The sequence below is a fragment of the Falco cherrug genome, chromosome W (assembly GCF_023634085.1).
Source record: "Falco cherrug isolate bFalChe1 chromosome W, bFalChe1.pri, whole genome shotgun sequence".
Classification (NCBI taxonomy): Eukaryota; Metazoa; Chordata; class Aves; order Falconiformes; family Falconidae; genus Falco; species Falco cherrug.
The window spans coordinates 17,306,311-17,375,776 of NC_073719.1; the positions used below are offsets into that span (position 1 = coordinate 17,306,311).

Here is a 69,466-nt window from a genome sequence, read left to right on the forward strand (position 1 = left end):
AGGGCTGCGTTTCAAAGGACTACGACAAGCCCAGAAGAGCACAGCACAGTACGGCTTACGGGTCAAGTAAATATTGCATCACAAACCATAATGCATGTGTCTGTCTGAGAAAATGGGGTTTATGTAGGCACATGTGAAATGGGTCTGCTGCTCAAAACCCAGCAAATCCTGTTTAGAAAGTTCATATTTTGAAACGATAGGGCAACATACTTTTGGATTTGTCTCTAAATCCCCATGTCGATGTAATTCCTTCACTGCCATCTGAAATCGTACAGCTTAAGGCACTTTCCACGGCAAGCAAAGAAAGCTCAACTCAGAAAGCAAAGATCCTTCTTGATGGCATGCATCATCTGTGACAACCAGACACCTTCCCTCTCATTGAAACATAGCAGCAGAGTTAAAAGCTGTTTTTAAATTCCAAGTGGAGACATTCAAAGCTTGAAAACTACAGGACATTCTCTTCCTAGCACAAAATAATCAATTTTTTCCTACTTCTCTGCAAACTTAACCCCAGTGTTTTCACGCTACAGCACAGAAAGCCGGTACCCACAGCTGCACAAGGACTTCCACTGCCAGTGTGCAAAGCATTGAGGAGTCTGGGCTCAGTCCTGGCAGTACAGGAGTGATCCACCTCAAATGCACTGCACAGTCTGCACCTGGGGGTATCACAGGTCAATAGTTAATCACTGCTTTTCCTCCCAGTAACAATAAAAAGAGAAAAAAAGAAAATCTCCTTACATCCATGGCTCTTCTTTACAGGCTAGAGGTTTATGGAAGTGATGACCCATTTCACCCAACATTCAAGACACCTTCTGAACAATTTTCAGAACTGTCCCCAAACCCCCAGATCTTACACAACAATCAGTCCAAAGAAAGTACAGAGGTCTCTGCGCTACTGGACACATGCAGGAACACTTGTGTTTACTGGATACCTTTGTAAAGGGAAAAGGCATTACACCAGCGTACCAGATCCTTGCCCAAAAGACTTTTCAAACCACCTGTCTGTTGACGCAGTCACTGCACTTCAACCCTTCCACCCACGACAACATCCTCTCAGGGGGCAGACTTGCCTGCTCTTGATCACAGAACCAGTCAGCAGAGTTCATATTGAACCAAGCTAAAAACTGGGCCCAACCTCTACGTTCACGGTTGGGATACACGGCTCCTATCACAGGGCTCACATGGCAGTCCCACCTGGGTTACGTATCTGAAGTTGCATTTCCCACGGGTCAAATATTCCTCTTCACATCTGCCTTGAAACTGAGGGCTCATGCTCAGCGAGAGAAGAGAGTTCCTTGCCTCCTGTGCAGTCAGGTCATGTTCCCCTGCTAAAGGCAGCCTGCTCAGGCCTCCCATTTGTGTGCAATCTGTTAAAAGAGTAAAATCAAGTCTGAAGGTTATTCATTTGCTTCCTTAAACATCCTACCATTTGCAGCATTCGGCCCCCAGAAGAAGACTTCTGACATAGCAACTTCTCCAAGCAACCCGCTATAAAAGGCAGGTCAAAAGAATCACCAACAGCCAGGTCTGTACCCTTGGGGAGACAATTTCAAAGCTCTTTGGAGGATCACACTGGATCTGTGTGCTTTAGACCCCACTGCGTGGATTTACTGTTTTACTGGCAAAGGTTTTATGTACCACACGTGAACATCTTCAAAACACCTACTGTAATGGTCTCATGCATAAACAGACACAATGATCCTCTAATATCACACATGAAGAACTCAATGGATGCTCCCACCAAGGCAGTGGTTCCCTTCTGTAGCCACTGAACAAGCAAAAGGATGGATCAGAACGACATTATCAAGCTCTGAAGCAAAACTTCTGTCTTCCTTCAGCTGTAATTTAGAGCTTCATTGAGTGCTGAAGAGTGTCAGCCTGACAGCTCTGAAGCATGAAGAGCTTGATCCTCTGTGCCAGAACCACACCGGCACTGGCCACACAAGCTGCCTGCGTACTCGCAGGGTCAGGGTCAGGGTCCGGGTCCGGGTCAGGGTCTGTACTGCCCTGCCACCGCAACACAGAAGTGAGGAAAGTGAAATGGAGATAGAGGTGTTCGTTCTCCACGTAGTTGATGCTGGCAGCTTCTTGCCTCCAGCATTCCTGCACCTCAGGAGCCTGGGAAATGACAACAAATGTGGAAGTTCCTAAAAATAATTTGCCTAACACACCACAGCGTAGCACTTCCGTATGCCCACACCACACTTCTGGCTCCCAGCTGCTCTCCTGTGCTTCCCTTTAGCTACCTGGGAGGCACCTTTTCCATCTCCTCAGATCTCAGAACACCCAGCTCATGGCTCTAACATTCTTCCCCTTCCTCTCAACATCTTCCTGGTGGTCTCAGCTTTCTGCCCTCCAGATTAGGGCCTTATCATAACAGGACAAGGATAGCACTGGGGTTTTTTTCTGTAAGGAAGCCAAATACTTAAAACTCTTAATTAAAATATGAAAATTAAGAGGAAGGGAAAAGCCAAAATGACAGCCAAGTGGAAGTTTCATTTGGTGCTCAAACCACCTGAATTCTTATGCTGCAGCTGCAGCTGAGAGCTGGCCCTTAGATGGCTGATCAGGATAAAGCCCCAAATCCTGCCACTAAGGTTTCAAATGACAAAATAACATCATCTAAGGGAAGGCAAAATGGATAAACACAAACATCGCCGTATGTTTACAGGGCCTTCACAGCACAGTGGTTCTCTGATGGCACCCAGAACTTAGCAGTATGAAGAATTACAAAGGTCAAGTGCTATTTATAAGCAACGCACCCTTAAATCAACACTAGTGACAAAAGAGCCAAGCACTTGACTTGCAGAACGGCAGATGATTCGTGACTTTCTCCACAGCTTCTACTACTGATGAAGCTTACAGCCACCTCACCATTTGGGAACGACATCTGTTGCTAGTGTCGCTCTGGGTGGAAACTCAGCAGGCTGGCACGTTCATTCCTTCAGAGCCAGAAGGAATCTGTCATTACAGGAATTCTCATGCCACTGAACTGGCAGCAAGGTACACAAGCCTCTTAATCCCTTGTTATACTTCTACACTTGTGCCATAAAACCATTCTCCACTCTCCATCTTACCACCTCTCCAAGCAGAAAAGTCCCATCTGCCACACACTTGTCACAAACTTTGTAGGATATGACACAGGTTTCAAATACATCAGAAAGTATCGAATCAGAAACTTTAAAACATACAAGAAAATTAAAAAAAGGTGGCAGTGGGAAATTATTTTCTACCTTGACTGTTAGGTTCACAAGCTGCTAGTAGGTAACATTAATGGCTCACTATTTCTAGGTCATGATGGCAACAGCTCTGCAATGTGTGGATATCAGCGAGAGAATTGCTGCCTTGCACCAGTTCAGGTGCTCTACCTATACCTTGTCACAGATTTGATTTTTTTTTAATATTTTTTGTTTTAAATGCTTATCAGGGTAGGATCTGCCTACCAAGACCAGATTTTAAGTGAAGTTACATTATGCTCCTCTTGATTTAAACACAGCAAGATAGCTCCACTGCTACATTCAGCCACAAGAACGTAAACACCTCCAGCTCCATAGACACCCATACATTATTTTTGTAAGGAACAAAGGACTAAACATGGAACAACACTATGAAAAAGCAAAAGAATGCACACAGGTAAGTCTGAATTAAAAATCAACTCCATCCAGATCCCAAATGGGGTAGGGGTTATTGTATGCCACAGACCTGGACTTGACTGTTGAAGGAAATCACGCGCTACGGAAAATTTGAGGTGGTTCTGCGGAAGTTTAACTAGAGCCTTGGCAACCTCACTTGGGACATGAAAGGTACGTGCGCTACAGTACCACCCGCAATAAAGGAAACTAGTCTCGCAGTTTGAGTTCAACACCACATCCGCAAACCAAATGAGGCTGCTACGTTTGAGGAACACTGATGGAAACCTCACCTGCCATCCCAAAGTTATGCTACGGCATTTCTTCCCTTTTTGCCACTTTCCTCAGCCTTGGTACATCTTTTGCAGAATCTGAAGCAAGGGCCCACAGCTTCTTCCTGTTTCTAACAGTGAATGTCTGGGTTTCACACGTTGGTTTCTTGTGCGGCGCCAATAAGACCCAACGCTTGCCTTCATAAATGCATCCGTACACTAGGCAAGAAAAGGAAAATTACCAGTCACGACACTGTACTGCCCACAGGGCAACAGAGTGACCCACTCGTAAGAGGATTGAAGACAGTAAATTACCCTCAAATATCTTCATAAAGAAGCACAGTTTAATCATGTGCTTTTAATCTGACTACCGACACAATCTAACAAGAAGACACATTAAGGGAAGCAGAGCTGTAGTTAAAAAAGTGGGGCTTCTCTTTCCTCTCCTGAGTGCAGGAGCGGGCTGGAAACTAGGACCACGCGTGGCAATCAGTTAGCTGAGGGGAATGTGCTCGAGCTTGTCTAGACAATTAACATGAGGAGGCATGTTTACAGAGCACAGGGGAGTGGGAGACGGATGGCGCCAAGGAAAGGTAACACCTTGCGGTTAATTGCTGGTAGTTAACCACCAATCAGGGATTGCCTAGTATGCAAGGCTTAGCTTCAAGAAGGAATCTGTTTAAAACGCGCAGCTTCTGAAAGTGTATAAAAACTCGTGCTTCTGTACAATAAATTGACATTTGCTTGCATCAAGCTGCGTCCCGTCTCTTCATTCGCCGCACCTGAGAGTTTACCATCCAGAGCTGGCCAAAGTTCTGAACCTGTAAACCGCTCCCCCATGCTTGTATGCTCGCTCTGGGAAACAAAGACGGCCGTTTGAATTCTTTTGCAGGTACAATCTTTCTTTACTTTTGAGTTGGAATGAAATGAAAAGCTGCCATCAGTCCCACTTACCGCACCATAGAGACACACCTATGTTCCATGCACATGCCTGCCCAGAAACGCATGCAGAGGGAAACCACCCCTTGGGTATCAAACACAGAAACAGCACTGAAAACCTTGACTTCTGAGAGTCCCTGCAGCGTTCTCCCAGGCCAATACACAGCATGCTTGTGGCAGGATCACCACTGCGTGTGCGTCACTTGCTTTCATTTCCATCTTCATCTCTAACCTGGCACTTGCCACCTCCAGACTGCAGCATGCATAAAAGCAATTCCGTTTACTACAAGCACAGCACCGTGTGAACCTTCTGCATGAAGCCCGGTACTTAAAGAAATTGCTATAAAGAATAAAAATCTGCCGGCACCACTGACACACAGACACGCTGTGTTTTCTGAACAGGGACGATACATTAAGCCTGCAAACTAAGGACTGCGACCGCTCGCTCCTTGCCCCTCTTCTTTTGCCCTCAGGCTGGTGCAGGAGCTCCTTTCACCAGAGCAGGCACACCACAGACACAGCCTCACCGAGGGGAAGGGTGGGGAGGGGATAAGGGCAGAGGGGGAAAGGAAAGACCCACAGAAGCAGCTTTGCTGCCCACTGCCAAAGTCACAAGCCGCTCACAGATCCTGTCCCCTCACCCTGCCTGTGCTGGTCTGTGCCTCTGTCCCCCTTCCCGCTCCCCCGCTCCACTCCCTAGCCCTCTCTCCTGCTGCTGATCCTGCATTCTCTGCAGCACCCCCTGCACCTCTGTCTCTGTCCCGCTCCATCCCGCTCCTCGCCAGTCCCTGTCCTTTCTCCATCCCTGCCCATCCCCTCCCGCTCCCCCTGCCCCTCTGGCCGCCTCCTGTCCCTCTCCGGCAACCCCTCCGCCTCAACCCACCTCTCCCTGCCGCTCGGTGCCTCTCTTCCCCTTGTCCCTGCCCCACGGGGGCTCCGGGGCCGGGGCCTGTGCTCGGGCAGCTCCAGGCAGGGGCCATGGGGCCTACAGGGCCCAGGCGGGGGGCTGGTGTCCCCCCAGGGCCCGACTGCAGGGCAGCGATGTCCCATGGCCTGCTGGGAGAAGGTGTGCCCCGGGGCATGCTGGGAGCTGTAGGCCCGGGGCCGCCCCATGGCCAGGTTGTTCCCAGGGCATGCTGGGAGCTGTAGGCCCGGGGCCGCCCCATGGCCAGGTTGTTCCCGGGGCATGCTGGGAGCTGTAGGCCCGGGGCCGCCCCATGGCCAGGTTGTTCCCGGGGCATGCTGGGAGCTGTAGGCCTGGGGCCGCCCCATGGCCAGGCTGTTCCCGGGGCATGCTGGGAGCTGTAGGCCCGGGGCTGCCCCATGGCCAGATTGTTCCCGGGGCATGCTGGGAGCTGTAGGCCCGGGGCCGGCCCATGGCCATGTTGTTCCCGGGGCATGCTGGGAGCTGCCATTGCCCACCCTCAGCCTCCTGGCAGCCATGTTGGGCTGGGCAGGCACAGCCTGTGCTGGGGCTGTGGCCCGGCTGAGGGGACCTGTGGCCGGCCGTGGGGCGAGGGATGCCCCTTGGGCTGGCACAGGGGTGTCTGCTGCCTGCTGGCTGCCCGGGGGTTCTGTGGGGAGGTTCCAGCCCCCCGCTGTGCCAGGCCCCGGGGCAGCTGGAGTCAGGCCTGGCTGGGGCAGCCCTGGGGGGGAGCTGAGAGCCAAGGAGGGAAAGAGGCGCTGGCAGGTGCCCCGGGCACAGGCACCGGGCTCCCCGACTCGCAGAGCCCCCTGGAGCCGCCCCGGCGTCTGTAGGTCCTGCAGGAATAGGGCCAGTGTGTTTTTCTGCTGACTCCGACAGGGCTCTGGCTACACCTGCCCTGCTGAGGGACTGGGAGTATGCAGCTGCCTGGGAGAGTCACCAGCCAGAGTATGAGTGCTCCAGCCTTGTTTCCCTTGCTGGAAAACACTTCATTTTTAAATACAGCCTCTCAGCGGCGAGATCCAGGCAGTCGGGATTGCTTCCTATAAGGAGCAGCCTGGTGACTGGAGGCTGCTGCCTTCAGTGGCAGAGAGCTGGACGCTTCTCCTCGCTGACAGGATTAAGTTATAAAGAATCACTTGGAGAGGCTGCAGCTAAAGCAGTGGTTAACTCGACCTATTGAATAAGCTCAGTAAGGGGTGGCAGCTTTCTGAGGCACCTGGGCTATACCGATAGATGAGGGTAGTGGGGTAACGGTGTGTTGCCTTCAAGACCACACAGCACAGAGAATAAATGAAGTTCTATAACCACACGTAGAGTACAGGTGCCCCAGGAAAGTTCAGCTGAAGTTCACCAGGCTGTTGACCACCAACGATCTCTAAAGACCCCAAGAAAGGCCCCCAGGAACAAAGTGACATGCAAGTGCCTTATGCATATGTAAATAAGTTTGAGGAAGTAGTTAGTGCAAAGTACATCTTCCCATCTGAACATGCTCAGAAAGGACCCTGAGGGGCTGGATATTGAACGGTGGAGTGCGTTGATGGGTCGTGGCATGTTTTTTTTCCTTCTCACACAAAATTTCGTTTTGTTTTGTGGGTAAGCAAAACTGCATATTGCAATGTGTTTCCTTGATTGGTAGTTTTTGCATAACACGTGGGATCTCCAAACCTGCAAACCTGTTCTGCAAACGTGTTATGCAGTTTAAACCCTGGTGCCTGAAAACCCCAACAAGGACACATGCCTGGAATAAGGGTTCGCAAGTCTGGGGTGTACCATGGTTCTATTCCACGATTCACAACAAATGGCTCACGAACAATTCCTGAGCGCAGTGTTCTGATGGGGTGGGGGACTTATTCCCATGTTTCAACTCTGTTATCTAGTTTGGACAAAAATGTTTAAGGCACCAAGGCTATACCCCATTTATTAGCCATTTGAATATGCCAACCTGGGGATAACATGACTTTCTGTTTGTGGTGTATGGATTCACCGTGGGGTCTCACTACATACCAGTTCCCCCCTTTGCAAGGAGCACAGAACCCCTGCCCAGTAGGCAGCTCGTTGAGGGGCCCACCAGGACCTTCTCTGCCAAGCTTCTTTCCAGCAAGGTGGCCCCCGCCTGTGCTTGTTCCTCCTGGGCTTGCTCCTCCCCAGGGGCCGGAGCTGGCACTTGTTGGACCTCATGAGGTTCCTGCTGGCCCCTTTCTCCAGCCCAGCCCGGTCCCCACCTGCCAGCACAACCAGTGTGGTACCAGACACCCCCGCCCCCCATTCTGTGGGTGCCAGCAGTGCCCAATGCCAGACCATCCCCACTGGGTTCAGGCACTGAGGGGGAAGCAGCCCCAGCTGCGGGATGGATGGATGAGCTCCACAGATAGATCCATGGATAGAGGAAAGATTTAACATTTCAGATGAAGGGGCAGGCCAGGGGGGTCCCAGCCCTGCACCCCACCAGCTGCTCACTGGCAGGGGAACCCATTGCTCTTGTGGGAGCAGCGCTGCCACCACGGGGGCTTGCAGAAACAGACACAATGGAGCCGGCAGTCGCATCTCCACCAAGCCTTTGGGCAGCCCCACAGGTGGGAGCAGCCCTCCTGCAGGCACAGTCCTGCCCAGCATGGTCCTGAGGCTGCCTGCCCACGTGCCCTGCCCACGGGGACATGGTGCCGGGGACTGGGGTCTGCTGGGGTCCTCCTGCCCGGCCCCACGTGGATGGTGCTGCCCAGGCCCATGGAGCTGATTCTGTCTGGAGTCATGGGGCTCCTCTTCCTCATCCCCATTGGGCTCCTTCTGCCCACCTGCACAGGGCTGCTTCTGCTTGGCCTCGTGTCCTCCCCTTGGTCTTTGTCCCCATCTGCCATCTTCTCCATGTGCGCATCTGCCCCCAGCAGCTCCACTCTAAGGCCCTGGGGAAACCCTCTGGGCTCCAGCAGCCCTGGCTAGAGCTGCTCCTCCTTCCTGCTGCTCCTCTTTCCTGGCGGGGGGGAGGGAGACAACTGTGGGGTGGTGGTGTGCGTGGTGTGTGTCCCACTACAGACCGCCTCTTGCCACTTGGCCATCATTACTTGCAGAAACTTTTGGTACTGCCTGGTCACTATGAGGGTGCCCTGGATGATGCGGATGAGCTCCCCAGTGAGGTTCTGTGTGACCGTGGCCATGGCTGAGGGGCTGCCGGGGGTGGCTGCACATCGATGGGGCTCTACGCCCTGTCCCTGCCATCCAATGGGGAACTCCTCATGCTTTGGCATCCCTGCCATCCACAAGGAATTCCTGCTCTGGCAGCTCCAGGGAGAGGCCCTGGCCAAGGGCAATTCCCAGCTTCCCACTGGCACCCAGGTTGCCCTGATGGACCAGGAAGGTGCAGTGCCGGGCAGTGCCACTGGCTCTGCCATCACACCAGGCCAGTGGTCTGGGACACAGTAGAGGGAGCCCAGGTAGAACGGCCAGTGCATGACAGGGAGGGCAGCAGGGCCTGTGCAGGCTGGTGCTTCCTCCACAGAACATCTGCACTCGCCCTGCAGTGGAGGATGGGGAAGAGAGAGAAGGCTGTTGCCGTGCAGTGCTCATGCACATCTGCAAGCCCACGTGTGGAGGTCCAACTTCTGTTAGGGAGGACTGGCAGGTTTCTTGGACAGGCACTGGGAGGGCAGTCAGGTGTTGTGTTGCCTGAAGATCCTGACCTCTTCTTCCTCATCCAAAGTGCCAGGAGTCACAGAATCACACGATGGTCAGGGTTGGAGGGAACCTCTGGAGATTATCTAGTCCAACGCCCTGCAAAAGCAGGCTGTGCTAGAGCAGGTTGCACAAAATCCTGTGCAGGTGGTGCTGGAATGTCTCCAGAGGCCTCTCTGGGCAGCCGGTGCCAGGGATCTTAAGCCGGAGTGCTGCGCGAGGGTCCCTGCGCTGGTGGGGGGCAGTGCCTGGGCTAGCTGCAACATCAAGGCACTGCAAAGGGGCAAGGAGATGATGAGCACAACAAGCCCATGCCACGCTCCCTGCCTCCCCACATGACAGTGCCTGTGCCCAGGTCCCTGATGGCTGCGGAGGCCACCTGGCCCTGGGCACCCTCTACCTGTGTCCCAGCACAGGGCCTATGGGGCACCCCTTCACCCCCTCCTGCCCCTGCCTGCACAGGTGGGGCTGGCAGGAGGCTCATCCATCCCCTCCCTGATGCTGCACTCCGGGTCAGCCCTCCCGGGGGGACCGTGCAGCCAGGTGGGCTGGCTGCAAGGGTCTCTGAGCGGCAGCAGCATCCTTGACACACTGTGTCGCTCCAGGGCTCGTTGGGCGGTGCGTGCGTGAGCAGCAGCACATGGAGTACATCCGACATGGTGAGCGAGGGCAGTGGGGAGGAGGAAGGAGCTAGCACGGAGCTACCCCCGGAAGCTGGGCAAGGGGGGATCTGCTCCCAGCGTGCCTAGGGGGGACGGGGTGTTTCTGCAGGGGGCTATTCCTGAGAAGCAGCTTCCAGCCGAGCCACCTGTCCCCTGGCTGCCTCCTGGCCCTGGCAATCACAGGGTGCAGTGTGCCCTGCCTGGAGGGGACACAGGGCTGTCACCTCACCTCTGCTGCTTTGTCCCCACAGTGCTTAAAGGCGCAATGAAAGACACCAGCCCCCTGGTCTCCTCCCTGGCAACTCAGACACTCCTCATCCTTGGACGACGAAGGCTGTAAGGGGTGGTTTAACCTATGACTACTGTGCTTATGGCTGCCAAGGACATGGGGGAGGTGGCACTCGACCCCCAGCGAGGGCTCTGCTCAGGCAGAGACGAAGCAGCAGCCCCAGCCCCAGGATGCTCTGCAGGCTTCTCTTCCTGAAGGCTAACAGGGGAGAAGACACCTCAGCCCCAGAGGAGCTGGCGTCCTCTGGAGAGCAGCAGGACAACTGCTCTTTCCAGTGGTCCAGGGCAAAGACGTGCCCTCATGCTTCGCCTTTGCCATAAAGTGCCAGCTGCTCCACTGGGCTGTGAAGCAGAGGGGAGAAGCCCAAGGTGGAGCCGAAGCAGAACTTGAAAGCAATGCCTTCCTTCCCCTCTCCAGGGCCACGCTGCCGGAATAAATGACTTTTTCTGCCACCCACTGTCTGAGCAGCCTGCACTGCCTGGGGCTGACGTGGCCGAGCCCAGGGGCTACCAAGCCGCCGATGCTCTGGCTCCAGCAGCACAGGCCCCTCCATGTCCCCAGCAGGATGGGCAGCTCTGCCTCCTGCCCGTGCCACTTGTCCCCACCTGCCCTGCAGCCACTGCTGCCCAGCACGTCACGAGAGCAGCAGTAAGAGGGCACACTGCAAAACCAAGCCCTCTGTTGAGCCATCAACAAAGCCCAACAAACAAAGCCCAAGCCTTTGACCAGTCTCCAAAGGGGAGACCACCTGCGGGCAGCCAGCAGCCCCTCCACGATGCCCCGGGCATGCACGGCAACAGTCTTTGGCCACCTATGGCCGGGGCGGTGAGCCTGTGGCGGCACACAGGCCGGCCGAAGGGCGCTCCCGCTGCCCGCCGGGCTGCCCGCTCCCGGCTGTCCTGCACACCGGCCCCTCAGAGCCCACGCCACGGCCTTCCCGACCCCGCTGCCCCTGCGGCCCCACCGCCCCTCAGCACCGCGGGCCGGCCCCGCGCCTCCGCACAGCGCAGCAGAATCAGACTGGCCAGGGCTGGCAGGGACCTCTGGAGGCCATCCAGCCCAAGGCCCTGCGAAAGCAGCTCCCCCAGGAGCCGGCCGCTCAGGGTCACGGCCAGGCGGGGTTTGAGAGCCTCCAGAGACTGCCCAGCCCCGGGGCAGCCCACCCCAGGCCGTGACACCCCCACAGCAAAGCCCATCTCCTCCTGCTCGGAAGGGAAGGAGCTCCCTGTGTTACCGAAATCTCGGAATGAAGAACTTATCGACACCAATGTGATGTAGATAAGCAGACACTTCTTTATTGACGGCCGGGTGCGTGAGCGAGTCCTCTCACGATCAACGCACGCCAGGTCTCAAAATCAAATACCACATATAGAACTTATTCATACATATTCATTAAGTATTCATGCATAACCCTGATATTTCCCGTAAAGCATTAACATATTCTCCTCCTATATCCGATTCTGCGCAGTAGAGCTTAGAAAGGTCTAGAAATGGGTCTGGGGTACGATTTGGGTAGGTGGTATGTGAGTCGGTGGTCACGATCTCCCCTGCCGGAATTACCTTTTACTAAAGTTCACGGTTTCTTGGCAGGTAACCACAAGCTGTTCCAGTCGACTCTCCCCAGTTCCCATTCATCTCATATTCTGACATTTCAATACACCTTCTACATACAGAAGACTGGTCAAATAGAAAGAAACCTTTCAAACCCTAAAGTTATTTCCGAAGTTTTCACAATGGTTCTAGCCCATTCTTCTAGCCGTGGTACGGGATGTACAGAGGATCTCATAGCAGCTTTTGCTGTGCAACTATAAGTTTCATAAAAATAGATTTCTTATCCTTCTATCTTTCTATTCTATAAAATAATTTTATAAAATCAAATAAACAATCAAATAAAGTCAATCAATCTTAACTTATTAGCAAATCTATAACATTTCCCGCCTTTGAAAGTGTTGAAAATCATTTTTCAATACTTTCACATTATTTACATATCATTTGTTTCAACATATTTTGGTGGTGGACTATGTCTTGATGGAATAGTTGGTACTTCTCTCATACGATTGACTGAAATTCTATTGGTAAACTGTTTCTTCAAACATGCATATACTAGCACGATCATCAGAATTACAATTAGTAACAGAAACAAAGTTTTGATGATGGATTGTATCCAAGAGCTCGAATTCCATCCCAGTTTGTTAAAAATTTTCCCCAACCAGTCTTCTGACATATCTTCTTGAATTGATTCTGTTTCTTTTTCAATTTTATCTAATAAGTCCAAATCATGTTCCACATCTTGTGTGACATTTGAAATGGGGATACAACAGTGGTCCAGCTTATCCTTGAGATATCCACATACTCCATGTTCTTTAAGTAGGAGTATATCTAATGCCATTCTATTTTGTAAAGTCATTCTGGAGGTCGCCTGTAATTGTATATTCAATTCCTTAAACCCCTTTTTGGTAATGTTTGCCAATTTTTCCACTTGACCAGTTAAATGATAGAGCTATGCTCTGTTTCTATATGAAGCTGTAGGATTTAAAAGTGATTCCAGTGCCCAGCCAATTTTCACTCCTGTAGATGGTTCATTCCAAATATCATCATTTATCTCAGATCTCTTTATTCGTTTCAATTCTAAATTCTCCAAGGATCCCTTAAATGGTGATTTCTTTCAAATTGGACACAATGTTGGCATGCCTAAAGTAATTTGTTTCACCTTACCATCTAATGGTAAATGTGTTGTCCAGGTTCCATCACCTCGACAGAAACAACCATATTTCAAAGCAGCGGCCAACAGAGGAATTCTTTGGATTACTAAGTCTGCATTACTGCAATCATACACTTTTTCACATTTCCACCATGGCACTACTTTATTTTCCTTCTCCCGATGAAGTTGACCTATCATTGACCCAGGGTAATACTGGAAAAACTTTTCCATCCCAGGTAAAACACCAAGAAGTTCTGGCCATGTACTGAAAATGGGAAAATATGGACATAGACCATATAGAGTCCCATTGTTCTACTAATTGTGTACCTTGGCCAGTTTTGTTACACGTCCATTTCATGATACTTCTGCTCACATTGGTTTTAAGTTGTTCATCATAAGAACACCATCCTAACTGGGGATTTGGACCCCCAGGAAAAAGAACTCAAGCTATGGCACTAGGTCGGGATCCTGTTATAAAATCATAATTCAATAGTTTTTTACAATCTGTTTCTTTACCTGGCGACTTCCACTGTTTTCTGATAACCTTTACTTGTTCATACCATTGAGTTACTGGCCTTTGTTCACAATAGGTGGTCTCATTTTTACATTCCAGATTGGTCAGATTCATGGTTAAAATTCCCAATGGAATAGATTCACCTACTGCCCTCGGTATTGGCAAACAAGCAGTGATCTGCGTGACATTTTGTAAATTGGCAAATTCTTTAGTCAATCCTACCATCAAATTTTCCTCAGCCATTTGTTTGGGAATGTCAATCACTTGTTCTGTTTCTACCTGTCTTTTGTTCCTGTCCACCAAGCCAGCCCATGATCCCACCAACACTACCGACCAAAACAAAATCCAATATAAAAATTAGACATGTTTCAGTGTCAATTTTATAGTCTCTGGGTCACGATTGACAATCTTCCATGGAGTAGGTGCTTTCTTCACTCGAGTATAATGTATCCAAGCATCTGATTCTGCTATCTTGATAGCTGTAAAAGTGGTCAACAGTATCTGGAAAGGTCCTCTCCAGCGCTCCTGCAAAGGTTCGGAGGTCCAGGTCTTCACATAGACATAGTCTCCTGGTTGGAAATCATGCACTGAATTTTCCAGGGGTAAAGGTCTATTCCAAATTACTGCACTCCAAATCGCAGCCAGTTTTCCTTAGAAAAAGCAAATAGTTATAGGCATCTTGTTTTCCTTTTACATGTATGTTTAGATTTGGTTCTAGAGACTCATATGGTTTTCCATATAATAATTCATAAGGACTGACGGAGGTTGCACTCTTTGGCTGTACCCTGATTCATAATAATGCAAATGAAAGTGCCTGAGGCCACTTTAGACTGGTTTCTTGACAAATTTTACTTATTTGTCGTTTCAAAGTTTGCTTCATCCTCTCCACTTTTCCACTAGATTGTGGCCTCCAAGACGCATGCAAATCCCAATTAATACCCAATACTTTGCTAATGCTTTGGACTACTTCAGCAACAAAGTGTGGACCTCTGTCAGAGGAAATTCCAATAGGAACTCCAAATCTCGGAATTATTTCTTGTAATAACCACTTCACAACCTCTTTTTGCTTGTGTGGTGCGACAGGGAAGGGCTTCTGGCCATCCTGTAAAAGTATCAACCCTTACCAGGATGTACCGGTACCCATTCTGTCTAGGTAACTCTGAAAAATCTACTTGCCAATCATCTCCAGGTTCTGTACCAGATTTCAGTCTACCCTTTTGAACCTTTTTCTTAATCACTGGATTATTTTTCAAACATACTTCACACTTTGAGTTACCATTTTTGCTATTCCCAACATCTTAACTGATATTACCTGCTTTCGTAAAGATGTTACTAAGGCTTCTGCCCCCCAGTGACATTCTTGATGTCTCGCTTGAATTATCTCTCTCATCTCAAGAGGTGGAATTACTACCTGTCCATTAGGAGTTATCCACCATCCAGCTAAGTTTTTCTTAGCATTTAATAACTGACCCAATTTGTCATCTTCCTCTGAATATCTCTGTTTTTCCTAGGAAGGGTTACTGTTTTAGAAGGAATTATTGCCATTTGCAATGCTTGTTTCTTTGCTACCTTTTTTTTTTCTTTTTTTTTTTTCCTGTTTCATCAGCTAAATTATTCCCAGCTATTATTTTTGTATTCCCAATTTGATGTGCCTTACAGTGCATGATTGCTACTTGATCTGGCTTTTGAACTGCTTGCAATAATTGTATAATTTCCTTTTGATGCTTAATGTTTGATCCTTGAGAGGACAATAGCCCTCTTTCTTTCCACAAAGACCCATGGACATGCACTACGCCAAAGGCATATTTTGAATCTGTCCAGATATTTACTTTCTTGTCTTTACTTAATTCTAGGGCTTGAATCAAGACAATAAGTTCCGCTTTCTGGGCTGATGTAGTACTCGCCAATGCTCCTGCTTCTATAACTGTAGTCTCTGTTGTTACCGCATATCCAGCGTATCGGACTCCTTGTTCCATAAAGCTGCTTCCATCAGTATACAATTCCCAGTCTGGTCGCTCCAGTGGCACACCCTTCAGATCTTCACGACTGGAGTAAACATACTCGATGGTAGCCAAGCAGTCATGTTCCAGTTGTCCTTCTTCCTGTATGGAACTTAAAAACACTGCAGGATTTACCAGGTTAGTTGTCTTTAAAATCACATCATCTTGTTCAGTCAGTACTACCTGGTACTTCATCATTTGGCTCGGAGACAGCCAGTGTCCCCTCTTTGGTTCTAAAACAGTTATCACCATGTGTGGGACATAGACTGTTATTGTTCTTCCCAAAGTCAATTTCCGAGCTTCTTGTATGAGCATCACTGTTGCTGCCACTGCTCGAAGGCAGTTTGGCCACCCTCTACTCACTGTGTCCAGTTGTTTAGAGAAATATCCGACTGGTCGTTTCCAGCTTCCTATCCTCTGGGTTAACACGCCCAGTGCAAGGTGTTGCCTTTCGTGAACAAACAACTGAAAATCTTTGGTTAAATCCAAAAGTCCCAAAGCAGGTGCAGACATTAAGGCATGTTTTAACTCTACAAAAGCCTTTGCTGTTGTGGGCCCCATACAAACGGAGAATTCTTTTGGGCCTCATACAGCGGTTTAGCTATTAGCCCATAGTTCATAATCCAAAGATGACACCACCCAGTCATTCCCAAAAATGCTCCGAGTTCATGAATATTTCTCGGCTCAGGTATACCACAAATAGCTTCTTTGCGATCTTTTCCTAATTGTCATTGTCCTTTTGAAATCTCAAAGCCCAGATATATCACAGTCTGGCAGGCTATTTGGCCTTTCTTCCTGGATACCTTGTACCCATTTAGTCCCAGGAAATTCAAGAGGTCAATAGTCACCTGTATACAAGTAAATCTTTCTTCTGTAGCAATCAGTATGTCACCCACATATGGTAAGAGTAAATGCCCAGGTCTTGATTTATCCTGTTTCCAGATTTCAAGTTCCTTTGCTAAATGATTTCCAAAAATAGTTGGACTGTTTTTAAATCCTTGGGGTAATCTAGTCCGTGTCAGCTGCATCCTTCGCCCGGTTTGAGGATTTTCCCATTCAAAAGCAAAGTTTTCTACTTTCCTTTTCCAAAGGTATACAAAAGAAAGCATCTTTTAAATCAAGCACTGTAAACCACTGATAATTCTCCCTCAATGCTGTTAACAGTGTATAAGGGTTTGCTACTACAGGATAAATATCCTTAACTATTTGATTTACTGCTCTCAAGTCTTGTACCAGTCTATATTCACCCGAGGGTTTTCTGGCTGGTAAAATAGGAGTATTATACTCAGATTCACATTCTTCCAAAATGTTATACTCCAAAAATTTATCACTCAATTTCTTCAATTCCTGTCTCACTTCTGATTTGATTGGATATTGTTTAATTCTCACTGTTCCTGCGCCTTCCTTCAAATCTATTTTAACAGGTTCTGCTAGTTTCGATTTACCAGGAATATCTGTTTCCCATACAGGAGGGATCGCTGCCAAATCCACCTCTGGTGGAATTTCTTGTTCCTTTACTTTTTCTTGTATCATCAGGATTTCTCCCGTTTTTGACTCAGGTATTTTCAAGAAAAGTTCTCCTTCGTTAAAAACACTTTGTGCATTTAATTTGGATAACAAATCTCTTCCTAAGAAGGGTATCGGACATTCTGGACTGCCGGAGGCAGTGACAGGCACGGGGGCTGGTGGCCCTTCCCCTGGCTGCCTGGCCAGGCACGGGGGCTGGTGGCCCTTCCCCTGGCCGCCTGGCCTCAGCCACTCCTGCAGCTGGGGCGAGAGAAGGCTCCTGGAGCCCAGGGACTGGGGCTCCCAACTAGGCACACGTAGAAGCCTCTGGGACTCTTTGTCCAACAGCCCTGCTGGCAGCTCCGGCGCTGGATCCAGGAGTGGTGATCTCCCTCTCTCTCTAGCTGTCTTGCCCGATGTCCCGCCCCTGCCGCCTCAGCTTTTTCTCCTAAAGTAATACAAGGCCTACCCCAGCTTCTCCTAAAGCCACATAGCTTGGTTGGATGTAATTGTGAAAGGGTCAATGTTTACTGGGTGTTTGTTCCATTAAAGTTGATGTTTAGGTACGGACCTTGGGTGTTACCTCAGCGCAACCCACACCAAGGGCATTTGTGAGTCTGAGTCGCTCTCTCCCTCCTCATAGCTGGGATGCGACAGATCCCCCCTGAGTCTTCTCTCCTGCAGGCTGAACAGGCCCAGCCCCCTCAGCCTGTCCTCCTAAGGGAGATGCTCCAGTCCCCTCACCATCTTTGTAGCCCTCTGCTGGCCCCTCTCCAGTAGTTCCTTGTCTCTCTTGAACTGGGAAGTACCTTCTGGAGCCCTCACCCATGGCATTCCTCCAAGGAGGTCCTTGAAGAAGCCAGCGTTAGCTCTCCTGAAGGCCAGGGCGGCAATCCTACTTGTCGGCTCGCTTCCTCAGCACAGGACCCTGAACTCCGCCATCTCATGGTTATTGCGCCCAAGGCTGCCTTCAACTTTCACATCCCCAACCAGCCCTCTGCTTGTGAAGACAGGCTCTAAGAGCACACCTTGCCTCGTTGGCTCCTCCACCACCTGCGTCAAAAAGTTACCGTCGGTGCTCTGCAGGAACCTCCTGGACTGTGTGAGCCTAGCTGGGTTGTCTTTCCAGCAGGTATCAGGGAGGCTGAAGTCCCCCGTGAGAACCAGGGCCTGGCATCGTGAGGCTGCCTGCCATTGTCTGTAGAAGGCCTCACTGGCTTCCCCTCCCTCACCAGGTGGCCCGTAGCAAACACCTACAACGGCATCCCGCGTGTTGGCGGGCCCCTTCATCTTTACCCGTAACCTCTTGACTCATCCTGCACCCACCCCAAGGGAGAGCTCGAGACCTTCCCGTTGCTCCCTCACACAAAGAGCCACTCCACCACCTCTCCCTGCTGGCCTCTTTTCTAAAAAGTACACAGCCACCCACGACAGCATCCCAGCCGTGGAGGCTACCCCGCCATGTCTCCATAACTGCAATGAGCTCATGGCCCTGTGACCGCACACAGATCTTTCATTCTTCCTGGTGACTCCCTGTGCCGCGTGTGTGGGTGTATGGGCACTGCAGAGAGGCGATCGAGCACACAGGTTTCCCGGGAGGGGTGCAAGAGGATCCACCGCTGCCATGCACAGCCTGGAGGCGGTTGGCCTTCTGGGACTCATCTCGGGAGGCAGCTAAGGAACACATATCGCTGCTCTGCTTGGCCTGGCCTAGGCCCCAGGCGCAGGTGATGGCACGAGCATTGCCGCACTGCAGCCCTCCCCCTGCATCCTTCGCTTTAAAGCTCGCCTCGCCAGGTTGGCCCAGCAGGCCTGGGCTGGGCCCAGTGGGGCTGGGGTGAGGAGCAGGGGGACTCCCCCCGCCCCCGCCCGGCTTCCAGCCAAGGGATGATGGAACAGTGCCCTGCACCATGGCAACAGTGACCGGGGTAACCCGAGTGACCCCACCAGTGCCAGTCTGTGCGGCTGCAGCTGAGCGCACGGGAGGGCGTCTGTCGTCCCTGTGTGCCCACCAGCCTTGGAGCAAGGGGAGCCACGCAGGCCTTGTCCCGAGCCCCAGGTGGAAGAGAGAAGAGCCTCGGCGTGCCTGACGGTGTGGGGGCTGAGCCCCAGCTCAGCCTGGCCACAAGCGGGTGCAGCCCCAGGAGCGAGGTGACAGAGGGGTCCCTACGACAAGTGGCATGTCCCCAGTCTAGATGAACCCCAGCCCCATAGAGGGAGAAGGAGGAAGAGGGAGTCAGTCCCAACCCCCTGGGGCAAGGAGCGGTCAGTGGGGCCCTGGGGCATCAGGAAGGGTCACAGTGGGGCACTTTGTGACGTGCCGTGTCACCCAGTGCTGCCCCCGCAGTGTCTGGGAGGAAGGTGTTGGGGCAGGCTGGTGGCAAGGAGCCCCCTGAACAGAGCTACTTCTGCCCCACCGCCCCTGGCAGGGCAGCCCCGGGTGGTGCAGGCTTCCCTTCACCCCTTTCCTCTCTCCCTGCCGCAGGATGTCGGGGACACCCGCCAGCCACCCCAGGCAGTCCTGGCAGGAGGACAGAGCTGCCCCAGCTCCCAGCTCGCGGCTGAATCCCAACAATTGTAAGTTCCCACTGCTGCATGCGCGTGAGTGTGAGGGCTTCGTGGGCAGGGGGCTGCCCACTCTGCTCACCCTGCCCTGCCCCAGACTCGCAGCCCCCGGCCAGGCTGGCATCCAGGCTCCCATGGGGCAGCAGCCAAAGACCCGGCCCTGCCACAGCATCCCTGGGGCAGGGACCCTCCCTGCCCCTGGTACCAGTGCATCCTTCACCCAGGCACACCGGGCCCCCCTCCTGGTGCTGCCCTCCAGCATCGCACCCTCACCCCTGGGGCACGCAGGGGACACCAGTGTCCCAGCCTTGAGCTGGGGCTGGGGACATCCCCAGGAGCTGGGCGGAGGGCTCGCGCTTTCCCCACGGCCTGAACCCAGCCCTGCCTGCTCTGTGCCCGCCAGATTCCTGCCACTCGGACTTGGCTGCGCCCACGGAGGAAGAGAATACCCTGGACATCATCCGAGGCTTCCTCAGGATCAGACCAAAGGTATGCGTGGCCACTTCTACGAGGCTGTGCCCCTACCTCCCAGCCAGTCTTTCTGCCCACATGCCCTGCTCACAAGGTGCCGGGGGCTATGCCCCTCCCAGCTATCTCTCCCCACTGACACTGTTATCCAAAAAGTGTGCGCCTTCGCCCGTAGGGCAAGAGCCAACCGACGCACAGAGTCCAGGCATTTCTTTATTACAGATTCGCGCAAAGCTGGGGCTTAGGCGATGATGCTCTACGAAGCAAGCGCAAAGCTCAGAAGAACAAGATTAATATTTATGCAGTCTAGTTATACATACGTATTTTCCAAACTCTACCTAAAAGATGCTATTGGTAATTAGTACGCGCGGTAGCTTTCCATTGGACTATATATCTCTCGCTTTGATTTCAAGTTACAGTCTGTTTTTCATTTACTGCATGTCTGAGGGAGGGGTGAGGGTGAGTCCTTTAGTCCTGAATGGAGTGGGTGGTTGCGATCCCCCCCCCGCTGCCTTTACCTTGCCCCTAGTTACAGTCTCGTTCCGCTGGCTTCTTGCCTTTGTTGCAAGTAACGGGCTGTTGGCACCTCCTGGGGTGAGGTGTTCCCCTTATCAGGCTTGGAGTTCTCCTTCAAGGGCACTTGTCATTAGGACAAAGTTACAGGCGTACGACGACCCTAACTTCACGAGCAGAAGTGAATCACTTCATGTTGACTACAATGTGATAATGGGGATCGAATGCATAGCTAGACATCAGCGCTGTCTGTCCCTCTGTCCCCTCCTCGGCTGGCAGCAAGCAGACCAGAAGCTGAAGTTTCTGGCCACCATCTGCACCGTCTGCGGCACCGCCAGCATGGACTCCAGCGTGTGGGACGTGCTTTACTACTTTCAGTGCGAGGTGGTGGACACCATCCAGGTGAGGGGACAAGCAGTCAGGCCTCAAGAGGCAGGCCCAGGGGCAGTGGGCAGTGGCACAGCCCTGGGGGCAGGAGAGGGCTTGGCCGGGTAGGGGGGTGCGAAGGAGCGCTGCTCCAGGTTTCTCTCCTTGGAGATGTTCTAAAGCCACTGGCGTGGCCCGACTGGAGCTGGGGGTTGCACCCAATGATGTTTGCAGGTCCCTTGGCCAGCCTGTGGCTCCGTGATGGGCACAGAACTTGCCACCACGGGGCCTGGGACCACTGAGTGCTGGGTTGGGAGGGGGTGCCAGGATGGGGGCAGCCGGGGCTCTGCCAGCCCCGCAGGCTCTTGCTGGGTGAAGGAGACTGCCCCATCCTGACGTGACTCACCCTGCTGTGCTCCCCAGGTGCTGCTGCAACAGGAGCCCACTGACGACCTGGGCACCACGGTGCGGCAGCAAGCCATGTTGGCCATCACCTCCATGAGGTACCTGCCCCGGCCCCCAGCTTGGCCTCCTCGGTGCCAGGTGGCCCCGACAGCACTCGTCCCATATGGGGGGCATCCCCAGTGCTGGGTCTGAGAGGGAGGGGCAGGGGGCGGTACAGGGTTTTCCCCCTCAAGTTGAGTGTCAGTAGCGTGGGGCTTGACATGACCCCTGTGGCGTGGGAGCCGAGCCAGGTCTCCAGCCCCAGAGTCTGCCTCTCCTTGCTGGGCCCCAAGAGCACCCCTTTGTCCCTGCAGCAGAGTGGGACTGCTTCTGGAGGAGAAGACAAGCAGCCTCCTCCAAGCCTGCTTCTGCAGCATCTTCTGCCAGCACCCACAGGAGGACACCCAGGACCCCGAGGCTTCCCTCTACTCCAAGGTATGCCACAGGGTGAACCACGGGGAGATCCCCTGCCCCAGGGTCCCTTCCTGGGCACCGCAGGGCCATGGCCGTCCCTCCCTGGCTTCCAGGGCTGCCCCCAAGACTCTGTCTCCCTCGCAGACCATGGCCGTGATGGACAGCATGCTGCAGGTGCTGGTATGCAGTGCTGGCACGCTTGGCTTCCTGGAGCTGCAGAACATCTTGCAGGTCTGGCCTTGGCACAGGGTCCCTATGGGCAGTGACCCCCGGCTCCAGCGGTGACCCACCCAGCGCCTGGTGCAAGGAATGGGGCAGGCAATGTCCCTCCTTCCCCGCCATGCCCCTCCCACTAGCCCCTTGCCTCCTGGCTGCTGCCAGAGCCCCTTCTCCTGCCACAGCTCACCCCACCTCTGCAGCCGTGCTTGCTGCCCATCCTGCCCAACACTCCCGCCCAGACAGACCTGCCTGTCTGGCTTGGCAAGGGGAGCCCAGCCCTGGGGCTTTCCCCCTCCAGCTTTACCACGGCACATATCCCAGAGCCCCCACCACCCTTCCCCAGGGAGCTGGTCACCACAAAGCCTTGGGGTCCCTGGGTGGGGGGTGGAGGGACGTTGTTTGAGGGGGAAGGAGTGGAAGGCAGCAGAGGCAGCAGCAGGAGCGGGATGCGGCGACCTGCCTGGCCGCAGCAGGTTGCTGCGAGAGGCAAGAAGGACACATGCCCCATCCCAGGCATTGCCCCGGAGCAAGCCTGCCTCTGCCGTGCTGCGCCATGCCACCTCCCTGGCACACCAGCAGCTTTTCTCCTCCCAGGTCCTGCTGCCCTTCACCAAGTCCCAGAGGGAAGCAGTGCAGGAGAGGGCCTTGGCGCGGATTGCCAGGCTGATCCACTTCACCACCACCTGCTCCATGCCACAGGTACCGAGCTCCTGGTCTGGGCAGTCCCACTGCCCTGTCCCTGCAGCCCGGAGCCCTGGCACCTCCTGGGGAAGCTGGGCACCCAGTCAGCAGGAGGCTGGGAGCAGGAGTCTTTGCCCTGTCCCTGCCCTGTCCACGCTCTCTCCCAGGGCAGGGCAGGGCAGGGCTGCCGCAGGCACAGGCAGGAACTTGGCTTCCCTGCTCCGGCCTGGTGCCCGGCTGCTCTGGGAGCAGCTGGGGCTCACCTTGTGACCGGCCTCACCTTGTGCCTGCACTGCCTCTCTTCCCCCAGGTCTGCTCCTGCTTTGCACAAACTATAGTCCTCAGACACCAGTGCTCCAAGAGTCATCAGTTTGCGATACTGGGGCTGCTGGTGGGGCACCTCATCCTCTGCTGCACCTGCAAGCATGAGAGAACCCGCCACGAGGCTGCAGAAGCTCTCCATCACCTGCACACCTTCATCCTGCAGCAGAGAAGTAAGAGAGGCCGTGTCGGGCTTGGTCCCCCCCAGCATGGGCAGCCAGTGGCCACCCTCCTTGGCCAGAGAAAGCCGCATACAACCTGCCTGCCTGCCTGCGGTCTGAAGAGCCATTTCCTCTCAGCCCTGCTCACAATAGCCCTGGACCCTCCCTGCGTATCTGCTCCCCAGACCTGTCAGGGCGTCCCAGTCCTTTGCCAGTGCCTTTTCTGCCCAGCACTCAGACTGCACCTCCAGCTCTGCACCCTCTCTCTCAGCGCCCCGGTTTTTCTCCTCCCCAGGCAGGCAGCGCTGGCCGCATGACAGAGGGCAGCTGGAGCACCAGGAGGTCTGGCAAGTGAGGCAGCCCCAGCAGCTTTTGCAAACCAGCAGTGCCAGAGAAATCTTCTTGGTAAGAAGGGCCTTCAGATCCTGGCTGGCGGGATCAGCATGAGCGAAGGGACACCTGATGCATGGCGATAGCGGGGGCTTGCGCCGATCCTGAGCAGGGGCGAGGCAAAGGCCTCCAGTGAGCTCTGGTTCCCCATGGCACCCTGACCCCCACCGTCCATCTGCCCAGTGCAGCCTGGCTCTGCGTCCCGCTCCCTGCACAGCCAAGATGCTCTGAGGGATGCTCCAGGTGACAAATCTCCCTTCCTCTCCTTCATGCCGCAGAAGTTCACGAAATACCTCCGTCCCTCTGACCGGGCAGACATCATCCTCCTAGCCATCAAGAACATGAGAGACCCAAGCACCTACAGCATCCGCGTGGCTGCCCACATGGTGGATGTCCTTGTGCTGGGCCCTGCCTTCCAGCCGGGGCAGGTGAGTCGCCCAGGGGTGGCACAGCTGATGCTCCAGCCCCCGGGGCACCGTTCCTCCCCCGGCTCTGCACCTGGCCAGCGCTGACACCATCTCCAGCTGGCATACCACAACGGGAACAGAAGCAGCTCCCAGTGGGAGCTGGAGAAACAGCCGCGCTCACCCGACTGACAACCCCACTCCCACCTGTGTCTCCTCTCCAGGTCTTGAAGATCGTGCACACCATCTACACAAACCTGCCCTCCATCAGGATGCTGGTAGCCGTCAACAGCCTGGACAGGGCCCTGCGCGTGCTGGCAGACAAACACCTCAGCGAGGTGGTGGCCGGCCTGCTGCAGTGCTCCCCAACATGCACCTGGTACGGGGCTCACCAGCCTTTAGGGCTGCTCTCACACTGGCAGAGGGGCCCCAATACCCTCCCAAGGGACTTCAGGCCGGCCTTACTCCTGGGTGTCCCCACTGACAGAGCCCTGGTTCTCCACAGTGTCGCCATGACCACGTGGACGGTGATGCTCTCTGAGCCCCAGGCTGCGAAGAAGGTGCTGCAGGAGCTCATCAACGTGATGATGAACCAGTCGCTGCACAAGACCTCCGCCTCTACCAAGGACAACCCGCGCATCCTCTCCCTGGCTGTGAGTTGCTGGATGAGGCCTCACTGACCTCCGGGGCTGCTCTCAGCTCTCTGGGGCCACCCCTTCCCTTCCATGCCCGCCCCAAGCCTTGGCCTCCCCAGGGGTCAGGGAGATGTCCGTGTCTGGTGTCTTCTGCAGGCAGCCAGGACCATAAGCAAGATCCTCCTGCAGTCCAGCTGCCCATGGGACGTGGAAGCCATTTTCCCCCGGCTTTTCCTGGCACTGCTTTTCCAAGTGTCATTCACCAGAGAGCTGACGCCAGAGGAGGTGCTAATCTTCTGGACGGGCCACCAACAGGGTCTGATTGCTCCTATCAGGTGCGCCATCCCTGTCCGCTCGTCCCTGCCAGCCACCTGGAGCCAAGCCAGGGGTCCCGGTGGGAGCTGAGCATTTCTCCTCGTGCAGGTCTGTGGTGCAGGCCATGACGGTGCTGCTCTGCAGGATGGGCCTTGAGAGCCACATGCTGGCCATCGAGGCACAGGGTGGCTGGGACATGCTGCTCAGTGCCCAGACCCACCTCATGGGAGTGCGCATCGTGGCCAGGTGAGAGCCCCTTCTCCACACTCCTGGGGGACTGTGCACCCCACCCCACCCCCTCCCTTGGGGCTGATGGCAGGGGGTCCCCACTGCTTGGAGAAAGTGCTGCAGTCCAGTGATGACCAGACTGGTGCGAACCCCAGAGATGTGCCCGCCTGGCTCAGGCCTGACAGTGCTTGCTTCCCCCTTCCAGGGAGATGATGAACACCCCAAGACCCCTGCGCTCCACCATCTTCCGCCATCTGGCAGAGCTCCTCTATGTGGAGAACCCCTCCTGGGAGATGGTCGCCATGGTCTTCTTTGTTGAGGTGAGCCTGATGGCACTGCTCCAAGCTCCCTCCGATGCTCAGTTCTCCCATGCCCGCTGCTGCAGCGGCAGCTGGGGCAGCAGGTGGGCTCTGGCTGGTACCATGGAGGAGCAAGGCGAGCAACCAGTGTGGTGTGGGGCACAGGGGCTCTCCGCAGTCCCTGCTGCCTCCATTCAGGCTTGGCCTTGCCCCGGTGTCCTTGCCCTGCCTGAGCTGACGGCTGGAGCCAGCGCTGCACCTCTCCAGCTCCCGTTGCGTGTGTTTCAGATGGTGGGCTGCACTGACCTCAGTGAAGAGCTGGACTGTGCCCTGGCAATCTTCCCCACGTATCTGCAGAGCCAGTGCCTGGGGATGCCCACCCTGGTGCTCAGGGCCATCCTCAGGCTCACCGAGAGGCCTGACACAGTGAGTAGGGGGCAGCTGGGGCAGCCAGGACAACAGCCCATGGCAGAGCTGTGGGTGGTAGGTAACCTGGCGGCTTGGGCTTTTCTGGGCATGGGGAGCTGAGCCAGCTGCAGCCAGCTCTCCCGCGTCCCTGGCCCACTGCCCCATGGCAAGGGGAGAGGCAGCAGTGCCACTGCCAGCACGTCCCAGCAGGGATGATGGCAGCAGAGCCACCAGCCCGAGTGTGGGGTCTGCAGAGCGTGGCCGTGGGGTGATGAGCCCCGGGATGAAACGCAGGGCCTGCTGGCGGCTCGCGCAGCTTTCCAAGCAGCGCTGGTCACCCACCAGGCTGCTCAGGGGGTCTGCTGCAAAAGGGGGCAGCCGAGGGTCTGGCAAGGGGCCAGAGCTGTCTGTCCTCCCCCTGCGCACTCTGCTCTTCCCATGGCCGTGCCAGGGAGCCCTGTCTGCCAGGCGCTTGCCCTCCTAACCCATGCTGCCTGCTGAGAAGCCAGCGGGGAGGCCAGTGCTCACGGGGAGGGTTTTCAGCCCTGCGGTCACTTGCCGCTTTACAAAAATGAGGTGGCGTGTCTCACACAGGTATGGAAAACCCTTGCCCTGCTGCCGTACGTCATGGAGCAGCTGCAGGCGGATGACAGTGACGGCAGCGCCGTGGCCCTCTCCGTGCTTGACAACATGCTCCAGCTTCCGGCGGGGAAGTTGCCCAGCCTCATTGCCCCGGCGCTGGCTGACAAGCTCCAGCCACTCTTTGACAATGTAAGGCTGGCGGAGAGCCCCATGCTCCCCTCATTGAGCACCTCGCTCGCGTCTCCCACCGCAGCCCCCATGCTCTGCAGGAGGATGCTTTGCCCTGCAGCCCCCAGCCACTGTCGCTGCCCTCGGTGACCCCGTGCTGCACCCCAAACCCCCAGCGTGGACTCACCCTCCTTGCCGCAGGGCGGACGGGGGTGGCAGGACAGCAGCCGGTGTGCTGAGCAACACCAATGTGCACCCTGCCCTGGCAGCATCCCCCAGTCCTCCACAGGGTCTCCCTCTCCGGCCCCCAGCCCCTCTGCACAGACATTCTGCATGCCACGGCTCATGCACTCCCTTACGGAGCAGGGCTGCCTGCAGCCATCTGGGGGAAGTTCACCTCCACGTCAGCCCCTCGCTTGCCATGGGCTTGCGCTTGGGGCTGAGGTCCTCCTCCCCTCCTTCCCCAGCATTTGGACACTGTGCGGGAGCAATCCATCCACCTCTTCCAAAGCGTGATGTGGCTCGTGGTGGGCGCTGAAAAGAAGGAGATGAAGAAGAAGGTGTGGAGCAGCCTGCTGCCACTGCTCTTGCACCTGCACGATCAGAACACAAGTGTGGCCAAGGTGGGATTCTTAGCCTGACCGGTCCTTTGGGCCCGGCAATGCTGACACTGGACCGTTCAAACGTGTGCCACTGGGAGGTCTAGCTTGCTGAGTCCCTAGGGCCAGGCAGAGCCCCCCTCCCTGCCCACTGCTGCCCTTCTCCTGCTGCTGCCCAGGTGGACAGGGAGGTGGGTCCCTTTCCCACCCAGCTCCCTCCGCACAGCCCCTGGCATGGGTCCTGCAGCCCCAGAGACTGAGCTACAGCTCCACAACAGCCTGGGGCCCCCAGGGCCAAAGCACTGAAGCCCTGACGGCCTTCCAGTCAGAGAGGGTGATTGTCCTTCTCTTCCCCGGGGTGCTGAACATGGTGACAGCACCAATTCCCAGCTGGAGCGTCTTCCTGGCATGGGGTAGAAGAGGTTCTGAGCCCCGCCAAGAGGGAGGACACAGGGTCCTGCGTGGTGGTGGTGGCATCTCTGTTGCTCACCAGGCCTCCCAGGAAGCCCTCCACAGTGCTGGCCTGTTCCTGAAGTGGAGGCAGCTGGTGCACATGGCTGAGACCGGGCAGGCACAGAGGATCAGCGAGTGCCTGGTAAGCAGAGCCCCAACACCCCTGGGATCTTCCCCGGGCAAGCCCTGCCCTGTGCCCTGCGGGGGGGTGGAGGGCTGTGCCCCCTTGGCTGCACACACCCTCCTGGAGCAGGCTCTGCTCCGCATTGTCTTTGCCCCTGGGGTCCCCAAGGGGACCCTGCCACTAGGGTGGCACCCCTGCATCCCCGGGAGCCTGATGCTCCCTCTGAACCCCGGTGCCACACAGTGGGGAGCTGGGGATGTCCTGCTGGGGGAAAGGGGGATGGCCCTGGGTGGAGGGATGGCCAAACGCGGGGGCAGCTCTGCGCCGACCCTGCACCCTTCTCCTCTCTCCAGCTGGCCAAGAAGAGGAGCAGGGCCATGGCCTACCTGCACCAGAGCCTGCAATACCTGCACAGCTCGCAGGAGCCCCTGCGAGGGGAGGCTGTCAGGTTCATCGGTGAGCCATGACTCCCAGGGTCCCTGTGTCCCAGCACAGGGCCTATGGGGCACCCCTTCACCCCCTCCTGCCCCTGCCTGCACAGGTGGGGCTGGCAGGAGGCTGATCCATCCCCTCCCTGATGCTGCACTCCGGGTCAGCCCTCCTGGGGGGACCGTGCAGCCAGGTGGGCTGGCTGCAAGGGTCTCTGAGCGGCAGCAGCATCCTTGACACACTGTGTCGCTCCAGGGCTCGTTGGGCGGTGCGTGCGTGAGCAGCAGCACATGGAGTACATCCGACATGGTGAGCGAGGGCAGTGGGGAGGAGGAAGGAGCTAGCACGGAGCTACCCCCGGAAGCTGGGCAAGGGGGGATCTGCTCCCAGCGTGCCTAGGGGGGACGGGGTGTTTCTGCAGGGGGCTATTCCTGAGAAGCAGCTTCCAGCCGAGCCACCTGTCCCCTGGCTGCCTCCTGGCCCTGGCAATCACAGGGTGCAGTGTGCCCTGCCTGGAGGGGACACAGGGCTGTCACCTCACCTCTGCTGCTTTGTCCCCACAGTGCTTAAAGGCGCAATGAAAGACACCAGCCCCCTGGTCTCCTCCCTGGCAACTCAGACACTCCTCATCCTTGGACGACGAAGGCTGTAAGGGGTGGTTTAACCTATGACTACTGTGCTTATGGCTGCCAAGGACATGGGGGAGGTGGCACTCGACCCCCAGCGAGGGCTCTGCTCAGGCAGAGACGAAGCAGCAGCCCCAGCCCCAGGATGCTCTGCAGGCTTCTCTTCCTGAAGGCTAACAGGGGAGAAGACACCTCAGCCCCAGAGGAGCTGGCGTCCTCTGGAGAGCAGCAGGACAACTGCTCTTTCCAGTGGTCCAGGGCAAAGACGTGCCCTCATGCTTCGCCTTTGCCATAAAGTGCCAGCTGCTCCACTGGGCTGTGAAGCAGAGGGGAGAAGCCCAAGGTGGAGCCGAAGCAGAACTTGAAAGCAATGCCTTCCTTCCCCTCTCCAGGGCCACGCTGCCGGAATAAATGACTTTTTCTGCCACCCACTGTCTGAGCAGCCTGCACTGCCTGGGGCTGACGTGGCCGAGCCCAGGGGCTACCAAGCCGCCGATGCTCTGGCTCCAGCAGCACAGGCCCCTCCATGTCCCCAGCAGGATGGGCAGCTCTGCCTCCTGCCCGTGCCACTTGTCCCCACCTGCCCTGCAGCCACTGCTGCCCAGCACGTCACGAGAGCAGCAGTAAGAGGGCACACTGCAAAACCAAGCCCTCTGTTGAGCCATCAACAAAGCCCAACAAACAAAGCCCAAGCCTTTGACCAGTCTCCAAAGGGGAGACCACCTGCGGGCAGCCAGCAGCCCCTCCACGATGCCCCGGGCATGCACGGCAACAGTCTTTGGCCACCTATGGCCGGGGCGGTGAGCCTGTGGCGGCACACAGGCCGGCCGAAGGGCGCTCCCGCTGCCCGCCGGGCTGCCCGCTCCCGGCTGTCCTGCACACCGGCCCCTCAGAGCCCACGCCACGGCCTTCCCGACCCCGCTGCCCCTGCGGCCCCACCGCCCCTCAGCACCGCGGGCCGGCCCCGCGCCTCCGCACAGAGCAGCAGAATCAGACTGGCCAGGGCTGGCAGGGACCTCTGGAGGCCATCCAGCCCAAGGCCCTGCGAAAGCAGCTCCCCCAGGAGCCGGCCGCTCAGGGTCACGGCCAGGCGGGGTTTGAGAGCCTCCAGAGACTGCCCAGCCCCGGGGCAGCCCACTCCAGGCCGTGACACCCCCACAGCAAAGCCCATCTCCTCCTGCTCGGAAGGGAAGGAGCTCCCTGTGTTACCGAAATCTCGGAATGAAGAACTTATCGACACCAATGTGATGTAGATAAGCAGACACTTCTTTATTGACGGCCGGGTGCGTGAGCGAGTCCTCTCACGATCAACGCACGCCAGGTCTCAAAATCAGACACCATATATAGAACTTTTTCATACATATTCATTAAGTATTCATGCATAACCCTGATATTTCCCGTAAAGCATTAACATATTCTCCTCCTATATCCGATTCTGCGCAGTAGAGCTTAGAAAGGTCTAGAAATGGGTCTGGGGTACGATTTGGGTAGGTGGTATGTGAGTCGGTGGTCGCGATCTCCCCCTGCCGGAATTACCTTTTACTAAAGTTCACGGTTTCTTGGCAGGTAACCACAAGCTGTTCCAGTCGACTCTCCCCAGTTTCCATTCATCTCATATTCTGACATTTCAATACACCTTCTACATACAGAAGACTGGTCAAATAGAAAGAAACCTTTCAAACCCTAAAGTTATTTCCGAAGTTTTCACAATGGTTCTAGCCCATTCTTCTAGCCGTGGTACGGGATGTACAGAGGATCTCATAGCAGCTTTTGCTGTGCAACTATAAGTTTCATAAAAATAGATTTCTTATCCTTCTATCTTTCTATTCTATAAAATAATTTTATAAAATCAAATAATCAATCAAATAAAGTCAATCAATCTTAACTTATTAGCAAATCTATAACATTTCCCGCCTTTGAAAGTGTTGAAAATCATTTTTCAATACTTTCACATTATTTACATATCATTTGTTTCAACATATTTTGGTGGTGGGCTATGTCTTGATGGAATAGTTGGTAGTTCTCTCATACGATTGACTGAAATTCTGTTGGTAAACTGTTTCTTCAATTAGTTTCAACTAATCCTGCTCATCATGCCCACACCAGTTATTTCCAGAGGGCTTCCAGTCTGCATGCCCCCATACCAGTCCAGCAGCTTCCCCTACCCTCTAGCCCCAGAGTCGGGCACTTCCACAGCCCCACTTCCCTGGAGCCTGCAGGGACCAGCCTCCTGCATTAGGAGGAAAGCAGCAGAACTAAGAAAGCAGCCGCATTCTCCTGCGGGGGCAGGACAAAACAGCAACCGCAACACAGCCCACCTCCAGCCACCACCCCTGGCTGCTGCACGGGGAGCTCCATCTTCCCCACCTCAGAGAGCCCTTCACCCCCCCCAGAAATTAAGGACAGACTGCAACTGCCCCTCTGCTCCAGGCTCAGGGCACAGACGGCTCGGGCACCTCGACTGTGGGTTCAGAGCATGAACGCCCCAACCCTGGGCAGGGGAACCAGCTGCGCCAGGACACAACAGCTCCCATCACCTCAGAAAAGCAATGAGGAAATATACCCAGGGCTGGGGTACAATTCCTGACGTGTCTCAGGAAACCCAGGTGTGCCAGAGCAGGGTGCCAAGCTCCAGCCTCCTCCCCCACGCTCCCTTTACTCCAGTACCTACTACTATGTACTGCTGTGCTTTTGTGCTGAGCCTCACATGGCTGCCCGGGCAGGGTGAGAAGCAGCAAGAGAATTCCTGCCTGGCACCTTCTCCAGGGGAGCCGTGCTGCACTTTGCCAAGGTGAGGTTTTTTGGCTCTGCATGATTTCAAATGTGAGGGGTCTGTTTTCTCACCACAGAAAGCAGGGAGCAGAACTTTTGTGCTGTGCCTCACATGGCTGCCAGGGCAGGGTGAGAAGCAGCAAGAGAATTCCTTCCTCACACCTTCTCCAGGGGAGCAGCGCTGCGCTTTCCCAAGGTGATTTTTTTGTTCTGTGAATGATTCCAAGTATGAGAGGTCAAATTTCTCAGAACAGAATGCACGGAGCAGAACTTTTGTGCTGTTCCTGTCATGGCTGCCAGGGCACGGTGGGAAACAGCAAGAGAATTCCTACCTGGGATCTTCTCACCATGTCCTTGCAGCCACGTCAGGCACAGCAGAAAAGTTCGGCACCCTTCTCTCTGTGGTGAGAAATTGGACGCCTTTACATTGGCAATCATGCAGAGCCCCAAAGAGTCACCTTGGCAAAGTGCTGCACTGTCCCCCTGGAGAAGGTGCCAGGCAGCAATTCTCTTGCTGCTTCTCACCCTGCCCGGGCAGCCATATGAGGCACAGCACTAAAGTTCTGCTCCCTGCTTTCCGTGGTGATAAAATTGACCCAAAAATTTTGCACTCATACAGAACCAGAGCTGACCTTGATATAAGTGCGGCACTGTTCCCCCCTGGAGAAGGTTCCAGGAAGGAATTCTCTCTCTGCTTCTCACCCTGCCCTGGCAGCCATGTGAGGCACAGCACAAAAATTCTGCTCCCTGCTTTCTGTGGTCAGAAAACAGACCCATCAAACTTGTGCACTCATGCAGAACCAGAGCTCACCTTGTCAAAGTGCAGCACTGTTCCCCTGGAGAAGGGGCCAGGCAGGAATTCTCTTGCTGCTTCTCACCCTGCCCTGGCAGCCATGTGAGGCACAGCACAAAAGTTCTGCTCCCTGCTTCCTGTGGTGAGAAAACTGACCTCCTTTCAGCGGCAATAATGCACAGAAAAAAAAAATCACCTTGGGAAAGCACAGCGCTGCTCCCCTGGAGAAGATGCCAGGCAGGAATTCTCTTGCTGCTTCTCACCCTGCCCTGGCAGCCATGTGAGGCACAGAAGAAAAGTTCTGATCTCTGCTTTCTGTGGTGATAAAATTGATCCTTCAGAGTTGCAATGGTTAAAAGCCCAAAAAATCACCTTGGGGGAAGTACAGCACTCCTCCCATAAAGAAGGCACCAGGAAAAAATTCTCTTGCTGTTCTCTACCCTGCACTTGCAGCCATGTGAGGAACAGCACAAAAGTTCTTCTCCCTGCTTTCTCTGGTAAGAAAATGGACCCGAAGTTTTTGCACTCCTGCAGAGCCAAAAGAAAAAATAGATCTTGGGAAAGTGCAGCACAGCTCCCCTGGAGAAGGTGCCAGGCAGGAATTCTCTTGCTGCTTCTCACCCTGCCCGGGCAGCCATGTGAGGCACAGCACAAAAGTTCTGCTCCTCGCTTTCAGTGGTAAGAAATTTGACCCAAGCATTTTGCACTCATGCAGAACCAGAGCTCACCTCAGCAAAGTGCAGCACAGCTCCCCTGGAGAAGGTGCCAGGCAGGAATTCTCTTGCTGCTTCTCACCCTGCCCGGGCAGCCATGTGAGGCACAGCACAAAAGTGCTGCTCCCTGCTTTCTGTGGTGAGAACATTGACCCTTCAGAGTTGCAGTCGTTAAGAGCCAATAAAAATCATCTTGGGAAAGTGCAGCCCTGCCCCCTGGAGAACATGCCAGAAAGGAATTCTCTTGCTGCTTCTCACCCTGCCCGGGCAGCCATGTGAGTCAGCACTAAAGTTCTGCTCCCTGCTTTCTGTGGTGAGAACATTGACCAAAACCTTCTGCACTCATGCAGAACCAGGGCTCGCCTTGTGAAGTGCAGCACGGCTCCCCTGGAGAAGGTGCCAGGAAGGAATTCTCTTGCTGTTTCTCACCCTGCCCTGGCAGCCATGTGAGGCACAGCACAAAAGTGCTGCTCCCTAATTTCTAAAGTTAGCAAAATTGACCGTTTACAGTTGTACTCATGTTGAGACAAGACTTTCTTACTCAAAAGCAAAACCCAAGAAGCCATGTAGCCTTGGGACCCCCCTTGTCCTTCCATGTGGCTGGTGACTTCCCATGGCTTCTCTGCAAGGCAGGAGAAATAACCATGAATTTGGAAGCCCACGTAAATTCAAGTACACTTAGTCCTCTGACAGTCACTACTTATGGGCCAGCGGTCCTCTCACCCCTCCACAGATCTGCCTGCTAGTCCTCTAGCAGTCATTCTCCATGGAGGGACCACAAGTCCTCCACACCTACCCACCAGCTCACCAGAAATGAGTCAGACCACGCCAGAAGTGACACTGCCTGACCTGCAGGAGATCTATTAGACCAGTAACGATGGTTTCAAGACAGAAAAAACACCATCCACCAGCACAGCAGAAAAACAACCAGAAGAAACATCATACACAAACCAAAGGCCCCCATCCAAACCCCACAAAGGCAAAATAGCTGAAAAAAGGCACTCTCCACAAAAAAAAAACCACCACACAGATCACAAGATAAGATAAAAATGCCATAACCCTAGGAACGCAGGGCCAACAAACACAGACTCTGACCATAACAATAACACATTTTGACACTAACTCGCTTGACCTCTGGCATACCATAACCTTGTTGCCGCCAAACCCCAGCACATCGTAGCCCTAAGGCAACACAAAATGGAACACAAAGTCCCTGGAGATCTCTGCCAGGGCCTTCAGGTGGTCCCTGACCTCAGGCATCACAACCTTCAAGTGAGAACAAGATGGAGGCACCAGGACAACACCGGCATGCGTCTTCACACCCTGGCAAAGGGCCTGAGATAAACGCTCCTGGGCAGAGAGGCTGAGGCACTCGGAGGCTTTGAGCCAGCCCTCCACCACCACAGGGCTTCAGCTCATCATTTCTGTGTCAGAGCCACCAGGCAGGGGGCCCCATCCTCCCTGAGAGACCGCTCAGGGCACCTGTACCCAGCTCCAGGGGGCTGGATACACAGCCTCGGATCCGTGGGGGGAGGGGTGCTTTAATCCTGGGAGCAGGATTTCTGACAGTGCCCCTGAGGAGGAAAGCCTCCACGGGCCTGGAAGCCTGAGAGACATCCCTGCGCTGCTCCACATCACCAAAAGCAGGGTCTGAGGAAGGCTGCTTTGGGGCCCGTCAAGGGCACCAGCTCCCCTGGTCTCCAGCCGGCGGCGGGGCCCGGCAGGGTGCAGCACCCTCAGCAATGCCCGGCTCCTTGCGCCTCGGCCCCAGGGCTGCAGCGCAGGGCTGGCCCCAGCCGGGGCTGGGCTGGGAACAGCCAGGCAGGGCCCCTGGCAGCCCCGGCACGCACCTGCTCCCTGCATGTGGCGGCCTGGTCCTTTGCAATCGACACCGTGGCATCCAGAGAAGGGCCCTGCCCTGGGCCTGAGCCATCGCTGCAGGCAGGAGGCCTTCCTCGGCGTCCGTCCCTCAAATCCCTCCCTCCGGCCCCTACGGTCCGTCCCTAAAACACTTCCCCTCGCCCCCGGTCCCTGCTGGCCCTGAAGGCTGGCCACAGCACTTGGTTTCAAGCCTGAGCTGGTCATGTCATGGCTGTTCTGGAATGCGGTACAGTGAAAGGAGAGACTGAAATGGCAAATGTTCCCCCTCGGGGCGGTCAAATGCTGGCAGAGGTTGCCCAAGGAGGTTGTGCAGTCTCTGTCCTTGGAGATCTTCAAAGGCCAAGGGCACACAGTTCTCTGCGGCCTGCTCGAGGCGAGCGTGCTGGAGCAGAGGGCTTGGCCCAGAGGACCTCCACCGGTCCCTTCCAACCCCCCCCTCCTGTGTGGCTCTGTGCTTTGCTTTTGCCCTGGCAGAGACCTTCAGGGACTTTGTGTTCCATTTTGTGTTGCCTTAGGGCTACGATGTGCTGGGGTTTGGGGGCAACAAGGTCAAGTATGCCAGAGGTCAAGCGAGTTAGTGTCAAAGTGTGTTACTGTTATGGACAGAATCTGTGTTTGTTGGCCCTGTGTTCCTGGGGTTATGGCATTTTTATCTTATCTTGTGATCTGTGTGGTGGTTTTTTTTTTGTGGAGAGTGCCTTTTTTCAGCTATTTTGCCTTTGTGGGGTTTGGATGGGGGCCTTTGGTTTGTGTATGATGTTTCTTCTGGTTGTTTTTCTGCTGTGCTGGTGGATGGTGGTGTTTTTTCTGTCTTGAAACCATCGTTACTGGTCTAATAGATCTCCTGCAGGTCAGGCAGTGTCACTTCTGGCGTGGTCTGACTCATTTCTGGTGAGCTGGTGGGTAGGTGTGGAGGACTTGTGGTCCCTCCATGGAGGATGACTGCTAGAGGACTAGCAGGCAGATCTGTGGAGGGGTGAGAGGACCACTGGCCCATAAGTAGTGACTGTCAGAGGACTAAGTTTACTTGAACTAACGTGGGCTTCCAAATTCATGGTTATCTGTCCTGCCTTGTGGAAGAGCCATGGGAAGTCACCAGCCACACGGAAGGACAAGGGGGGGTCCCAAGGCTACGTGGTTTCTTGGGTTTTGCTTTTGAGTAAGAAAGTCTTGTCTCAACATGAGTACAACTGTAAACGGTCAATTTTGCTAACTTTAGAAAGCAGGGAGTAGCACTTTTGTGCTGTGCCTCACATGGCTGCCAGGGCAGGGTGAGAAACAGCAAGAGAATTCCTGCCTGGCACCTTCTCCAGGGGAGCAGTGCTGCACTTGTCAAGGTGAGGGTTTTTTTTGGCTCTATACGATTGAAAATGTGAGGGGTTACTTTTCAGATCTACAGAAATTAGGGAGCAGAACATTTGTGCTCTGCCTCACATGGCTGCAAGGACAGAGTGAGAAGCAGCAAGAGAATTCCTTTCTGGCACCTTCTCCAGGGGAACTGTGCTTCACTTTGACAAGGTGAGCTCTGGTTCTGCATGAGTGCACAAGGTTATCATCAATTTTCTCGCCACAGGAAGCAGGGAGCAGAACTTTTGTGCTGTGTCTCACATGGCTGCCCGGGCAGGGTGAGAAGCAGCAAAAGAATTCCTTCCTGGCACCTTCTCCAGGGGAGCAGTGCTGCACTTACCGATAGTGAGGTTTTTTTCGGCTCTGCATGATTGCAAATGTGAGAGGTCAGTTTTCTCACCACAGAAAGCAGGGAGCAGAACTTCTGTGCTGCGCCTCACATGGCTGCCTGGGCACGGTGAGAAACAGCAACAGAATTCCTTCATGGCACCTTCTCCAGGGGAACAGTGCTGCACTTTGACAGGGTGAGCCCTGGTTCTGCATGAGTGCACAAGGTTTTGGTCAATTTTCTCACCACAGAAAGCAGGGAGCAGAACTCTTGTGCTGTGCCTCACATGGCTGCCAGGGCAGGGCGAGAAGCAGCAAGAGAATTCCTTCCTGGCATCTTCTCCAGGGAGCACTGCTGCACTTTGTCAAGGTGAGTTTTTTGGGCTGTGCATTATTGCCAATGAAGAGAGGTCGGTTTTCTCACCACAGAAAGCAGTGAGCAGAACCCTTGCGCTGTGCCTCACATGGCTACCATGCACAGTGGGAAGCAGCAAGAGAATTCCTTCCTGGCTCCTTCTCCAGGGGAATTTCCCAGTTCCCGAGAGACTCCTGGCACCAGCTGCAAGGGGGCTCCCAGCCGAAGGGAATTGGGGTGGGAATTGGTGATGTCTCCTTTCCTTAGTCAGGTTAACACTTTGGAATAACAATTGGATGCTTCGCTTCTGTTGCTCTTCTATCATATTGCTCACAGTAACTGCTACTGGTTCCTTTTATCATATTGCGTGCTATTTTCTTTTAGTGTAATATAAGAAACTGCGTTTGATATATTCCATCATTTGATATATTTGATAGATTTGATTATATTTGATGTAGAGTTCAGCTTTGCTGTGTATCCAGTCAGTCAGCAAAACATAATTTGGCGTAGTCGGCATCGTATGAAGTAAAACTCTCTCTATTTAAGAAGAAAAATGTTCCTCGACTTGCTATTGGCAGGTGGGAACCATTGCCTTACGGTGTTTGGGCCAGAGTGGTCTGGTGGTGCTGGGCAGTTGGGCCGTGCCAGGGACAGAGGGACGGGGGCAGGGGAGGGGGCGGGGGGAAGGGGTTTAGGGACGGACGGGTGGGAATGGATGAAGGTGTTTAGGGATGGAGCTGGGTGTGTGGGGGTGGGGCAAGGATGTGTGTTTGTGGGAGTGGGTGTGGGGGGTGTGGGGGGTGGGGGGAGGTGGGGGTGTGTGTATTGATAAACCGGGGGTGGGGGTGTGGGGGGAGTTGAGGGTGTGTGTGTTATTTAGAGACCAGATTGGGGGGCCTGGGGGAAGGGTTTTAGGGACGGACGGGGGGTTAATGGAGGCCTTTAGGGAAGAACCGGGGGGTTGGGGGAAGGATTTTAGGGACGGGCCGAGGGTGGGGGAGGGCTGGACCGGGGTCTGGGGGAAAAGGTTTTAGGGCCAGGGCGGGGAGGTGGAGGTGGGGGATGATTTCAGGAACAGCCAGGGTGGAGGAGGGGGTCAAGGGAAGTCTTTCAGGGTTGTTTGGGGGGAAGGATTTTAGGGACGGATGTGGTGTCTGGGCGGACGTTTGATGCCACTGTATAGATTCCACTGTATATACGTTTATGTCCAGGGATTCTGTTAAGGGAAGGCTGCTGGCTCGGCAAAGGGACAAGATGTCTGAGCTCCCCAGTTACCACACTGATTTGGTGTGTAGCTCTACGTTAAACACACCTGCGCACAAAGGTTAGGCCAAGCTGACTCTCTAAAGCTGTTAGAAGTGACGAATTAAGGGACCTCTCATCCAGGGAGTCAGCCTTGGGAATGATGGGGAATAAAGCATGGATGGGGAAAAGATCTCCGCTCTCTTCAGTGATGCAGAAAGAGCCTCTGGGTGAGGACGTTGTGGCCACAGGAGGAGACAAGCCGATAGAGTGCTGCGATCCGCAGAACGTTGGTTGGAAGTCGGACAAAGGTAATTGTTGTGGGGGGAGATCGTGACCTCTGACTCAGATAGCCCCCCGAGAGAGGGCAAGGCCCCGCTTGGGGAGCATGGGGAGCTAGTAAAAAACCTCAGCAGTGCTGTCTGAGGGTGTGTGCTCATTTGTATTAAAGCAAGCAACTTGTAACCCATCCCGTGCCTGACTGAAAATGCATGTGTAATGCGCTATGAGTGTGCAAGTGCTCTGCTGTCCATAGTGCGTGCCCTCGAGGAACTGGGTGAGCACGCTCAGAGGAAACATTCCCCCGTGCTCCCAGCACTGCCATAAAGAATGCCGGCCTTCTGAAACTTGCAAGCAAGGCTTAGAGGGTTTCTCTCCATGACCGACTTTATGGCATCATTCCCACCATACTGGAGAAAGCAAATCTTTTATTGTTTGGTGGTGAAAGCAGCTTGGGGAGTGTCACTGATGTGCAGCACTTTTTTAACCTCAGGTCTAAAGTGCCACCGGTCCTACTGTGGGGTACATCCTTCCTCAGGCTTTCACCAAACAGAAAGGATGCATCAAACCCACCCCACAAACACGTCCTGCACTTTTTTTATCTTTCCTGGAACGTGGGGACATGACCCTGCTGGGCCATCAGTGCCACCTGCCTGGGAGCCAAGATGGTGCCTTTGCATTCCAGGCTAAGAACTTACCTTCTTTTTTTCCTTTTCAGTGACTTTAGAGCCATCCTTAGGGAGGCTGGTTAAGCTGGTTTACTGCACAGCTGGTCGCCAGTGGAGGGAAATGGTAAGCTCCGCTGTTGCCTTTGGTGTTTACTTGTTACTGTGTCGCTCATTTGAGCGATCTTCTCATGCCCCGGCAAGCAGAAGCTATCACGCCACTTTAGGCCTTGGTCTAATAGTCATGCAAAGCAATATTGAAAGTCATTCTGAGATCTGGATCAGGCCCCAGTATGCATTTTATAAAAGTGCTTCTTGGCTGCTGTTTATCTTTGTATGGGTTTTTTTCCCGTTTCTCCAGACTGTTGAAGCTCTGAAAGGCGCCGATGAGCTGCTCTCCCTCAGTTTGCTCCTCTGCCTTTGGGGACTGCGGTTCATGTTTTCTTCATGGCTTTGCAGGGGAGAAAATCCATGAATACACCACCTTGTTTTTTTCACCTAAGCTAATTTCAGAAACTGCCTCCTTTAACTTAAACATGAAACTCTTCTTCACCTCTTTGTGCACTTGAAGAAAAGCTGGGTGGGGTGGGGGGTGGGGGTGTCTTCAGGAAGTGCCTGCAAAAGAGCCTTTGGGAGATCCTGTCCCTTGACTCACATGTGGGGTAGTGAAGAGTCTGAGAAAGTCATGGGTGTTTGGTGTTCACCTAAGCAGGTTTTCGTTTTGGCTTTTTTCTTTTTTTCTTTTTTATCTTATGTAGCTTATGTCACCAGGTAGTGACAGCCTGGAGATGACAGGAGGGGACAGCAGGCAGTGGCAGTGTGGAGGGTGACCAGAGGGGACAGTAGGCGGGGACAGGCCTGGGGGTTACCGGAGGGGACAGAAGGCAGTGGCAGCCTAGGTGGTGACAGGAGAGGACAGCAGGCCATGACAGCCTGGGAGGTGACAGGAGGGGACAGCAGGCCGTGACAACCTGGGGATGACAGGAGGGGACAGCAGAATGGGACAGCATGGGGGTGACAGGAGGGGACAGCAGGCAGTGGCAGCATGGAGGGTGACAGGAGGGGACAGCAGGCAGTGGCAGCCTGAGGGGTGACAGGAGGGGACAGCAAGCCGTGACAGCCTGGGGGGTGACAGGGCACGGGGCGGTGATGTGCCCAGGGCTGTTGGGAGAGCCCCCACAGGCGCAGGGGCTGACAGGTGACGCTGGGTGGTGAAGGCCCCAGGGGGTGACAGCAGGGACACCACAACCGCAGCCCTGGGGGGTGACAGGGCACGGGGCGGTGACAGGCTGGGGGACAGCAGGGACACCGGCGGCCCAGGCGGGGCTGATGAAGGCCCCTCCCCCAGGGGCGCTGAGTGGCCCCCTGAGCCCCTCTGTCACAATGCGGAGCCGCCTGGGTTGCCATAGCGAGCAGCTTGGCCTGGCAGCGCTGGTGCGAGGAGGGAGCGGAGGCCGCGCCAGGGCCTGTCCCCATCGTCCTCCCACCGGGGCTGCGAGGAGGAGCCGGCGGGCTCAGCCCGCGCTGCTGGCCCCAGCCCCTTGGTGGGCCCTGACCTGCTGTGGGGGCCGCGAGGCCAGCTGCTGCGTGAGGTGCCATCGCGGAGCGGGCACCGCCTGGGCCCGGCCATGTCGTGTGTCCACTACAAGTTCTCCTCCAGGCTGAACTCCGATGTGGTCACCTTTCACGGCCCCCACATCTCCCTGCGCGACCTCAGGCACCAGATCATGGGCCGCGAGAGGCTGAAGGCGACCCACTGCGACCTGCAGGTCACCAACGCCCAGACCATGGAAGGTGCGTGGGGGCGGCGGGAGCGGGGACCGGGGACCGGCCGGCTGGCGATGGCGCCGGCGGCCAGTGAGGCGGTTGGGCCACGGCCGGCAGCGGTGACTTGTGCTGGGGCCTCAGAGCTGCTCTTCCGTGGTTGTGCGCTGGCAGCTGCCGTCAGGGCTGTGTGCGCAGCCAGGCACAGCAGCGTACGGGGTCCGTGTGCAACACCGCGCGTGGAAGAGGTTTGGTTTCTGGGAACCCTTCTAGCTAAAACGATAAGGGAATGTGGGACAATGCCTTGTCATCACAGACCTGCCAGATTTCTTTGAAAGCAGCAGAGAAGGCTGATCGTGATAGAAAAGGAGTGGGTGGCTAATTTAAAGGGGAAAAAAAGTGGCTTTGGTGACTGAAATTTGTCTTCAGCTACTTTTACTCCACCGCATTGGAAAAGTGGTGCTTGGCTGCTGCAGAAACTGCTCAGTAGCAATGTTTTGGATCAAGAGTGTATCTGTGAGTGAGAATCTATGCAGACCCTGGCAAGCCATCTTGTACACGAGTGTTCTGTCTAAAGTATACTTGGCATTTCCTGCTAATACAGCTTGTTTGCTGCACGAAAGACATTTTCATTCAGATGCTATTGAGCATCATTTCTTCATTTCTTTCAAACGGTGCATTTTTGTCGTGGTACTGCGTGTTAAACGGTGTCAGGGCAGTACTGAAGTTTTATGGCAGATCAGTTATGGTGAATATACCTAGAAATGTTCTTAGAGAAACCCTAAGTTCTTTTGAATCTGAGAAATGGTGCTTGATTCTCAGAGACGGTAATGGTTTTGTATTACTTAGCGTGCTGTTTCAGTTTGGTAATCTACCGTCTGGCAAAGCTTGCATGTGATTAAAGACTTTGGAATATGACTTGTCAGAAAGACAAAGACTTGGAAACCGTCTCCATTCCTTAAACATTCAAATTTTATCGGTTGGGGTTTTTTTTTTCTTTTTTCCTGTGGTTCTGTGACATTCCCACAACAGTCTTGTCTTTACAATGTGTACTCATAGGATTTTTTCCTCTCCCTGTTTGATGTATTAAAACTTAAACAGAATAACATGCCTGCTGCGGTAACTGTAACCTTGGCCCCAGCCTTTCAAGTGGTTGGACCTAAACACGCTGTTTACCTCCAGATTGGGTAAAGTATGTTCAGGAGAGTATCTGAATGTGAGGAGACTTAACAGCACGGTGTTGGGGGTGTTACGGGATCGCATGTCATATACAGCAGTAGAGACAGACACGCAGGTAGAGGCAGACGTACAGGTTGTGACACAGATGCTTACTGGAACTTTTGTAAGCGTGTTTTCCCTGTGAAAATGCAAAAATCCCCCAGCGGGTGTCAGAGCAAAGCTAAGGAATACATTTCGGTGTCATTTATGTGTATGCCAGATTTTGGGGTTTTATACATAACCGTGACTTTCCGTTTTTATTGAACAGCACCTACGTGCTTAAAGTCACCTTCAGAAGATGAAGGAAAGAACTAGGCCTGGATGTCCTGCCTAAAGGGGGTTCTTGGAGATCTTCCCTGTGGAGATATGGTAGTGGGTTTTATAACTTTGTGCAGGAGTCCTGACTAAGTGTTGGCATGATCTTGGAAAGACCCTTCAGTGAACCTTGAGTGAAGATGGCCAACTTGTTCAGAGTTTTCCGAGCCGCGTGATCACGGAAATCTCGTAATAGAAGCAATGCTAATAGAAGCTAAAAGTAAACAGGATTTTACACATCACTGGGGGAAAAAAAAAGAGATGGTGGACTCTTTTTGAAGATGGTGGGAAGGCAAAATGGATGGTTGGGATGTGTTTTAAAAGGTGGGAGGCGGGGTAGGGGTGTCCTCTTCCGTGCTCACTATTATAGAGACATGTTCTAGGGTTTTGTAAGCTAACAGGAGCAAAAGCAATGAAAGTTAGATCAGGAAAGAGCCTCATGTTTTAGCAGACTCTGCTTTAGTGACTTTGGAGACCATTTTGCTGTTGCATTGAAACGATTCAAAACAAATGGAAAAGATTTTGCTGCTTGTGTTTGACTATCAGACCTGCAGATTTCTGGAAAGGTACCGTGAGTGTGTGGACATGATAAAAGCATGACGCTGTGTGTAAAATGTTGCTTTTCTATCTGTAAAGGGATTCCCTGAAGTGCTATGTCATGACATATTAATATCACTCTTACGAGCTGACTGATGCTTTCTCTGTATTGATGTTGTTTTCAGAATACACAGATGACAATGCCCTGATTCCAAGGCACTCATCGGTAACCGTTAGGAGAGTCCCCGTTAGAGGAGTTAAAGCTACCGGCAAGACAGACCTTGGGTAAGTAGCCATAACGCGTTGTGCTCTGTGGGAGGGGTTTCAGTGTGTTCACCTTCTTTGTGCCTGTTGGGTTACGGAGGCATTCCGGTTGTCTCTTTCTTGTTAAAGCTGCTGTTAAATTGTGTTGTGACAGGGCAGATTTGAATGTATCTGTCCCAAAGCAGACTTAGATTTTTCAGCCCGCTGGGACGTGGCATTCAAAGTCCAACAGTGGTAGCTGTTCAGACGGTTGAATTGGGTTTGTTCTTGGGGTTGGTTTTTCTGAGAGTCAAGTTCTCCATCCTGTTTCCTCTATGCAGAGAGATTCCTTATTTTATGCTTTTGCTTGTATTGCTTTTAGAGTAAACGGAGAGACACATTGCAGTGTGAACTGGTGATTTGTTCCCATCTGCCAGCAGTCCGAGTCTCCGTGTTTGACTGCTTCCTTTGTCTGGGGGAGGGGGGCAGGGTATTCTTACACCCCAAAGGGGTGGGGGTGGCGGGGCTGCATGCTGTCTCCAGAGGAAAGACTGTGAGTGGCCAGCTGGCAAACCGTGCGAACAAGAAGTTTCATTCTTAAGTGATTCCTATTAGTTTCCTAAAGACAATGCCTGTGTCGGGCAAGAGAAAAAGAACAACATCCTAAAGCGTATTGCCTTTGTGCCAGGACAGTGAAGGAGCAGTTGATCTTTTCCAAACCTGAAGCTCAGAAAGCAGTTTAGCACATTCCCAAATGTTAGTAGTTACCTTTCTAAATTTGTTTTCAGCCTAAGCTGCTCTCTGCTCCAGGTATTGCTGCTGTATTCCTCAGATTTATGGAGGACAGAGAATCTGATTACAATTGCAGATATTCAAATGTAAGCCTGACTACAGCATTGTTGCTGTCATCGATGTATTCGTCCAGTCCATTTCTGTATCAGCTGCGTCAGCATGGTTCGAATGGTCATGTTTTCCAGCCTTCTTCAAGATAGACCTCTCCTCCACCATTAGTAGATATTATTGACTTGTGGTTTTGCCGTGTCTTTCTAATGTTAGTTCTCAATAAATAAAGTATACCGGCGAGTTTCAGCATGTGTCTAATCTCTAAGACTTAACCTTGAGACATAACCATAAGTCTTAACCTAAAGACCTAACCCTAAGACTTAACCCTAAGACTCAACCCTAAGACCTAAAGGGTAGAAGCTCCTGATCTGGCTCCGGTTTATCTGGGATCATCACTGGGAACCACGGCACTTGGCCAGCACAAGGTCTGTGAGGTAGCAGGTTAAATGAGGCAGAGGAGAAGCCCACCACTCTGATGAGCTGGGTTCTTGGCACCAAGGTACCTCTGTGACATTTTCACTGTGCTGCAGTGTAAAGACGGCCTGTGATTTTCAAAAACTGAAGATCAGTCTTTAAAATGCAATTCCTTGGACAATAATAACATTGTGTCAAGTAAATACATACACCCCTCACCAATGGAGTCTTGGTTTTTTTCTTTGTACCTTTGCTGCTTCTTCAGAAGCCAGTAGTAGAGAGGGCTGAGGGTACAGCTACACAGAGTGGCTTCTGTTTTGTGAGCTCTAACTAGACGTGCAATGGACAGCCATTAAGATTGGGAAAGCTCACAAAAAGCTTAAAAACAGATAAACTACAACATTTCTTTCTTTTTTATAGAACTCCTTAGACTACTCCTTTTTTTATAAAAATGAGAAATCAGGGGTTAGTCATGCTTTGTATGCTATCTAAAGGCTTTAATCAGCAGTGCCTCCCCTGTCCATTCAGAGGAGGTCATGTCCATCTTTTTTCAGATTTTCTGTAGCTGGAAGAAGTGTTTTTGCCAGCCACCACAGACAAGTTTTCCTAAAAGGCATAATCTGTCCATTTAAGTGTTCCTTCAGCCTGATAATGATTTAAAAACTGTGCCTGCTGGTCTGAACCTGGATTTCATGTTCTAGTTCCCTCCTAACCAAATAAATAGAATGTTCTTTGCTGTAGATGCCCCATTGCAACGGGGTCTCCAGGAAGGGATTCTGCATCCAGCCCATCATAAATAATCATGCAGAATTCCAGAGAATATTTTAAGACCAACACGCTCTGCACTGATATACGTCTTTACCACTGTCATCTACAGTGGTGAAGGTGACAATGAGGAGTACAATGAAGAGGAAGAGAACTGTAAACAGTTTTTTTCTTTTTTTTTGCAAGGAAGAAGAATGAGGGGCTTTCTAACTCTTGCAATGCACTGCGCGAATGATTTCTTAGAAAGAGCATTACAATTCTAGGAAAGACTTGTCAACAAGTTTTTGAAATAGTTTCCTAATCTTCAAAATATTGGAGCTGGTAGTCACCAGCTGTGGCTGACGCACCATTTTCTGACTCCTGTGAAATGCCTAACTGTCTATTTCCATAGTGGTATCATTCCCATACCTCCTTTTCCTTAAATAGAGTTTAAAATGGGGTCCACAAATCAGATGATGCGGTCCACAATTCAGATGGCCATCAAAGAGTCTTCAAAATTTCTCAAAATTCAGGTACTTCTTTTCTAGGAAACATACTCTTTGCTACTTTAACAGAATGTGTATGTGTATGTATGTGTAGGTATTTACAAAGAGGCATTTTGTAAAACATCAGTTAAAACGTTGACTGTCTCTCACTTAGAGATGAGAGATTCCGAGGGAAGGAATGGATTGCACATTCCCAGCGAGTGAAAGCGAGAGAACACCCTGCTCCCGCGTGTTCCCTCCCTCAGTGCCTGTGCTAGTTCTCAGGCGGCCCCAAGCTGCTTTTCACATCCCCCCTGCCCTTCAGGCTGGCTGGCAGGGCTGCCTGTTAGCGCTCCCTCACCGCCTTTCAGGCTGAGCACGCCTGTCAACAAGACAAACAGGAGGGCTTTGCTAACCTTAGTATCCTCAACGGAGACAGGGAAGGAGCACTCGCGTCACCAGCTCTGCTGGCAGGCATCACAGGACAGTAGGTCTGCGCAGAGGTTTTGTGTCGAGCCCTCCCTGGGGACACGTTGATCCCAAAGGTTTCCTTTTGGGTGCCAAAGGGCGATTGTTTTGAAAAGGAGTGCTGAGGATGGTTTTGGAATCATTTAAGATCAACAAAGGGCAGCTTCTGAGTACGTGTTGGACCTGCAGTTCCACTGCACTTGGCAATAGCTGCTGTTAAGGACTCCTTTTCCTGGCCAGGAGCAGAGCTTGTGGGCAGACAAAAACCAACAGAAAATCCAGTACCAACAGAAAATTCTTAAATCCCTTGCTAAGGGATTATCAAAAGCTTGATTCCTTTTAGTGCTTCTGGGTCTGAAGCTGAATTTCAGCAAGCAAAAGCATCTGCCGCAACTCTTAAGTTGTGTGTCCTTTTAATGCTGCAAAACATAAATAATGCTACTTGCATGCATCTCAGTTAAATGTACCGTGGCTAGCTTCTTCAACCAGTCTGGAGCTTAAAGGCCAGCTTCAAAATGCTGGTGGTGTACTTTTTTCTACACATAGCTTCAGTCTGCTTGGAAGAAAATTGGATTGGTTCAACAAGTCTTTATGTAAGGTACAAAGGGAGCCTATTTGTAGCCTGACATGAGTGTCAAATAATCAGTACCTGTTAAACAGACTGACAACCTGGCTGAAGACAATGCTACCAAAGAGGATAAGGTACAGGCTATGATGGTACAGTCTTGCTGTGAATACAACCCAGTCAAGGAAGTGTCAGGTATGTTCTTTGAAGGTTGTGGGAACATTGTAGAGATGTTTGTTTTAAGAAGAAAGATACATGCATACGTTTTCCTTTTTTTTTTTCCTTTTCAAAAAACTTCTAGTTACATGAAAGACCCCTGGGATCCACCTCCACCATCGAACATTTGCTTTCGTTGTGGAAAACCTGGCCACGACAGAAAGAACTGCCCAACAAAATGGGTAAGGTTGTGGGGCGCTTCTGGTGTTACTGAACCTTTTAGGGTTTTTACCTTGGCATTTATGTAACAAAGACATGAACACTCCTAGTAAGAATTGTTTCTCTTGGGGTGAAATACAGAGGTTACATGGCAATGTTGCAAAGCCCTTCCATATTCAAGGGAATCCTGGAATTCTGAATGTGAAATTTTCTTTTCTCTAGCTCATAGTCATTAAAGATGTCCATAGATCTTTCTCAGTGAACTTTCACACCTATTTTTGTCTGTTTCAGTAGGACTGGAAATTTTTCTGCTTCTAACTCTGTTCAATGACCATTCAAAGCTTCTAGTATTTCCTATAAAAACAAGATGTTTCTGTTGACCCCATCTATTGAATATCTGTGAGTTTTAACTACCAGAAGCCTCTGGCTGAGTATTCATGCCGTTTAACATCAGTCACTGAATGTATATGCAAGAGGGACGAATTCAGCTTTCATAGATGGATTATTAAAGAATTTCCACAAGCCGAATGGGTTTCTGTAGGTTTGCTTTTAATCACAGTACAGAGTTGGGCATCACCTCAGTGAGTGGCAACTTGCAATTTTTCATTTTGCATCTTAGATAGATTTCTTAAAGCAATTACATAATCCCTAAAGTCCAGTCATAAGAGTCCACTTAAAGTTTCATCATCTTTCCAATTCTTCTGTTCTCCTTGGTCAGCCGGAAAGTACTTTGAATTCTCATCCGTCAGCTGATCCTCATCATTCAATCCAATTGTTGACCGTGTAGGTCACGCTGTTCTCTTCTTGACTCAAAATCATAAAAGTCATTTATATCTAATCATAATCATCTGACAGGCTTATTTGATTATTGCTTACTGTTTAACATACACATTTATTTTTAACTACCGATTAACTCAGTTGAAGGCTAAATCAACCATGGAAAGAATTGTACAATGGACGTGGTTGTATTGTTATTGCTGCACCTGTGTTTTCACTGCTGCTAACAACTAATCTTACTACTTTAACCTAGACAATACTGCTATTAATCTATGATTAACCTTGAACATAGATGGTGAATATGTTTCCCCAGGGACTTGTGGATATTTCTCGAGCTAGCTCGACAGCATCAGTGAGCAAAAACTGACCTTGGGAGAGAGACACAGTTATGCTTGTTGGGAGGAAGTCATGGGAGCAAGAAGAGAAACTTCAAGATACGGAGTTGTCTGCAGAGCTCGTGGCCTTGCAGGTAAAGGCAGTTGCTAAGTTGCTGTGTCTGCAATAGAAAAAAGAGCTACAGTGGAAAATTACTGAGCACAATCACAGGCTGATACGTCAGCCCGCTGTAAAGGTAAAAAGGCTTGCTTGATTTTAGTAAAGTGTCTTTGAGGTGTCTTTGATTGTCTTCGAGTCTTCAATCTGCTCTCAGAGTCCGTGCATCAATAAGCCACAGGGACTGATTCAGAGCCCTGAACGAAGCTCTCACTCTGCAAAGCGTTTTGGAGGGGCAGCGGGTTTGTGTCTCTGCTCCGAACAGATGGTGAGCAAAGGGCTATTTCACCCTGAAGGGTCCTGAAGTTAAGCCAAAGAATGACTGAGTCCAAAACACTGCTCAAACCTGTGGTACGCCCTGGCTATATTCACTGAAGAAAGTAGATATTTCAGTCGAGCAACCCTTATGCTAGGTAAAAGGGGAGGATTAAAGGCTTTCAGTGGTTAAAATAATCACTGCAATGTCATATTAAGTGTGGGTCTTAAGATGAGAGATGTCTGCATTTCCATTCTTAACAGGGCAAAAATGTTGAGTCTCTTCCCAGGATTAAAAGAAGCACAGGAATTCCAACAAGTTTCATGATGGAGGTGAAAGATCCTAATACAAAGGGTGCCATGCTGACAAAGGCTAGGAAAAATGCAATACCAACTATTAATGTGTAAGTGTGGAATTCACTGGACTGACCAAAAAGTGAATGAGATAAACCATGTAAAAATGTCTGAGTGGCAACGTAGCCGAGGTGGCCAGCCTCTGCCATTACGAGGGAGGAAACATTATCATAGTATCTTAACATTAAGACCTGCAATACTTCACAATATTAAAATAGGGTGGTCTTAATGTTCATGCCCCTGGAAGCTGGCTGACCTGGGGATATGCTAAAAACCTGTATTTATGCAAGGCATTTCAGTAGCGTTTCCAGTTGGCATCATTCTCTTTGAAAACTCGTTTTGTTTCTGGTTTATGTTTCAAAGGCTTTTTGCAAAATTTAATAAATAGCCCTTGGACTGAGATTTCCTCCCCCTCCAACTTTTAGTGAAGTTTTCCTGTAGCTATAAACTAAGAAATTCCTACTGTGTGCTCTCAAGAGTGGCTGTTGGAAAATGCACTCGGTAGCACTTCCCTTTTTCTATCGTGGATCTCCTCTTCTAGAAGCTGTAGCACAGGCTTCTTTAATTTACAAAATGAAATTACTTGGGGACGAACTTTACCCTGATCCAGCAATTTACATTTACCCTCTGGCAAAGGAGAGGTGGGATTCCTTTCCCCTGCTCTCTAGCTGCCAAGCAATCATTTTTCCAGTCTGAGCTAATTTTGTAGCTGATCCAATGGATAGGAGAGTGCTGCAGAAGGAAAACTGTTCCTCCCTCCTTCTTTTGATATTGTGGCTCTAGAAAAGTCATTTAGCCTAAATGCCTACATTGTAGAAGGCCAATGTGGAGTGAGAAGGCTTCCATCTATTACCCTCGTTTGATAAAATCCAAAGCTTGTAAAAGTTTTCCTTTAGCCATCTTTCAATTTTTTCTTTTTCCTCCCCTCACCCCCTCTCCTCCAGGGAAGCTTATGCTAGAGGGAAGAAGGAAAAGCCTCCCTTTTTACCAGAGGAGCCTTCCTCCTCCTCCTCAGACGATCCCATTCCAGAGGAGTTGTTATGTCCCATTTGTAAAGATGCGATGACGGATGCAGCAGTTATTCCCTGCTGTTTCTGTAACGGTATGCAGCCCATGGCTCAGCACCTCCACGTCACCTACAAAAAGGCAACACCCTGACACCAAGTGGGCCGGATTTCCCTGCGGAGGGCGAGGAGCGGGGCGTCGTGCACCGAGAGCAGGGGCAGCTCCGGAGCACAGCTCGGCAGAGCCAGGAACTGGCTGCCTGTGCTCGCCCCCAGCGCCGCGGAGCTGCCTGTCCTGTTGAGAATGTTATGCAGAGGCTTCTGTGATTGTACATTTACAAAAAAAAAAAACAACCCCAGAAAAGGAAAGCTTTTCTTTTCCTGGCTGTGTCCTTGGGTGTGATTGCAGAGTGGTCTGTGCATCCCTCTGCTCTGGCAGTGGTTAGAGAGGGGCTTCGTGGTGCCTGTTCATTAGTAGGCATTGGGTTGCAATCCAAGCTCCCGGACCCTTCTCTGCCACCTGAATAACGCTGCAAGAAGCAGCAGGGTCAGGAATGGATTTGCGTGGCAGGGACATACCCTGAAAACTGCAGCTCCTGCCTAATGAAATTCGGCGCAAATGTTCGGAGGGAGCACCTACATCTTGCTTGGGACCGGGAGACCTGTCACAGGACCCAGTTCTGATGGTGCCGTCCAGCTGACTTGAGAGGACTTGGGGCAGTCCTGAAAGTCAGGACCAGACCTTGCCTAGCTTCAGTGCAGAACAGCACGAGAGTTTGGGTGAGAACTGCGAGCCAACAGACAGAAGAGAAACTGCCCACAGTGGGATTGATCTCGGCAGCTCTTTTTTTCTAGCATGGGAGTCATGATGCAGCCTTTGACCTTTGTGAAATGTGTCCTGGAGTCCCTCATCAGTGAGGGAGGCGGAGGTCTAGCACTGCCTTTGGCCCACGGCAGAGGTGGGAGAGAGTTCTGGACGTATCTCTCCATCAATTGTCTCCAAAGGCTTTCTGTGGTGGGTGTGGGGCTCTAGGGAAGGCCTGGGCCGTGATATTTCTTTTTCACAAACTTTCTGATGCCAGCCATCTGGACAACACATCTCTCGGGTGAGAAGGGGCTGAGAGAGATGGGACTCTTCAGCCTGCAGAAGAGAAGGCCCAGGGCACCTTCTCCATATAGATCACTACCTGAAGGCAGGGTGCCAAGAAGCTGGAGCCTGGCTCTTTCCAGTGGTGCCCAGCATCCATGCGGCTCAGGGTGGCCCTCCTTCAACAGGGGCTGGCACCAGGTGGCCCCCGGAGGGCTCTGCCAGCCCCAACCGCTGCACCAGCGTGTGATGCTGGCACAACTACCAGCGGCAGCAGGGACCGCCTGAAAGGGGCCTGAGCAGACACGGAGGTGTGAAGCAACGCTGCCGGAGGGGCTTTGCATCGCAGGGTCTGTCTCTGAGGCTGGGCGAGCGCCTGGGTGCGCCTGCAGGTGCACCCCTGAGACCACTGTGATGTTACCAGATGGTCACAGTCACCCCTCAACTTCACTTGGGCTGCGCAGCAACACTGCCAGCGTCGCGTACTGCCAGCATCGCGGGAGACGTGGAGTCCTGTGGGCAGCACCCAAGCCATCGAGTCCTGCCACAGCACGCCAGACGTTGAGAGCTGCCAGCAGCTGAGGAGCCGGAGAGTCCTGCCCGTGGAACCCGAGCCTTCACGTCCCACCAGCAGCACCCGAGCCTTCGAGTCCTGCTGGCGGCACCCATCCAGCCCTGCCAGTGGCAGGTGAGATAGCAAGTGCCGCCAGCAGCTGACAGGGCACCAACTTCCAGCACCAGCGATGGAGGCGTCCAGGCATGAGCCAGCAGCACTGGGAGGCGCCAGGATCTCCCGGCGGGAGGACACCTGCCCCATCTGCTTGGGTCCCCTTGAGGGCCCCGCTGCTGTGGATCCGTGCTGGCATGCATTCTGCCACGCTTGCATCCAGCACTGGGCTGACACCACTGTCTCTGCCACCTGCCCCATCTGCCGGGGGCGCATAGTGGCCATCCGCCGCCTGCAGGGACAGGTGGACCACAATGGGGCAGCTTGCCATTATCACGGCCGTCTCCATCCTCAGGTAGAGCTGTGGCGGTGGCAGGGGCGGTGGCAGCAGCAGCAGCAGCGGGGCCCCGGAGGTCCCCGGCGCCGGAGGCTCTCTGACAACGCTGGGGAGCGCAGACTCCCCAGGCCCCGCCAGCGCATCCGCAGCATGTCCAGCCCGCAGGACAGAGACCGCAGCCCCCTCCGCCGCTTGCCGGACATCAGCGAAGGTCTGCAGTGGCTGCGCAGGTTCTTGGAGGATGAGCCGGGCTCAGGGGACCATGCGCGCCGCCTCCCCTTGCCCCACTACCGAGTGAGGCGGCCGGGCCCCCCAGGGCCCCCCTGAAATAAAAACACTGGGGATGCTGAGAGGGGCCACACCTGGTTTCTTCTGTGTCTGGTTGCTCATCGCTGCACAAGTCGGGGAGTGAGAGGGGTATGGCCCTGGGAACTGGGGAAGAGGCTGGCATATGGCTCAAGAACTGGGAGGGAGGGAGGAATGTGGGTGTCAGAACTGGGGGAGAGGGGCCACTGCTGGCTTCTTCTCTGCTGCTTTGCTCATCGCTGCGGGGATGGGATGCATCCCCAGAAGGGGAAGGGGGAGTGCCCTGGGACTCTTGCCAGCAGATCCCCAAAGGGGCCAGTGCCTGCTGTCCTGGAGGCCAGGGCGAGGCAAGCAGCTGAGATGGGGGTTTCAGGGAGACCCTCCTCTCCTCTCCTGCCCCCACACCCCTGTGCTGCTGAGGGCTGGGGGAGGCAGCCCTGGCACAGCCGCCTGCCCAAGGGCAGCTGCCTGCGGCAGAAGCAGCCCCAGCTGGGATGTGCCTCACGTTTTGGGGTCACTTCTCCAGGGAAACCTGCAGCCCTTCCCTGCTGCAGGGCAGCCCCACCAGCTGTGCTGCAGGGTACAGCCTGTGGCCCTGCTGTGGGGGGGCTGTGGCGGTTTTAACCCCCACTCGCAGCCTCTCCCCCCGGCAGGCTTTGGGGGGACACAGGTTCCCTAGGAGAGACCCGCCCGGGCTGCGGCACTGCCAAGAGCCTCGCTTGCTTTTCCGGGCATTCACAGGTGGTTCTGTCTGGGCTTCCTCCCATCCATGGCTGCCTGGCAGGGCTGGCGCTTGCTGTCAGCTCCACTCGCGGCTGACTGCTTCATGGCATTTGACTTCTTTGTGTAGCGGCACTTTGCTGTTGACACAGCTGGATGGGCTACAGCCAGCTGCCAGTAAGACGGCACTGCTGGCGCTGGTGCGGCGTGCAGAGGTCACCGCTGGAATGCCAGCTGTCACACACAGATGCAGTCGTCTTGGCTGACCAGCAGCTGAGAAAGACAGCAGTGCTGAACAAGCTCTCACAGGGAGCAGGTACCAGCATGTTCTTGCACCTGTTTGGTATTCTCTGATAACATGTGAGCCAAGTGACCGGCTGCAAGGTTTGAAGGGGGACAAGTGAGGTGTGGCTCTAGGGAGAGAAGATGCTACTTGGACTCCCGCAAATACAGTGCTGCCTCGTTCTGGACTCCAAGGCTCAATTTTGCAACCTAGTTTCTACACGCCATAAAAGCAACCCATAGATAATGGAGAGCACGAGTTTGTGCACATGCAGCCAGTGTCATAACCTGCAGGAGCGGGCTGGAAACTAGGACCACGCGTGGCAATCAGTTAGCTGAGGGGAATGTGCTCGAGCTTGTCTAGACAACAATTAACATGATGAGGCATGTTTACAGAGCACAGGGGAGTGGGAGACGGATGGCACCAAGGAAAGGTAACACCTTGCTGTTAATTGATGGCAGTTAACCACCAATCAGGGATTGCCTAGTATGCAAGGCTTAGCTTCAGGAACCAATCTGTTTAAAACGCGCAGCTTCTGAAAGTGTTTATAAACTCGTGCTTCTGTACAATAAATTGACATTTGCTTGCATCAAGCTGCGTCCCATCTCTTCATTCACAGCAATAACCCTACTCCCTACACTCACTGACGCGCCAAAAGGTGTATGTGCCTACGCGAACAACGCCGAACTCCATCAAGGCAGTCCTAACTGCCCTGCCTTCCCCTGCCTGTTTTAAGCTGTCGGCTTTCTCCTTTCCCAGGACCAGCTGTATCGCCTCCTTTCTGTAGCAAAAGTAATAAAGCCACTAAATACCTTCTCCAGGGGAGCAGTGCTGCACTTGCCCAAGACGTACTTTTTTGGCTCTGCATGAGTGCAGAAGTGTTGGATCAATTTTCTGACCACGAAAAGCAGGGAGCAGAACTTTTGTGCTGTGCCTCACATGGCTGCCACGGCAGGGCGAGAAGCAGCAAGAGAATTCCTGCCTGGCCCCTTCTCCAGGGGAACAGTGCTGCACTTTGCCAACGTGTTTTGGGGTTCTGCATGAGTGCAAAGGTGAGTGGCCAGTCTTCTCAGTACAGAGAGCCGGTAGCAGAACTTTTGCGGTGTGCCTTTCGATGGCTAGGAGGGCAGGGTAAGAAACAGCAAGAGAATTCTTCTGTGGCACCTTATGTGGCGGAGCTGTGGCTGGATATTTCAGTGGAGCATTTGGGCTCTGTACGAGTGCGAAAATGAGCTCTTAAATTTTTCAACACAGAAAACAGGTAGCCAAACTTTTGTGGTGTCCTGCACATAGGCACCAGGGCAAGGTGAGATCCAGCAAGAGAAAAACTTCTTGACACCTTCTCTGGGGGAGCTGTGGCTGGAGGTTTCCACGGAGCACTTGGGCTCTGTACGAATGCAAAAGGGAGCACTTAAATTTCTCAACACAGAAAGCAGGTAGCAAAACTTTTATGATGTCTTTCACATGGCTACCAGGGCAGGCTGAAAACCAGGGTAAAGAGGTCCAGCTCCCAGCCTTTACTCCTAAGAGAGATGCTCCAGGTCCCCTCATGTTTGGATCCATACACTGGACCTGCTCCAGTAGTTCCCCATCTCTCTTGAACTAGGAATTCCAGAACTGGATAGAGCACTCCAGATGCAGCCTCACCAGGCAGGGCACAGGGCACCCCAGACAGCGCTGTAGACAGATTTTGTGCCTTTGTGCAAGGCACAGTTTGCAGCACCTGCAGTGCGTAAGGTCTGTCCCTTACTGGGAAACGATCAGCAGCAGCAGACGAGGCCGAGGGGACGGCACCTGGAATCTTAAAGCTGAAACTGGATGCCAAGGACGTGAGCAAACGCTGCTGTCCTCAACAGCAGAGAGAAACACGACTGGGAAGCACAGCCCTGACAAGAAAAGAGGTTGCTGACAGTGGTGTCTCTGCTGCCCATGAGGGCCTTTGGTGGAGGTGAAGGTGATCGCCAGGAACGATAAGGTGCTGCTTGACAGGCTCACTGTGAAAATGGTTGGTGTGTTCATTGGCTGTGTCATCAATGGGGAGAGTACTGGCCAGTGGTGAGAAAAAACAGCAGTTTGAGGACATAGTCACACGAGCGGAGACACTGGTGTGATGTGCACTGTGGATATATCAAGATGAAGTCCCTGGTGGTCTCGCGAAACGTCGTGGGTCACCTGAAGAAGACAAAGGCCAGCCCCATTGCTGTCCAGCTGTTGGAGAAGCTCCTGCCCCTTTTTGCTGCGGTAAGGCTGATGGGGGAGCCCAAGCCTCGTGGGCAGGCGCTGGTCGGGGACAGCTACCTAGAAGGACGCAAGTCCTACTCTGCTTCTCTCTACCAGGGCTTCGGCGAGCTGAGAGAGCTCTCCATCAGCCTCTTCAGAGACCTAATGAAGACTGTGGTGAGGAAAAACAAGAGGCAGGTGAAGACAAAAGTGGAAATGGGCTTGTTCCCTCTCATCTTTCACATGAGCGACCAAATCCACAGCGTGGCCAAGGCACAGATTCCAAAGCTAAGCAGTGATGTAGGGATGAAAACCTGAGATGTTTGGGCCAGGGTACCTCCCAGCTTCCTAAGGGCAGGATGACCCCAGGAAGAAAGGAAAAGGCAGGGAGATGCCAGGTCTCCTTCCCCAGGCCGTGGTGCCACCTCCCAGTTTCTGATGTTCTGCAGGCCTCCAGGGAAGCCCTCCTCACTGCAGCAGAGCTCCTCAAGTGGAAAAAGCTCAAAAATCTCTGCAGAGCCATCAGGCATGGAGGATTGCAGAGTGCTTGGTGAGGACAACCCCTGGAGGAGCGCTGCCTCACGGGTCTGCCCTGCGCGCTCTGCAGCTGTGCCTCACCTGCCCTGCTGCAGCCCACAGCCCACAGCCTGGAGCTGCATCCTTGTTCCCTGTCCTCGAGAAGAGAGCCCCAAGGGCTCTTCTCCACACCCCTCTCCCCACACCCAGCGGGAGGGAGGGCTCTGGGCAGCGGCGGGTGCTGGCAGGCGGGACTGCTCCGGCCAGCTGGGGAGGCTGTGTGACATCCCATACCCTTGTGCTCTCTCCAGCTACGGCGGGACAGGCGCAGGACCGAAGAGTACTTGAATCAGAGCCTGCCATACCTGGAGGATGCTCAGGCCACCTTGCGAACAACGGCCGTCAGGTTCATTGGTGAGCCACAGCCCCCAGGGTCCCGCTTTTGGCAGCCCAGCCCCAGTCCCACCGCTGCACCGGCAGCAAGGAGCAGCCCTGTGGCTGCCAGAGCCTCGGCTGCCCTGTGCAGGGCCTTGGCCTCTCTCTCCCACCCTTGACCATGCAGGTGGGCTCAGTGGCTGCCTTGCTCAGTCCCACCAGCCTCAGCTACTGCTCTTCCCTGGGGTCAGCCTGGTGAGGGGGAGGAGGGCGTGCAGCCCAGCCAGCTGAGCTGGGGGCTGTGCTGCTGGGAGCACGCTGGGGAGTGGGCGGTCTGATGAAGCTCTGTCCCTAGGGCTTGCTGGGCAGCTCCTGAGGGACCAAAGGGAGGAGAAGCTGGCTGAGATCTGCAGCAGTGAGTAAGGAGCATGGGCTGGAGGGGATGCCCGGTGGTTTTCGCAGACACGGCAGTTCATCTCTGCTCCGTTTCTTTCCATCACAGCCCTTCAGGCCTTGGAGGAAGACAGCGGACCCTCCATCTGTTCCCTGGCAGCTCAGACCACCTCCATCCTGAGCACTCCAAGGGTGCGGCAAACGTCACGATGCACCCTGCGATCACTGTGCTGCTGGTGCTGCTAAGCCAGGCAGAGGTGCAGCTCTTCTCCAGAGAACGGCTGCAATTCAATAAAGCTGGAACAAGAAGCCTGAACCCAGGGTGTCTTTCCCAAGTAGAACTGACGGGCAGCGAGGAGAGGGCATGGGATGGGTGGTCCCAGCTCTGACCTCCCTGTAGTTCTCCGGGCACCCCAGCGACACCACAGTATCTGCTTCTACTGCACTGCCACGTCCCTGCACCATGATGCACTCAGGAAGGTTTCCATGCAGAGTACAGAGGTGCTAAGGGGGCCAGAGGGACTGGGGGACAAACAGAGTGCCTGAGTCACCATGACTGCCTCGGGAGGGCTCCCAAGGTCTGGGTAGTCGAGCAACAGAAGGCTCTGGGGCATTACAGACACCTATGGAGGAGTGCCGCGGGGACTCAAGCGGAATGGTCGAGTCTAGGGGGGCAGGCCCCCAGTCCAGCAGGCTTCCTTTGAGTGCTTGAGGCTCTGCAGAGGGGTCTGGGGTGCAAGGAAGGTCTCAGGAGGCTAGTCCGCCTGGGTAGACTAGCGTGAGCCTAAGAGCTCCAGGGCAAAGACAGCTCCAGCGCACCCCAGGGTAGAGGGTGCCCAGGGCCAGGTGGCCTCCGCAGCCATCAGGGACCTGGGCACAGGCACTGTCATGTGGGGAGGCAGGGAGCGTGGCATGGGCTTGTTGTGCTCATCGTCTCCCTGCCCCTTTGCAGTGCCTTGACGTTGCAGCTAGTCCAGGCACTGCCCCCCACCAGCGCAGGGACCCTCGCGCAGCACTCCAGCTTAAGATCCCTGGCACCGGCTGCCCAGAGAGGCCTCTGGAGACATTCCAGCACCACCTGCACAGGATTTTGTGCAACCTGCTCTAGCACAGCCTGCTTTTGCAGGGCGTTGGACTAGATAATCTCCAGAGGTTCCCTCCAACCCTTGACCATTGTGTGATTCTGGGACTCATGGCACTTTGGATGAGGAAGAAGAGGTCAGGATCTTCAGGCAACACAACACCTGACTGCCCTCCCAGTGCCTGTCCAAGAAACCTGCCAGTCCTCCCTAACAGAAGTTGGACCTCCACACGTGGGCTTGCAGATGTGCATGAGCACTGCAGGGCAACAGCCTTCTCTCTCTTCCCCATCCTCCACTGCAGGGCGAGTGCAGATGTTCTGTGGAGGAAGCACCAGCCTGCACAGGCCCTGCTGCCCTCCCTGTCATGCACTGGCCGTTCTACCTGGGCTCCCTCTACTGTGTCCCAGACCACTGGCCTGGTGTGATGGCAGAGCCAGTGGCACTGCCCGGCACTGCACCTTCCTGGTCCATCAGGGCAACCTGGGTGCCAGTGGGAAGCTGGGAATTGCCCTTGGCCAGGGCCTCTCCCTGGAGCTGCCAGAGCAGGAATTCCTTGTGGATGGCAGGGATGCCAAAGCATGAGGAGTTCCCCATTGGATGGCAGGGACAGGGCGTAGAGCCCCATCGATGTGCAGCCACCCCCGGCAGCCCCTCAGCCATGGCCACGGTCACACAGAACCTCACCGGGGAGCTCATCCACATCATCCAGGGCACCCTCATAGTGACCAGGCAGTACCAAAAGTTTCTGCAAGTAATGATGGCCAAGTGGCAAGAGGCGGTCTGTAGTGGGACACACACCACGCACACCACCACCCCACAGTTGTCTCCCTCCCCCCCGCCAGGAAAGAGGAGCAGCAGGAAGGAGGAGCAGCTCTAGCCAGGGCTGCTGGAGCCCAGAGGGTTTCCCCAGGGCCTTAGAGTGGAGCTGCTGGGGGCAGATGCGCACATGGAGAAGATGGCAGATGGGGACAAAGACCAAGGGGAGGACACGGGGCCAAGCAGAAGCAGCCCTGTGCAGGTGGCCAGAAGGAGCCCAATGGGGATGAGGAAGAGGAGCCCCATGACTCCAGACAGAATCAGCTCCATGGGCCTGGGCAGCACCATCCACGTGGGGCCGGGCAGGAGGACCCCAGCAGACCCCAGTCCCCGGCACCATGTCCCCGTGGGCAGGGCACGTGGGCAGGCAGCCTCAGGACCGTGCTGGGCAGGACTGTGCCTGCAGGAGGGCTGCTCCCACCTGTGGGGCTGCCCAAAGGCTTGGTGGAGATGCGACTGCCGGCTCCATTGTGTCTGTTTCTGCAAGCCCCCGTGGTGGCAGCGCTGCTCCCACAAGAGCAATGGGTTCCCCTGCCAGTGAGCAGCTGGTGGGGTGCAGGGCTGGGACCCCCCTGGCCTGCCCCATCATCTGAAATGTTAAATCTTTCCTCTATCCATGGATCTATCTGTGGAGCTCATCCATCCATCCCGCAGCTGGGGCTGCTTCCCCCTCAGTGCCTGAACCCAGTGGGGATGGTCTGGCATTGGGCACTGCTGGCACCCACAGAATGGGGGGTGGGGGTGTCTGGTACCACACTGGTTGTGCTGGCAGGTGGGGACCGGGCTGGGCTGGAGAAAGGGGCCAGCAGGAACCTCATGAGGTCCAACAAGTGCCAGCTCCGGCCCCTGGGGAGGAGCAAGCCCAGGAGGAACAAGCACAGGCAGGGGCCACCTTGCTGGAAAGAAGCTTGGCAGAGAAGGTCCTGGTGGGCCCCTCAACGAGCTGCCTACTGGGCAGGGGTTCTGTGCCCCTTGCAAAGGGGGGAACTGGTATGTATTGAGACCCCACGGTGAATCCATACACCACAAACAGAAAGTCATGTTATCCCCAGATTGGCATATTCAAATGGCTAATAAATGGGGTATAGCCTTGGTGCCTTAAACATTTTTGTCCAAACTAGATAACAGAGTTGAAACATGGGAATAAGTCCCCCACCCCATCAGAACACTGCGCTCAGGAATTGTTCGTGAGCCATTTGTTGTGAATCGTGGAATAGAACCATGGTACACCCCAGACTTGCGAACCCTTATTCCAGGCATGTGTCCTTGTTGGGGTTTTCAGGCACCAGGGTTTAAACTGCATAACACGTTTGCAGAACAGGTTTGCAGGTTTGGAGATCCCACGTGTTATGCAAAAACTACCAATCAAGGAAACACATTGCAATATGCAGTTTTGCTTACCCACAAAACAAAATGAATTTTGTGTGAGAAGGAAAAAAAACATGCTACGACCCATCAACGCACTCCACCGTTCAATATCCAGCCCCTCAGGGTCCTTTCTGAGCATGTTCAGATGGGAAGATGTACTTTGCACTAACTACTTCCTCAAAATTATTTACATATGCATAAGGCACTTGCATGTCACTTTGTTCCTGGGGGCCTTTCTTGGGGTCTTTAGAGATCGTTGGTGGTCAACAGCCTGGTGAACTTCAGCTGAACTTTCCTGGGGCACCTGTACTCTACGTGTGGTTATAGAACTTCATTTATTCTCTGTGCTGTGTGGTCTTGAAGGCAACGCACCGTTACCCCACTACCCTCATCTATCGGTATAGCCCAGGTGCCTCAGAAAGCTGCCACCCCTTACTGAGCTTATTCAATAGGTCGAGTTAACCACTGCTTTAGCTGCAGCCTCTCCAAGTGATTCTTTATAACTTAATCCTGTCAGCGAGGAGAAGCGTCCAGCTCTCTGCCACTGAAGGCAGCAGCCTCCAGTCACCAGGCTGCTCCTTATAGGAAGCAATCCCGACTGCCTGGATCTCGCCGCTGAGAGGCTGTATTTAAAAATGAAGTGTTTTCCAGCCAGGGAAACAAGGCTGGAGCACTCATACTCTGGCTGGTGACTCTCCCAGGCAGCTGCATATTCCCAGTCCCTCAGCAGGACAGGTGTAGCCAGAGCCCTGTCGGAGTCAGCAGAAAAACACACTGGCCTACAGCTCCCAGCATGCCCCGGGAACAACCTGGCCATGGGGCGGCCCTGGGCCTACAGCTCCCAGCATGCCCCGGGAACAACCTGGCCATGGGGCGGCCCCGGGCCTACAGCTCCCAGCATGCCCCGGGAACAACCTGGCCATGGGGCAGCCCTGGGCCTACAGCTCCCAGCATGCCCCGGGAACAACATGGCCATGGGGCGGCCCCAGGCCTACAGCTCCCAGCATGCCCTGGGAACAACCTGGCCATGGGGCGGCCCTGGGCCTACAGCTCCCAGCATGCCCCGGGAACAACCTGGCCATGGGGCGGCCCCGGGCCTACAGCTCCCAGCATGCCCCGGGAACAACCTGGCCATGGGGCGGCCCTGGGCCTACAGCTCCCAGCATGCTCTGGGAACAACCTCGCCATGGGGTGGCCCTGGGCCTACAGCTCCCAGCATGCCCCGGGGCACGCCTTCTCCCAGCAGGCCATGGGACATCGCTGCCCTGCAGTCGGGCCCTGGGGGGACACCAGCCCCCAGCCCGGGCCCTGTAGGCCCCATGGCCCCTTCCCAGGGCTGCCCAAGCACAGGCCCTGGCCCCGGAGCCCCCGTGGGGCAGGGACAAGGGGAAGAGAGGCACCAAGCAGCAGGGAGAGGTGGGTTGAGGCGGAGGGGTTGCCGGAGAGGGACAGGAGGCGGCCAGAGGGGCAGGGGGAGCGGGAGGGGATGGGCAGGGATGGAGAAAGGACAGGGACTGGCGAGGAGCGGGATGGAGCGGGACAGAGACAGAGGTGCAGGGGGTGCCGCAGAGAATGCAGGATCAGCAGCAGGAGAGAGGGCTAGGGAGTGGAGCGGGGGAGCGGGAAGGGGGACAGAGGCACAGACCAGCACAGGCAGGGCGAGGGGACAGGATGAGCAGGCTGTGGCCTTGGCAGTGGGCAGCAAAGCTGCTTCTGTGGGTCTTTCCTTTCCCCCTCTGCCCTTATCCCCTCCCCACCCTTCCCCTCGGTGAGGCTGTGTCTGTGGTGTGCCTGCTCTGGTGAAAGGAGCTCCTGCACCAGCCTGAGGGCAAAAGAAGAGGGGCAAGGAGCGAGTGGTCGCAGTCCTTAGTTTGCAGGCTTAATGTATCGGCCCTGTTCAGAAAACACAGCGTGTCTGTGTGTCAGTGGTGCCGGCAGATTTTTATTCTTTATAGCAATTTCTTTAAGTACCGGGCTTCATGCAGAAGGTTCACACGGTGCTGTGCTTGTAGTAAACGGAATTGCTTTTATGCATGCTGCAGTCTGGAGGTGGCAAGTGCCAGGTTAGAGATGAAGATGGAAATGAAAGCAAGTGACGCACACGCAGTGGTGATCCTGCCACAAGCATGCTGTGTATTGACCTGGGAGAACGCTGCAGGGACTCTCAGAAGTCAAGGTTTTCAGTGCTGTTTCTGTGTTTGATACCCAAGGGATGGTTTCCCTCTGCATGCGTTTCTGGGCAGGCATGTGCATGGAACATAGGTGTGTCTCTATGGTGCGGTAAGTGGGACTGCTGGTAGCTTTTCATTTCATTCCAACTCAAAAGTAAAGAAAGATTGTACCTGCAAAAGAATTCAAACGGCCATCTTTGTTTCCCAGAGCGAGCATACAAGCATGGGGGAGCGGTTTACAGGTTCAGAACTTCAGCCAGCTCTGGATGGTAAACCCTCAGGAGAGGAAAGAGAAGCCCCACTTTTTTAACTACAGCTCTGCTTCCCTTAATGTGTCTTCTTGTTAGGTTGTGTCGGTAGTCAGATTAAAAGCACATGATTAAACTGTGCTTCTTTATGAAGATATTTGAGAGTAATTTACTGTCTTCAATCCTCTTACGAGTGGGGCACTCTGTTGCCCTGTGGGCAGTACAGTGTCGTGACTGGTAATTTTCCTTTTCTTGCCTAGTGTACGGATGCATTTATGAAGGCAAGTGTTGGGTCTTATTGGCACCGCACAAGAAACCAACGTGTGAAACCCAGACATTCACTGTTAGAAACAGGAAGAAGCTGTGGGCCCTTGCTTCAGATTCTGCAAAAGATGTACCAAGGCTGAGGAAAGTGGCAAAAAGGGAAGAAATGCCATAGCGTAACTTTGGGATGGCAGGTGAGGTTTCCATCAGTGTTCCTCAAACGTAGCAGCCTCATTTGGTTTGCGGATGTGGTGTTGAACTCAAACTGCGAGACTAAATTTCCTTTATTGCGGGTGGTACTGTAGTACACGTACCTTTCATGTCCCAAGTGAAGTTGCCAAGGCTCTAGTTAAACTTCTGCAGAACCACCTCAAATTTTCCGTAGTGCGTGATTTCCTTCAACAGTCAAGTCCAGGTCTGTGGCATACAATAACCCCTACCCCATTTGGGATCTGGATGTGGTTGATTTTTAATTCAGACTTATCTGCTGTTAGAGATTTTCCGATTTTGGTCCAAATAGGGAAATGCTGATTGTGTGCGTTCTTTTGCTTTTTCACAGTGTTGTTCCATGTTTAGCCATTTGTTCCTTACAAAAATAAAGTATGGGTGTCTATGAAGCTGGAGGTGTTTACGTTCTTGTGGCTGAATGTAGCAGTGGAGCTATCTTGCTGTGTTTAAATCAAGAGGAGCATAATGTAACTTCACTTAAAATCTGGTCTTGGTAGGCAGATCCTACCCTGATAAGCATTTAAAACAAAAAATATTAAAAAAAAATCAAATCTGTGACAAGGTATAGGTAGAGCACCTGAACTGGTGCAAGGCAGCAGTTCTCTCGCTGATATCCACACATTGCAGAGCTGTTGCCATCATGACCTTGAAATAGTGAGCCATTAATGTTACCTACTAGCAGCTTGTGAACCTAACAGTCAAGGTAGAAAATAATTTCCCACTGCCACCTTTTTTTAATTTTCTTGTATGTTTTAAAGTTTCTGATTTGATACTTTCTGATGTATTTGAAACCTGTGTCATATCCTACAAAGTTTGTGACAAGTGTGTGGCAGATGGGACTTTTCTGCTTGGAGAGGTGGTAAGATGGAGAGTGGAGAATGGTTTTATGGCACAAGTGTAGAAGTATAACAAGGGATTAAGAGGCTTGTGTACCTTGCTGCCAGTTCAGTGGCATGAGAATTCCTGTAATGACAGATTCCTTCTGGCTCTGAAGGAATGAACGTGCCAGCCTGCTGAGTTTCCACCCAGAGCGACACTAGCAACAGATGTCGTTCCCAAATGGTGAGGTGGCTGTAAGCTTCATCAGTAGTAGAAGCTGTGGAGAAAGTCACGAATCATCTGCCGTTCTGCAAGTCAAGTGCTTGGCTCTTTTGTCACTAGTGTTGATTTAAGGGTGCGTTGCTTATAAATAGCACTTGACCTTTGTAATTCTTCATACTGCTAAGTTCTGGGTGCCATCAGAGAACCACTGTGCTGTGAAGGCCCTGTAAACATACGGCGATGTTTGTGTTTATCCATTTTGCCTTCCCTTAGATGATGTTATTTTGTCATTTGAAACCTTAGTGGCAGGATTTGGGGCTTTATCCTGATCAGCCATCTAAGGGCCAGCTCTCAGCTGCAGCTGCAGCATAAGAATTCAGGTGGTTTGAGCACCAAATGAAACTTCCACTTGGCTGTCATTTTGGCTTTTCCCTTCCTCTTAATTTTCATATTTTAATTAAGAGTTTTAAGTATTTGGCTTCCTTACAGAAAAAAACCCCAGTGCTATCCTTGTCCTGTTATGATAAGGCCCTAATCTGGAGGGCAGAAAGCTGAGACCACCAGGAAGATGTTGAGAGGAAGGGGAAGAATGTTAGAGCCATGAGCTGGGTGTTCTGAGATCTGAGGAGATGGAAAAGGTGCCTCCCAGGTAGCTAAAGGGAAGCACAGGAGAGCAGCTGGGAGCCAGAAGTGTGGTGTGGGCATACGGAAGTGCTACGCTGTGGTGTGTTAGGCAAATTATTTTTAGGAACTTCCACATTTGTTGTCATTTCCCAGGCTCCTGAGGTGCAGGAATGCTGGAGGCAAGAAGCTGCCAGCATCAACTACGTGGAGAACGAACACCTCTATCTCCATTTCACTTTCCTCACTTCTGTGTTGCGGTGGCAGGGCAGTACAGACCCTGACCCGGACCCGGACCCTGACCCTGACCCTGCGAGTACGCAGGCAGCTTGTGTGGCCAGTGCCGGTGTGGTTCTGGCACAGAGGATCAAGCTCTTCATGCTTCAGAGCTGTCAGGCTGACACTCTTCAGCACTCAATGAAGCTCTAAATTACAGCTGAAGGAAGACAGAAGTTTTGCTTCAGAGCTTGATAATGTCGTTCTGATCCATCCTTTTGCTTGTTCAGTGGCTACAGAAGGGAACCACTGCCTTGGTGGGAGCATCCATTGAGTTCTTCATGTGTGATATTAGAGGATCATTGTGTCTGTTTATGCATGAGACCATTACAGTAGGTGTTTTGAAGATGTTCACGTGTGGTACATAAAACCTTTGCCAGTAAAACAGTAAATCCACGCAGTGGGGTCTAAAGCACACAGATCCAGTGTGATCCTCCAAAGAGCTTTGAAATTGTCTCCCCAAGGGTACAGACCTGGCTGTTGGTGATTCTTTTGACCTGCCTTTTATAGCGGGTTGCTTGGAGAAGTTGCTATGTCAGAAGTCTTCTTCTGGGGGCCAAATGCTGCAAATGGTAGGATGTTTAAGGAAGCAAATGAGTAACCTTCAGACTTGATTTTACTCTTTTAACAGATTGCACACAAATGGGAGGCCTGAGCAGGCTGCCTTTAGCAGGGGAACATGACCTGACTGCACAGGAGGCAAGGAACTCTCTTCTCTCGCTGAGCATGAGCCCTCAGTTTCAAGGCAGATGTGAAGAGGAATATTTGACCCGTGGGAAATGCAACTTCAGATACGTAACCCAGGTGGGACTGCCATGTGAGCCCTGTGATAGGAGCCGTGTATCCCAACCGTGAACGTAGAGGTTGGGCCCAGTTTTTAGCTTGGTTCAATATGAACTCTGCTGACTGGTTCTGTGATCAAGAGCAGGCAAGTCTGCCCCCTGAGAGGATGTTGTCGTGGGTGGAAGGGTTGAAGTGCAGTGACTGCGTCAACAGACAGGTGGTTTGAAAAGTCTTTTGGGCAAGGATCTGGTACGCTGGTGTAATGCCTTTTCCCTTTACAAAGGTGTCCAGTAAACACAAGTGTTCCTGCATGTGTCCAGTAGCGCAGAGACCTCTGTACTTTCTTTGGACTGATTGTTGTGTAAGATCTGGGGGTTTGGGGACAGTTCTGAAAATTGTTCAGAAGGTGTCTTGAATGTTGGGTGAAATGGGTCATCACTTCCATAAACCTCTAGCCTGTAAAGAAGAGCCATGGATGTAAGGAGATTTTCTTTTTTTCTCTCCTTATTGTTACTGGGAGGAAAAGCAGTGATTAACTATTGACCTGTGATACCCCCAGGTGCAGACTGTGCAGTGCATTTGAGGTGGATCACTCCTGTACTGCCAGGACTGAGCCCAGACTCCTCAATGCTTTGCACACTGGCAGTGGAAGTCCTTGTGCAGCTGTGGGTACTGGCTTTCTGTGCTGTAGCGTGAAAACACTGGGGTTAAGTTTGCAGAGAAGTAGGAAAAAATTGATTATTTTGTGCTAGGAAGAGAATGTCCTGTAGTTTTCAAGCTTTGAATGTCTCCACTTGGAATTTAAAAACAGCTTTTAACTCTGCTGCTATGTTTCAATGAGAGGGAAGGTGTCTGGTTGTCACAGATGATGCATGCCATCAAGAAGGATCTTTGCTTTCTGAGTTGAGCTTTCTTTGCTTGCCGTGGAAAGTGCCTTAAGCTGTACGATTTCAGATGGCAGTGAAGGAATTACATCGACATGGGGATTTAGAGACAAATCCAAAAGTATGTTGCCCTATCGTTTCAAAATATGAACTTTCTAAACAGGATTTGCTGGGTTTTGAGCAGCAGACCCATTTCACATGTGCCTACATAAACCCCATTTTCTCAGACAGACACATGCATTATGGTTTGTGATGCAATATTTACTTGACCCGTAAGCCGTACTGTGCTGTGCTCTTCTGGGCTTGTCGTAGTCCTTTGAAACGCAGCCCTGCGCATCAAAGGGGCAAGCTGTGTCATCTGCTTTCCCCCACAACATAGAGCAATGTAACTGTCCTAAGTGCAGGCTGAACAAAACTAGTTGAGGGATTTGTGGGCTGCTGTTCAAATCATGGTGGGCCAGGAATCAGCCCATGCTTACTAAGAAGTTTAATTGTCCTATGCCACCTGAGAGGCAGGACAGTGTCAGGGCATTTTCCCAGGGAATAAAACTGGATGTGTCTGCTTCTCTCCAAGGGTCCCCTATGTAAAAAACATCCTTCAGCACCATCTGGGTGCTTGGTGTTCTCAAAAGGACCCAAAGGGATGAAGTTCACTCCTCCTGCCTGCGTAACAGCAGGAATTATGTCTGCAGCTGTGCTTCTGCGCACTTCGAGACTGCCTCCGTTTCTTTGCTTAGCCAACCAGAGAAAAAAGCCAAAAAACCCTAAGCTGAGTTGGCAAGTGTCTTGCTGTCCTCTCTGAAGGAAGTAAATTACCATCATCCTGCAGCTTGCCAAACGTGCACCAAGTGTGAAGAAGAACATGACGTGCACTGTCCTAAGCTCTCAGCAGGTCAGGTTTTGCTGTCCTCTGGAAACTGTCTAGCTCTTCAGTTTTTCTCCTCAAAGGACACATTGTTTGGAGTAGTGATGAGGTGGCCCCCAGATGCCCCAGCTTTGTTTCTAAGTGCTATTGAAGTATTTTGCCTCCTGAAGAGACTGTGTTCCTCATGAGGAACGGTTACTTCGAAATAAAGTGACCCCCTTTCTGTCTAAAGGGGTCGAGCTTGAGACTGTGGAGGTGGAGGTGCTTGGTGAGGGAGGCAGTCAGGCAGGGCCAGTCTGGGGTGCGCAGCTGCGCAGGGCAGTGACGGCACCCATGTGCCTGGCGAACGCTTCTCTCGCAGTGTCGCAGGGAGAAGGTGTGAGGGTGCTGGGAGAGAGCCGGCGCCCCTGGGAATGACAGCAGCTAAAGGTGAGGGCTGGCTGCGTGGGCAGCAAACGGTGAGCCAGCCACTCCCTTTGCAAATGCAGTGGAGAGGGAGGGAGCCCCTCCATCAGCACAGCAACGTCTGCTGGGGCAGGGCCGGAGGCACCAGCGCCCAGGGCAGGGCTGGCAGGGGGTCTGAGAGAGCCACTCCGCCACCGCCTTGCTTACTGACCCTGTGGGGAAATCGCTTTGGGGCAGCGATTAAAAAGTGCGTGCAAAGTTTTTAGGTCCAATTGGAACACTGAGAAGGGGTTCGGGGCCTTTCTCAGAGCGCCACACGTTGCATAGTCATGTGTCATACACAGGTTTGGTGGCTGGTTTCTCGCTTCTAATGCAAACGCGTACGCATCCTCAGTAGCACTGCTGAAGGGTTTTACGGACTACGCGTGCTCCCCAAGTGGGATTTTGGCCTCTTTGGGGCAGAACTATTTCAGTTAGAGGTCCCCATCTCCCACTGCCACCATTATCTTTGTCCTATTTTAAACTCATTTTCTGTTGATGTCAGTGGATCCCAAGACCTGATCAGCTTGTGTTCTCTTGCAGCCAGAACTTTCCTCATTGGAAGTCTTCTTCCTGCGCAACTTAGATAACGGTGCTCTTTTCACTACCTGCTCTTTGTGTATCACGCCTGCCAAGGCTGCCTCCCTTGATGAGAAGTCCCTTCATTTGTAAATACTTTAGAGAGTGGGTCAGCTCGGTGGAGGTGTCGCCTCGACAGAGGGGAAGGTGGAGCGTCAGATCTCTGCATGTGGCAGGGGCTGCATTAACCCTCATCTCCCGCTGCGTGAATGACCGCAGGCAGAGGCACTGTGCAAGGAACATCAAACTTTTAATGAATTAAGACAGACAGATCTGGTAGAGGGCCGGGGCTGCAGTGGGCAGGTGCAGGTCACACGTCAGAGGGATCTGTGCTCCACACCTTCTCTATCAATATATCAACGGCGACTGGGGCAGCGTGGAGCACCTTGTCTCCTGGTGTTCCTCAGGGTTCTGGCTCGCTTGGTGGGCACGTAGTCGCTACTGGATGGCCTCTGCTTGCTGCTGCCCCCCTGCTCCCCACTACAGCCCACCGCCGTGGCATCCCTGTGTGGCTTCCCCTCCCAGAGGGTTTTGGAGCTTTTTGGCACCGGGCACACCACCATCTTCTTCCTCTTCTTGGGTGGCATGCTGCCCCATGGGGACATCTCTGGCATCCCGAGGGTGTCAGCCAATGTGGGGCGCTTGGCCTGTTTACCAGCAGCCTTGCCTGATCTGGGCACCACCTGGCAGGAGGAGATGCCCGGTGGTGGTGGCAAGTGGGTCAGAATGACCCGGGGCTGCCTCCGC

The 69,466-nt window shown here is 53.3% G+C and overlaps 2 protein-coding genes and 3 long non-coding RNA genes across 5 annotated transcripts; all 5 read left to right on the top strand.

Annotated features, from left to right (window-relative positions):
- Positions 1-10,004: 10,004 nt before the first annotated feature.
- LOC129734516 (uncharacterized) lies at positions 10,005-10,837 on the top strand. Its single transcript, XR_008730088.1, has 2 exons — positions 10,005-10,093; positions 10,348-10,837. It is a non-coding gene; the product is annotated as an uncharacterized LOC129734516 (long non-coding RNA).
- A 10,177-nt stretch (positions 10,838-21,014) lies between these two features.
- On the top strand, positions 21,015-21,844 carry LOC129734513 (uncharacterized). Its single transcript, XR_008730085.1, has 3 exons — positions 21,015-21,054; positions 21,442-21,521; positions 21,777-21,844. It is a non-coding gene; the product is annotated as an uncharacterized LOC129734513 (long non-coding RNA).
- Positions 21,845-23,363: 1,519 nt separating this feature from the next.
- On the top strand, positions 23,364-24,337 carry LOC129734508 (uncharacterized). The gene is made up of 3 exons (XR_008730079.1): positions 23,364-23,663; positions 23,927-24,076; positions 24,277-24,337. It is a non-coding gene; the product is annotated as an uncharacterized LOC129734508 (long non-coding RNA).
- A 2,262-nt stretch (positions 24,338-26,599) lies between these two features.
- LOC129734494 (maestro heat-like repeat family member 5) lies at positions 26,600-29,345 on the top strand. The gene is made up of 6 exons (XM_055698054.1): positions 26,600-26,708; positions 27,155-27,310; positions 27,780-27,881; positions 28,217-28,319; positions 28,548-28,601; positions 28,856-29,345. The coding sequence occupies exons 1-6, from the start codon at positions 26,628-26,630 to the stop codon at positions 28,942-28,944; spliced, it is 585 nt and encodes a 194-aa protein (XP_055554029.1). The 5' UTR covers positions 26,600-26,627; the 3' UTR covers positions 28,945-29,345.
- An 11,575-nt stretch (positions 29,346-40,920) lies between these two features.
- LOC129734548 (E3 ubiquitin-protein ligase RBBP6-like) lies at positions 40,921-43,529 on the top strand. Its single transcript, XM_055698161.1, has 3 exons — positions 40,921-41,086; positions 43,312-43,411; positions 43,520-43,529. The coding sequence occupies exons 1-3, from the start codon at positions 40,921-40,923 to the stop codon at positions 43,527-43,529; spliced, it is 276 nt and encodes a 91-aa protein (XP_055554136.1).
- Positions 43,530-69,466: the final 25,937 nt, after the last annotated feature.

Bases quoted from the DNA above. Each gene is read 5' to 3' on its own strand.
- LOC129734494 (XM_055698054.1), top strand. From the start codon at position 26,628: ATGCTCCAGCTTCCGGCGGGGAAGTTGCCCAGCCTCATTGCCCCGGCG. The intron at 28,320-28,547 runs GTGAGCCATGAC...GTGTCGCTCCAG, and splicing joins GGAGGCTGTCAGGTTCATCG to GGCTCGTTGGGCGGTGCGTG. The intron at 28,602-28,855 runs GTGAGCGAGGGC...TTGTCCCCACAG, and splicing joins CATGGAGTACATCCGACATG to TGCTTAAAGGCGCAATGAAA.
- LOC129734548 (XM_055698161.1), top strand. From the start codon at position 40,921: ATGTCGTGTGTCCACTACAAGTTCTCCTCCAGGCTGAACTCCGATGTG. The intron at 41,087-43,311 runs GTGCGTGGGGGC...TGTTGTTTTCAG, and splicing joins CAACGCCCAGACCATGGAAG to AATACACAGATGACAATGCC.